The following is a 60,948-nucleotide window of genomic DNA, read 5'->3' on the forward strand; positions in this document are numbered from 1 at the left end:
AAGACAAACCAAGATTTAAAAAACTGACAAAACACACATAATTATAACATATAGTCACAACAGTGCAAAGCAATACCGTAATTTGATAAAGAACAGACCATGGGCACAGTAAAAAAAAGTCTCAAAGTCTCTCGAAAGTCCCATCATCTCACGCAGACGGTAGAAGGAAGAGAAACTCTCTTCCTGCCATGAACCTCCAGTGCCGCAAACTTGCCGATGCAGCACCCTGGAAGCACCCAACCACAGCCAACTCTGAGTCCATCTGAAAACGTCGAGCCTCCAACCAGCCCTCCGACACCGAGCACCTTGCGCCATCCCTGCCGAGCGCCTCGACCCCAGCCCCAGCAACAGGCAATAGGCAAAGCCAAGGATCTGGGGCCTTCCTCGCCGGAGATTCTCGATCGCACAGTAGCAACGGCAGCGAAGCAGGCATTTCAGAAGTTTCTCCAGATGTTCCTCTGCGCTTCTCACGTCTGTCTCCATCAAATCAGGATTGTGCACGGTACCTACTTACAGATACGAGAGCTGTGGTGGCTGGAGTCTAGGGCTTTATGCTTTGGCTGTTGGCAGGGTCATTCAGACAAACAGGTCAAAGGGTAGAGGACAGACTAAGAGTGGTCCACTGATCCTTCAGGTTTGGGGATTCAGCTCAGGGTTAACAACCCTGACTGGTTAAAACAAAATTGTTACAGAAACAGTAATGAAGAATCTTTCTACATCTGAATGCAGTGGTATTCTTCAGTCTTCACTTGGGACTTGCATAATTGAAGTAATGAAAACAGAAAGGAAGCTACTGTCATGAACACTACCAAATATGGAGGACCTTCATTGCTGGTTTAAATGCCAGCAGCTTAATGGGCAGTAAGTAAGTCAGTTAAAATACATGAAAGAGGAAGAATAGGGGGTCAGGATGAGACAAAAAGAATGGAAGGAGATGTATGAACATAAATATTAGTCTATTTTTGGACTAAGTTTCAAAAAATGTTTTCATAGAGCAAATTCTGTAACATGATCTTACTTTCTTAGTTGAAGTTTGACAGTTTTGAAAACATCTGCAGCTGAAGCCTTGTTTAGGTGGGAGTGCCGTTGCAAATTAGTATTTCCCTTTATTACTAACACATTCCATGGAATATGCCACTCCTGTCAGTATGTGTGAGTATCCCCCCCCCATCATAATTACTCCCACACTTGAGAAGCCATCACAGTGACCGCTCAGCATTCATATTTGCATTTTGAGACTAGACTTGAGGGAATGTCTGATAGCAATGGGATAGAAGCTATCCTTGAGCCTGGTGGTACTTACTTGTATCTTTTGCCCAAGGGGAGTGAGAGAAGTGGCGGGTCTTTAATCATGCTAGCTGCTTTACTGAGCAGTGAGAAGTATAGACAGAGTCTATGGAGGGAGGCTGCCTACAAGAGTCATAAGAAAGAACACGGCAGAAACAGGCCCTTCAGCACATCTAAACTGCCTACTCCAATTGACCTGCACCGGGACCATAACCCTCCATACCCCTACTATCCATGTACCTATACAATCTTCACTTAAACGTTGAAATTGAGCTCGCCTGAACCACTTGTGCTGGCAGCTCATCCCGTTCTCGTGACCCTCTGAGTGAAGAAGTTTCCCATCATGTTCCCCTTAAACTTTTCACCTTTTACCCTTAACCCATGACCTCTAGTTGTAGTCCCACACAACCCAGTAGAAAAATCCTCCTATCTATACCCTTCATAATTTTGTATACCCCTATCAAATCTCCTCTCTATTTTCTACATTCTAAGGAATAAAGTCCTAACCTATTCAATCTTTCCTTCGAACTCATGTCTTCCAGTCCCAGCAACATCCTTGTAAATTTTCTCTGCACACTTTCAACATTGATTACATTTTTCTTGTAGGTAGGTGACCAAAACTGCTCACAATGCTCCATATTAGGCCTCCCTAATGTTTTATATAACTTTAGCATCATTTAAGGACTCCTATCTTGTTATTTCATGCTCATTATTTATCGTAGTTTATTTATTATCTGCATTTGCACAGTTTGATACAGTTTACAGATCCTGTTTACAGTTGCTGTTCTATAGACTTGCTACGGAAAAGGATCTCAGGTTTTTATGTGGTGATGTGTGTGTACTCTGGTAATAAATATTACCTTGAACTTTGAACGTAGCATCCCCTCTCCTGTACTCAATACTTTGATTTATGAAAGTCAATGTTTTTGATGTGTTGAGCTGTATCCACACTCTCTGCAGTCCCTTGTGGACACGTGCAGACTAGTTGCCATACCAATCCTCTATGCATCCAGGCAGAAAATCTTTCTGTGGTGCATCAATAAAAATGAATGAGAGTTTGTGGGGGGTGTCATGCCAAATTTCTGTAGCCTCCTGAGGAAGTAGCAAGGTGAGCTGTTTTGGCTGTGACATCAAAATGATTGGAACAGGACAGTGTTCTCAACTCCACTGTTGATGTAGACAGCAGCTTCCCTTTCTGAAGTCAATAACCAGATTGCTTGTTTTGTTGACAATAAGAGGAAGGTTGTTCTCATGCCATAATATCACTAAACTCTCAATCTCCCTCTTAACCTGAGTCATCATAATCTGAGATGAAACCCACTACAATGGTATATCCAAAGGGATCCTACTACCTCTTCCCCCTCTCTGCTTTCCACGGGGATTGCTCCTTCCGTGATTCCCTTGTCCATTCGTCCCTCCTGACTAATTTCCCTCATGGCACTCATCCCTGCAAGAGGCCAAAGTCTACACTTGCCCATCCACCTCCTCCCTCACCTCCATTCAGGGTCCAAACAGTCCTTCCAGGTGAGGCAATACTTCACCTGCGAATCTGCTGGGGTCGTCTATTGTGTCCGGTGCTCCTAATATGGCCTGATCTACATTGGTGAGACCCATCGCAACTTGAGGGACTGCTTCATCGAGCACTCCGCTCCATCTACTAAAAGCAGAACTTCTTTGTGGCCAAACATTTTAATTCCCCTTCCCATTCCCGTTCCAACAAGTAACGCTTCATTTTTTTTTTACGTAGCCTCCAACCTGTTGGCTTGAATATCGATCTCTCCCCCTAGTAAAAAAAGTTTTCCAACTCCCTACCCTCTTCTATTCCCCACTGTGGCCTCTTACCTCTTCCCACCTGCCTATTATGTCCCGAGTCCCCTCCTCCTTCCCTTTCTCCTATAGTCCGCTTTCCTCTCCTACCAGATTCGTTCTTCTCCAGCCTTTAACTTTCCTTCTGCCTTCACCTATCACCTTCTAGTTATCCTCCTTCCCTTCCCCCACCTTTTTATTCTGGCATCTTCCCACTTCCTTTCCAGTCCTGAAGAAGGGTGATGGTCTGAAACGTCAACCCTTGATGAATTTGCATTGATGTTGCCTGACCTGGTGAGTTCCTCCAGCATTTTGTGTGTGTTGCTGCAGAAGCAAATTCTTTGGTCTAAATTCAAAGATCAAGGCTTTGATGTGGCTCAAACCTGAGTGGTGCTGATGAAATCCATTCTGATATTCATGAGGAAGTGTCAACAATCGGACTTCCATCACTTTGTCAACAACGGAGAGTAGACTAATGAGGTGATAATTAGCTAGATTTGTCCTTCTTTTGTGAACATGACAAACCAGAAAAAATCCTACATTGCTAGGTAAATGCCAGTGTTGTAACTGGACTTGAAAAGCTTGGACAGAAACAGAATTAATTCCAGAGTTCTAGCCTTCAGTACTACAGCTGAGTGTTGCCCTATCTGTAGCCTTTGCTGTATCTTATCTATTGATCTGGAGACTGACCTTTGTGATGGTGAGCTTCTCATGAGCAAAATAAAGATGCATCATCCATTTGACACATCTGGTTGAATATACTTCAGCTTTTCCTTTGGAATGGACATGTTGGACCCTAGTATGAGGATGGGGATATTCTTGGAGCCTCCTCCTCTTATTAATAAATTTGTAATATCAAAGTTCAAAGCAAATTTATCATAAAAATATATACCGTACATGTCACCATATAGAACCCAGAGACATATTTCCTTGTGGGCATACTCAATAAATCCAAGAACCATAATAGAACCAATGAAAGATCACACTCAAAGGGACAAACAACCAATATGCAAAGGCAATGAACTGTACAAATACAAAAGAAAAATGAAATAATAATAATAAATAAATAAGTCGTAAATATTGGGAATATGAGATGAACATTCCTTGAAAGTGAGTCCATAGTGTGTAGGAGCAGTTCAATGATGGGGTGAGTGAAGATGAGTGAAATAATCACCATTGCTTCAAGAGCCTGATGGTTGAGGGGTAATAACTGTCCCTGAACCAGGTGGTGTGGTACCTAAGCTTTTTACCTATATGTGTGTATTTAAGATGGCACTCCAGAAAAGGTTACATTTAGATTCACAAGCACATCACTATCTGGCCAACATTACTGCATGGAGAAAACATGCTGAGTTCTAGGGGAGGAAAAAGGAAATCGAGTGCCCTGTAGGGCTGAGAAAAAACATGTTAGTGCATGAGTTTCAATCATCAAAATTTGAGAACTATATCCATGTAGTCAGTACAAACAGTAATTGTTAAAACAGATTCCAGACCACAAGGCTGAAAAAAGAAAGTGGAAAAATGTTGCATGGTGTGAAACTGCTAAAAATGTTGTCGGTGGAGCTGTCAAAGAAAACAGCTGACTTTCTACACTTTACAAAAAACATCCACTGTTCAAAACTCTGAGAAATGAACTGAATATTTCCTCGATTTGTCATCAAAGTTGGACAATTGTGAAGCTCATGAAGAAAGAAAATTGAGTGAGAGCAGGAAATATCAAATGTCACCTTCTAATGCAATGGAACAGCCATTTTGGGTTTTGCATTGTGCTGCTGCCAACATAAGTAATTATGAAGACTTTGAGAGATATAAAAAAAGCTGCTTCAACTTCCATTTAAATTAAAGGTTTGGTTACAACAATGTATCAAGTTTCATACCTTGCAGAATGAAGTGATTCTTAAATAATTATATACCTGTACTTTATGTAATTGATCTTTAAAGGAGTAAAAATATATTTGAACTATATATAGTATAGTTATACAATTAACTGTTTACACTTACACACAGTTGTGAATTCAGCAAATTATGAATTCAACTTACTGTATCTATTAGAGTCTTCATTCACTGGTCTCTTTATTGCATCTGTACTTGACATTTCTTTGGCAACACACACAAATTGCCAGAGGGCCTCAGCAGGTCAGGAGGCTATGGGAATGAATAAACAGTTGACGTTTCAGACTGAGACCCTTCTTCAGGACTGAAATGAAAGGGGAAAAAATGCCAGAATTAAAAGGAAGAGGGAGGAGAAGGAGGCTAGCTAGAAGGTGATAGGTGAAGCCAGGTGGGTGGGAAAGGTAAAGGGCTGGAGAGGAAAGAATCTGAGAGGAGAGGACCGTGGACCATAGGAGAAAGGGAAGGAGGAGGGGACCCGGGGGAAGGATAAGTAGGTGAGAAGAGGTAAAAGGCCAGAGTGGGCAATAGAGGAAGAGGGGAGCGAAAGGGAATGCTTTTTTACCGGAAGGAGAAATCGATATTCATGACATCTCTTTTATTCACCTTCCAAGCACAGATAACTCTATGGATTACAGTACCATATATAGCTGTTATGCTATAATAACTTTTAAAATCTTCCACTGAGTTAGCCTCAACAGTGATTCTGGTGTGAAGATTCCAATTTTCCAGTACTTTTTGAATGTAGAACTGATACCTGACATTCCTCTTCAGAAGCCTATTCCAAATTTGGGATTGTGGGCTAAAATTGCATTCATCCAAAAAATATATAGTTTGTATCTTGAACAATTTACTTAAATATCCCTTTAATCTTCCTCATGAGATATAAGCCTTGGTAATTTAAAACTTTGGTGAATCTAGCTTCTTCCTCCCATCAGCCTCTACACCAGCGCTCCCCAGGGCTGTGTGCTGAGCCCACTGTTGTACACTCCGCTCACCCACGACTGCACAGCCAAACACTCGGGTAATCGCAATGTCAAGTTCACGAATGACACGACAGGGGAGGTGCTCATTACCAGCAAGCGAGCAGTTTCAAACTGGTGGGTGTGCACTTATCGCACAACCTCTTATGGTCCCAGTACACATTCTATGCAATCAAGAAAGCTCACCAACATCTCTACTTTTTGATGAGGCTAAAGAGAGCTGGGATATAGTCATAGTCATAGTCATACTTCATTGATCCCAAGGGAAATTGGTTTTCTTTACAGTTGCACCAACCAAGAATAGAGTATAAATATAGCAATGTAAAACCATAAATAATTAAATAGTAATATGTAAATTATGCCAGGAAATAAGTCCAGGACCAGCCTATCGGCTCAGGGTGTCTGACCCTCCAAGGGAGGAGTTGTAAAGTTTGATGGCCACAGGCAGGAATGACTTCCTATGACGCTCTGTGTTGCATCTCAGAGGAATGAGTCTCTGGCTGAATGTACTCCTGTGCCCACCCAGTACATTATGTAGTGGATGGGAGACATTGACCAAGATGGCATGCAACTTAGACAGCATCCTCTTTTCAGACACCACCGTCAGAGAGTCCAGTTCCATCCCCACCACATCACTGGCCTTACGAATGAGTTTGTTGATTCTGTTGGTGTCTGCTACCCTCAGCCTGCTGCCCCAGCACATATCAGCAAACATGATATGTGCATCAATACTCACAAACGTCTACCAATGCACAGTAGAGAACATTCTAATAGGCTGCATCACTGTGTGATATAGAAACTGCACTGTGGCAGACAGGAAGAGTCTACAATGGGTAGTCAAAGCTCCCCATTGCATCACCACCACCTGCCTACCCGCATTAAGGATGTATATACAGAAAGGTGCTGGGAAAAAGCCAGAAATATCATGAAGGACCCTACCCCAGCTTATAGATTGCTTGGCTCTCTCCAATCAGTGAGAAGGGTACACAGCATCCACACCAGACTCAAAAACAGTTAACTTCCCTAAGCAGTAGGGCTGATCAAAGCCTCCACCAATTAACCCCACCCCATCACTACTTTAACATTTCCTGTCAGAGTCACCTTACAGTATGTTCAGACACTCCAGTCCCAGTATCACTTTATGTACATAAAATATCATATAAACTATCATATGCATCTGTATTTATTGTACCTTTTATTATTGTGTTCTTTATCTTATTGTGTGTTTGCTGTGCTGTACTGGATCAGGAGTAACATTTATTTCATTCGCCTTTACGCTTGTGTACTGGATATGATATTAAACGATCTAGAACTGCATCAAGACCTATGGTGCCTTATAACTGGGCCATTTGCAATAAATTGTCTTTCACTGGCCCAGGACTCCAGGTCACTTCACCCAGTCTAATTCTCTGAACAATTTGTTACATTCCTTTCCAAGCCTGCTTCTCAGCTCCATGAGTGTTTTTGAAAACTCTGCTGTAATAAAGAATGTCACAGTCAATTACAATTAAAAACAAAACAACTGGAAACCTAAAATAAAGATGTACCTTCAGTACCTTTTGTCCAGGAACTTCACTGTCACTATGACATAATACCTGCTTCGCTTGTTGACCAGCAATAAAATACACATATGGCCCACCTCTACTGTCATCCAAAAGGGAAGAATGATGAATCCATGACAATCAAAGTATATTCTTTTTCTCTAAAGGGATGTCAGTTGTTGATTTTGTCATCTTTCGCTGAAAAGCTATCTCAAGGCACCTGATTTTCCATTTTACGAACTGATTGCTTTACTGAATTGTGGAGTTTATTTGTTTATTTGTTGAGATACAGCACAGAATAGGCCCCTTTGGCTCTTCCAGCCCTTCCAACCATGCTGTCCAGCAGCCCCTGATTTAACCCTGGCCTAACCTGGGGACAGTTTATAATGACCAATTAACCCAGAGCTGTTACGGTCCGGTCCATTGACTCCTTATTTCAATTAATTTCCTTTTCCCCGTGTTCTATCGGGCTCCTTGATTAGGGCACCTGATCCTCATCTGAACCGGCAGCATAAAAACTCTGGCTTACATCTACTCGGGGCTGGTCCATCACCTGAGCCAGTGTGGCAATGCACGTTCTGGGCCATCAAGAATAGTGGACTCTAAGTTGTTTTGGTGCCTGGGGTTGCTTTGTGAGTTCTGTCATTTTCGTGTCCAGCTGAGTTTAGCCGGCCATTTGCCGCTACTCCTAGTCAGGATACGAATTCTGTCGTTTTCGTGGGCAGCTGAGAATTGCTGGCCATTTGCCGCTACTCTGAGCCAAGGCACGAATTGTCTGTCGTTGTTTAGTTCTGTCCTCCTCCATCCAGCTGAGGATTGCAGGCCGTATGCTGCTACTCCGAGTCAAGATACGAATTGTCCGTCATTGTTTGGTTTTGTCATCTCGTGTCCAAGTTCGAGTCCCGGCTTCATGTCCGAGTTCGAATCCCAGCTCCATGTCTGAGGCCAAGTCCAAGTCCAGGCTCCGTGTCCGAGTCCAAGTCCAAGTCCAGGCTCCGTGTCCAAGTCCAAGTCCAGGCTCCATGGCCAAGTCCAAGTCCAGGTTCCTCTGGTTTGTTGTCCAACATTTACATCCATGTAAGTATCTAATCCTTGCTCTCTGGCCTTCCGGGCAACTACTAATAAAATACATTTCTGTTAATGCTACCTCCGTGTCTGTGTCCTGCACTTGGGTCCGCGTCCATCGCCCCATCACAACAAGAGTATCTTCTGACTGTGGGAGGACGCCAGAGCACTGAAGAAAACCCAAGCATTGCACAGAGAGGATTCCAGACTCCTTACAGATGACATCAGAATTGAACTCCCAGCTCCAACGCTCCGAACTGTAATGTCACCCTACTAACCACTATGTTACCATGGTGCTTGTGGTTTTGTGCTGCATAATTCTTTAAGTTTTCTTAGTATATGATACAGACATGGTTCTACCATGGACTGAATCTCCATTTTTGCTGCCCACTCAGCCTGTGTTGTCCTTTATCTCCAAGATTCCTTAGTGTGACTCCCTTGGATTGACAATCCTCTATCCACAGTTATTTGCTTTGTAGCCAGTGAGCTACCACTTTCTATCAGTATAACGTTCAACCTGTAATCATTGTCTTCAAGAATCTGTTACTTAATGATATCTTCACTACTTCCACATCCACCTGAGCAGTGGCCTGCAAGAGTGGGGCCATAGCACACCAGCGTATGATTGGTTCCTTGAACTCCATACTGTTACAATGTTACAAAAACACAACCCTTGGTTTGAATGACTCAGTCTTGCCCATTTGTCAGTCACTGGAGTGTGCTTATGGTGCCCAACTACAATATGCAACTGGATCCATCTATCTTGACTAGAAACCTATGAGATCACTTCACCCATAGCTCTCTTTCTCTTCTACATTAACACCCAATTCCATCTTGCCGTACCTCAGCAGAAAATGATAGTGGCAGATCAACTTGACAGGTTATCAATGTGTTTATTGTTAGAACCTTCTATTGGCAACCTCCCTCTCTCAAGGATGACCTATATGTATGTACGCATCTAAATACTGGTCTTAAAGATATGTACAATTGTGTCTGTGATTCTACCATTGAAAAAAAATATATAATCCAGGGCTAAATTAATGTTAATCAAGAAAATTGTATGGTGTTACCCATTGGGAAGGTTAAATAGCTGTTTACTCTTGCATTTTCCAAGAAATTCTCCTCCTGTCTTTACCTAACCTGCATTTACAGTTTCTGAACTAAGTCAAGCTACACTTTCCTGGCAAACCCTGAAAGAACATTCTGTACATGTTAAGCAATCTTTTCCCTTCTTTATTACTACTGATGTCTTTGTCTGAATCATTAAGAATACCTTCAAATCTACATTTCAAATTTTATAACATTTTAGCTGACCTATATTGAATAACAGGCTCTTGTTGTCCTTAAAATATTGTAAGAAACAGCCTTATTTTCCAAAACTCTCATTTTGATTAATGGCACCACACTTCCCACCTTTCAAATGCCCTCTACTTCCTGAACCTTTTCATAGAATCAAAGAGTCACAAAAATGTACAACACAGAACAGAGCACTTTCATCCCATTCCATACATGCTGATTTTGGCCCATCGTCCCCTCACCTTTCCTATTCAAGCACCTGTACAAACATCCTTTAAATCTTGCATTTACCTAGCTGTCTGTGAAAAACTAACTCCTCAGGTCTCTGTTAAATTTTTGCTCTCTAGCAATAACATATGCCATCTAGTCCTAGACTGCCTTGCCACCAGATGAAGTCTGCGATGATCTATTCCATCTACACCTTCTTAATTTTATGCAGAGTATCACCTACCAGCCTCCTATTATGTAGTGAGCTTAAACTCAATCTATTCAATATTATCTTATAATGACAGCTGTCTATTTCAGGCTACATCCCGGTGGCAACATTTTCTCTGTTGCTACCATATGCTTTCTAGCAACCGGAAATGTTACTCTGGATATGATGAGCAGCAGTTATTTTATTCTCCTTTACACGTGTGCACTGGAAATGTCATTAAGCAATCTTGAACAATCTTGATGTTGTATACAACAAAAATCACAACTCTTATACTCAATGCCCTGACCTATGAAGGGAAGCATACCAAATGCTGTCTTCATTATTCCGTCCGCTTTCTGGGATCCATAGTCTTGTACTCTCAAGACTCTCTATATATTGATACTCCTAAAATCCCTGCCATTTACTCTATCAGTTTTTGTGTCATCAGCAACTTAGTAATCATACCTCTGCACTTTTATTTCAAGTCATTTATAAATGTTACAAACAACCAAGATCCCAACACCAGTCCCCATGATACATAGTTTGTCACAGATTCCCAATCAAAAAGGTACCCATCCATCACTATCTCTTCCTATCTTGGATCCAGTTTGCAAACATGAATTGGATCCCTTGTGCCTTAATGTTCTGACAAGGATACCATACAAAATCTTATCAAAAGCCTCACTGAAGTCCATCTGAACCACTTCTACTGCATCTTCATCAATCTGCTTAAATTTGTGCGTTATGAGCTCCTTTGCACAAAACCATGCTGACTCCTTATGAATCCTTTGCCTTCCAAGCATTCTGTCCCTCAGAATCATCTCTAACAACTTCCTTATTATTGATTATCAGCCCCGTAACTTCCAGACTTATTCCTACTGCTCTTCCTGGATAAGGCAACTGCATCCACTATCCTCAGGTTATTTTAGTACCTTACACATGGCTAACAGGTGCAAAAATATCTTCCCTTCCTTTTCATAGTCTTGTCTGACCCTGGGGATTTTCCTACCATGATATTCTCCAATATTTTTAGCAATTTCTCCTTCCTAATAAAAACTTGCTCCAGAATAATAGCATACTTCCTTAACAGCCTCTCTGACCTTCTTCCTGATAAAGTATGTAGGATCTTGCTCAATTCCTCTGCCTCCATCCTTAGATAACTATTTTAGATGTAAGGCCATATATTTCTTCCTTAGCTACCATCTTGTTTGTAATTGATTTATAAAAGTTTTTAGAATTCTTCTTAATCATACCTGCCAAGGTTATTTTATGGCTCCTTTTTGTCCTCCTAATTTCTTTATTAGGTTTTCTTCAATATCCTCTATATACCTCAAGTGACTTTTTCTATCTATACCTGATACATGCTTCTTTCTGTTCCATGACAAATATCCTTTAACCACAATTCCTTAAACTGTTTCATGCTGACTTTGAACTCTAATATTTTGTGTTCTAAATATTTCTCACTTATCAAATGTTGTTTCTCCTCAGTAACTCCTCCCAATCTACCTCTCCCTGAGTCGTTCAGACAGCAGGCCCCTCACAGCAGGACCCTCGATAAACTGTTTTGGAAAGCCTTAGTGAATTCGTTTTATGATTTTCTCCCCATATCATTTTCCTGCACTATGTCAATCCCAAGCAATATGGGGAAAGTTAATATCTTATTAACTTTCTATTACAATCCTCTTCCTTGTACACCCTTCTGCAATCTTCCTAAATATCTGTTCTTCTAAATCCCATATAAATATTGGAAAGTCTATGTTATAATTCTTTCCAAGTGATGGTCCCTTTCTTATTCCTAAATTCAATCCATATTGTCCAGTTGGCTGTTCCCTCCATGTTATCATCCATAATGCTCTCCCTGATCAGAAAGGCAACATCCCCTCCTCTTTTGCATTCCTGTCTTTCATGCCTGAAGCCTCTGTACCCTGGAACACTGAGCTGCCGGTCTGCTTTCCATTAATCATATTTCTGTGATTGCAACTACACTCAGTGGCTTCCTTACTAAAATACCTCCTGTACCGAATAACGTGGCCACTCAGTGTATGCTCGTGATCTTCTGCTGCTGTTCCCAATCCACTTCAAGATTCAGCATGTTGTGCATTCAGAGATGGATATTTGAGTTACAGTTGCCTTCTTGTCAGCTTTAACCTGTTTGGCCGTTCTCCTCTGACCTCTGTCATTAACAAGGTCTCCCACAGAATTGCCGCTCACAAGAGGTTTTTCGTTTATTGCAGCATTCTCTGTAAATTCTATAGACAGTTGTGCATGAAAATCCCAGGAGATATTCAAACCATCCTGTCTGGCACTAACAATCATTCCATGGTCAGAATCACTTTGACCATGTTTCTTCCCCATTCTGATGTTTGGTTTGAACAATAACTGAGCCTCTTGACCATGTCTGCATGTTTTCTATACATTGAGTTGCTGCCGCATGATTGGTTGATTAGATATTTGTATTAATGAGCAGGTGTACAGATATATCTAATAAGGTGGTCACTGGGTCATCCTATGTGCTGATCCACAATCTTTGCTCATCTATCTTACCTGTGAGGCTCCTTAGTTAAAGTAAGTGCAATTGAGACTACTGACTACACGCTTCCCTTCTTTCTCTCCCTACTCTTCTCAGTGGATTTGTCTGCTCTATTTTTGACATAAGACTCAGACCCTCTATTTGATGCACAGTCAATCTGGATCCCAACTTCCGTGCATCATTCATTTAAACTTTCCAGTGTTGCATTAGAAAACCTCTCTGCAAGGATGGTTGTCTTCCCTTCAGTTCAGGGATAACCTGCCTTTCATATAGAAGATACTCCTGCTCCTGAAAAAAAAACAATGATCCAAAAACATAAAGTCCTCCCTTCTGAAGTGGTTCTTTTGTAATATCTTCATCTGTCATTTCTTCCTGCTTCTATACTCACTGACATGTTACACAGGGTACAATCTCTAAGATTACCACTTTTTAACTTTCTACATAACTTCCTAAATACCTATTGAAGAACTCTATTTTTCCTATGTCATTGTAATGTTGCCTCTATGGATGCATGGACCAACTATTCCTCTGAGAAGGAAATTTTTATATGGACTGAAAATTGTGCAGCACTTTAAATGCTTTATTTTGTAATGTACATGCTATGAATATTTAGAATGAAAATTCAGAAGTCACATACTTTCAATTTTATTTATTAATTGTACAATAAAGAAAATCTTTCACATTTCGCAAACATTTTCTTGTCTGTTTTCATTCCAGCTGCATGGCAACGAAGGCTATTTGCGCAGGCGCATTTTAGTTAAAGCGCTGCTGCACACCTGATTAGCTTAGAGGGAAGAGTGGTCATGAGTGCCACCTTGAGATATTCACCCTTCCCTTTCCTCTCCTTTCAGAATGTTCTGCATCTGCTCCAAGACAACCTTGATCCTGGCACCAGAGCAGAAACACATCATCCTAGAGTCGGACTTGCAGCCATAGAAAACCTTATCAGTCTGTCCACCTAACTAATGTGTCCCCAGTCATTACAACAGAACAGGTCAAGGAAGAATAACTCAGAGAAGCACATATTATTGCAAGATAGAAAGAGGCACCTCTTTTTCCCTTATTAGGGAGCGAGAGAGCCTGTGGTATGTTGAATTACCGGGTGAACAAGTAGTCTTTGGGGTACTGCAAGTCTGTGTCTTTATTGATGCTTTGCTGCACACTTGAGTGCTCGGTGTGGGGTGCCAATGCTTTTTATTGCTGGTGGGGTGGGAGGGAGATCGTTGCTTTGCTGCTACTTATGCGTGGGAGGGGGGAGCTGGGGAGGGGCTTTGTGGTTCTAACATTTAACTGTCATTCATTCTTTGGGGGACTCCTCTGTTTTCGTGGATGTTTGCAAAGAAAATGAATTTCAGGATGGATATTGTATACATTTCTCCGACATTAAATGTACCTTTGAAACCTTTGAAACCTTTGAAATATCAGGAGATTCTCATGCCCTATTTCAGAGAAGTGGTCATATACAATAAAACACTTTCCGTGATTTTATTGCTAGAATCATAAGCAGAAGATTCCAGGAATGCCATAAACTTTCTCCTCCCCCAACTTCTTATTCGGGCTTCTTCCCTCTTCCTTTCCAGTCCAGATGAAGACTCCTGGGCTGAAATGTTGAGGATTTATTCATTTCCACCGACGCTGCCTAGCCTACTGAGTTTCTCCGGCAATTTGTATATGTCCACACTTAAGTCACTTATTGATTTACCGTGTATTTATACAGACCCCTTTAGAGAGAGATAATTTCTTCAATTCTTCAATTAGAATGATAGAGGTTTTGCACATTAATTTAGAGTGATAGAGGTTTTGCACATTACTTTATACAGACATTAGGTTAAATTTGAAGGCCAAATAACATTTATGGGCCTCATCTCCACTCCGGAACTCTGAGCTATTCAAGTACGGACACCATTTCCCGTGTTAAATTGGACCTCTGGTAAGGTGCGAATGACCAGCAGGAGTAACAGCAGTAATAACAGCAGCAGCAATGGTAGTAACAGCAGAAAAGTCAGCAGGTTAATTTACTTCTAGAGAACAGTGGCTGGAGAGCAATAATTACTGTATTTTTCCATATTTCCTCTTCTGTTGATGTAATTGGTTAATATTCTGTAATTGGATACACGGGGCTCAGCAAGACACCCATATTGTTAATACCTTCAGTAAATCTTAACAAATCCTCTTTCATCTTGGGAGTTGGCTTTTCCCCTCTAGCATTGAGGAACAATGTCTTTTTTCTATTACTAGATCGATCTTAATCTATGGGGCGTCGGTTCAGTAGACAGCAGATTTTTCCTTTCTCAGAGCCTTAGCAAGTTCCTTGTGTCTTCATGATTGCATGTGACACAGCAAATGATTGCATATGAGGGGTGCTTATGCAAGCAAAAGATCACCAGGAGCCCGCCCCTGCATCTTCATTCACTCTATGATGATGTCCTGTGCAGTGATTTGGATAGCGAAGGGAGGTCAGTTGGAAGTGTCACATTTAGCCATGAAGCTCAGAGATCCTAGGTCAGCATATAATTTTGAGTGCAAACTAGTATAGTAAATCTTTAACATAATTTTGGCTAATTTCATGCTTTTTGGTGTGGTGAAGATTCTACTGAGTGTTAGTACTATACAAAAATTATGCTTGGTGTAGCAAAAAGTGGTGACACACAATCTCTAGGCAATTAATACGTTAATTAAAATCCAGTCAGTTCCATGTAAACACAAAATAATCTGCAGATGCTGAAGTCAAAGCAACACTCACAACACGCTGGAGGAACTCAGCAGGTCGGGCAGCATCTGTGGAAAAGATTGGTCGACGTTTCGGGCTGGAACCCTTCATCAGGACTGTAGAGGGAAGGGGCAGGGGCCCTATAAAGAAGGTGGGGGGAGGGTGGGAAGGAGAAGGCTGGTAGGTTCCAGGTGAAAAACCAGTAAGGGGAAAGATAAAGGGGTGGGGGAAGGGAAGCAGGGAGGTGATAGGCAGGAAAGGTGAAGAAGGAATAGGGGAAAACACAATGGGTAGTAGAAGGAGGCGGAACCAAGAGCGAGGTGGTAGGCAGCTGGGGGAGGGGGCAGAGTGACATAGGGATAGAGGAAGGGAGGGGGAGGGAATTACCGGAAGTTGGAGAATTCTATGTTCATACCAAGGGGCTGGAGACTACCTAGACAGTATATGAGGTGTTGCTCCTCCAACCTGAGTTTAGCCTCATCATGGCAGTAGAGGAGGCCATGTATGGACATATCTGAATGGAAGTGGGAAGCAGAGTTGAAGTGGGTGGCTACTGGGAGATCCTGTCTGTTTTGGCGGACGGAGCAGAGGTGCTCGACGAAGCGGTCCCCCAATCTGCGCCGGGTTTCACCGATGTAGAGGAGGCCGCACCGGGAACACCGGATGCAATAGATGACCCCAACAGACTCACAGGTAAAGTGTTACCTCACTTGGAAGTACTGTTTGGGGCCCTGAATGGTGGCAAGAGCAGGTGTAGGGACAGGTGTAGCACTTGCACTTACAGGGATAAGTGCCAGATGGGAGATCCGTGGGGAGGGATGTATGGACCAGGGAGTCACGGAGGGACCGATCCCTGCGGAAGGCGAAGAGGGGTGGAGAGGGAAAGATGTGCTTAGTGGTGGGGTCCTGTTGAAGGTGGCAGAAGTCGCGGAGGATGATGTGTTGGATCCGGAGGCTAGTGGGGTTGTAGGTCCCTGTTCTTTTAATGTAGATGCAATATTTGGTTTTTAAGGAGAAGTAATGAAATGTTATAGATTGCTGGTGTTGAACCAGCATACCATTCAATGGATGATTTAAATAGCCAGTGTCATTTTGATTCATCAAGGAGCAAAAACAGAGAGCTGTTCTGAAAATAGGATACCTAGGCCCTGAATCACAGCCATACAATAATCTTGAACGGAGTGTTCCCAAGTTCGAAGTAATTTTTAGCTCTTGTAAGTATTTATGGACAAAAAGTGTGTTTGTAAAGGACTGTTTATGTGCATTACAAACCACACATAATGTAAGCCCATCTACTGTTGCAAACAATCAATCAATGGCAAAGTTTTCTGAATGTTTATGCCTTTTCTGGACAGGATGTAAAGGGGGCAGGTCACTGGGGCTTCTGCTCAGTTTTTGTTGTATTCATTTAAAGTAGTTGCTCATATGGACAATCTAATTAAATGTCATTTTCTGGATTTTATCTATAGTATACAAAATTTCATAATTGTAACACAGTCTTCTTGACAATGATTAATTCCTTAGCCACCACTGTTGTTAGGAATGCCCTTCTGTCTTGGTAATCATTACTGGTGAGAGGAAGTGAGGTAGGATTAGCTTCTGAACGTTAGGCCTCAACAAATGGTCAAAGCCAAACCTTTAAATATAGCTTGATCAAGTACACTTGGCAAGTGCAGTAAGCTAAACCTTCAAGAGATGTAAAAGGTTTATTTCAAAAACAAGGAAAATTGAAAGAGAGATATATTATAACTTGTCAATTAACTTGTTCTCTGTTCCCATAATAATTCAAAATTATTCCTGTGCCACAGACAATATGAATAAAATCATCTTCATTGTTGATTATCTGAAATGAAATACACTTAATGACCTCAAACTGCTGCTAATGTACAACGTTTCCCCATCCTCCACATTGCATCCAATGCATTTTAAACCTGTCAGAAAGTACGTTTTCTTTCAATGATCATGCACATTAGATAGAATTCAGTCTCTTCCACTCAAAAGACTTTTAGACCTCTGTGACTGTTAACGAGGGTTGGAAAGAGTTGTCCACAGATTGAATGCGAACATTTCAATTATTAACAGAATATTTTTGGCATTCTATCATTTTGCAATTTTTGCAATGTATTTTGCCTTTTATACTAAAGTCATTTTGTTCTTTCCATAATATTCACAACAATAGCACTTTTAAGTTTGGTATCCGAGGTTCTAGTTCACTTGCCCTGACTGTGGTGTATTAGCTGATATGACTTGCAGTAGCATGTGTATAGCAAACTTAGGACAAGGAATATATAGAATAATTGTATGCAAGTATTAAATAAGTCCTGTGTGCATGTGATATACTAATATAATCATTTGTGTAATGTTAGCACACATAGTGGCTGTTTTCAATAAAAAGTTAGCACATTTTGAAGATCTTAGTGTCACCTAGAGTTTATTTATTGTAGTACCTGGCATGTCTGCAGTAGTGGCTCATAGACCATCTCCTAATATACTACAAAGTGGAAAAGACTTAACTAAAAGAGTTATCCTGTTTTTGATTACCATCCAGCAGACTTTGCTGGAACATGGGCCTATGTCGGATGTGGCCAGGATAGGAGTTGGCTCTGATACCTTCAACAATCAAGTTGTTTGCCAATGCTCACAGTCTAGGGGAAATATAAGATAGTTGAAACCTAGCACAAATATTTACCACATGGTTAATTTGGAATTTCCATGAAGCCAAAATAGAAGAAAGCAGAACATTTGTTTTGCTAAAATATTTACAATCTGACCTAGATTGCACTAAAGCAACGGAAGACTGCATTTAAAAAAAACATTTTATTTTGAATGTAAGTAAATCTGGCAAGATTTTAAAACTAAAAATGAATATAGTGATGTATGTATGATTTTTGCTCTTTATATGCTGGCATTAAGTGATTACCAAAATTAAGAGTTCCTCTTTCATCAAATTTATCAAAACTAAATATTAACACTTTTTGTTTAATTCCAAAGATATTTGTGATTGATGCAATTGCTTCTAATATTAAACAGTATAATTTCACCTCACAGATTTGCTTCCGTGATCTGTTTGGGAAGAAACACACTTTAGATATGACATTAAAATATCACACTCATCAAGAGAGATAATCCATAAACGGCATTGGACCCAAATGGTGTTCATGGCTGAGTACTAATGATCTGTGTCAGCTGACTGGCTGGAGAATTTATGGACATATTAAACCTTTCGCTTCTACACTCTGAACTTCCCACTTGCTTCAAAATGGCACCTATTGTACCAGTGCCCAGGAAGAACGCGGCGACCTGCCTCAGTGACTATTGTTAGGCGGCACTTCCATCCACAATAATGAAGTGATTTGAGAGGCTGGTTATGGCGCAGTTCAACTCCTGCCTCAGAGAAGACCTGGATCCATTCAAATTTGCCTACTGCCAGAACAGGTCAACAGCAGAAGTAATTTCTCAAGGTCTGCTCTGGACTACCTGGACAACGTGAGCTCATACCTCATTGACTTCAGCTTGGTAGACCTCGGTTATGAACGATATAAGCACGGGCTTTCCAAGAGTGCCGTCACTTTGAAATGTGATAGACCATCAGGTCTACAGCTGAGGCCTCTCCACTTGGCTTTGGGGTACCTAGACAACAACAACAACAACAACAACAACAGCAACAACAACAACAGCAAAAAGCACATGACAGACTGCTGTTTATTAATTGTAGCTTGGCATTCATTGCCATCATCTCTTCAGTATTAATCACGAAGCTTCTAAACCTGGGCCTCTGCAACTGTATCCTTAACTTCCTCATCGGGAGACTACAGCTAGATCAGATCAGAGATGAAGTTTCTTCCTCAGTGACAATCAATATAAGCGTACCTCAAGGATGCATGTTTAGGCCACTGCTCTTCTCTCTCTGCACTAATGACAGTATGTGATAGAATGCCAAAAATATTCTGTTAATAATCAAAATGCTTGCATTCAATCTGTGGACAACTCTTTCCAATCACTGGTTGAGTGGTGTCACAACAACAGCTTCGTGCTCAATAGTTTATCCCCCTCTATAGTATCTGAAGTTATATACTGATTATTCAGGGGAAAGGCCATAGGTGTACTCTGCAATGGCAGTGCATTTCCACACTTCTGACAATCACCCAGTTACCTGTCTCCTGCAACCTGGGGGTGACTATCTCCCTGTAGCTCCTGTCTGTCACCTCCTCATTCTCCTGTACAAGTCGAAGGTCATTTGAGCTGCAGCTCCAGATACCTAACACATTCTCTCAGGAGCTGCAACTTGCCGCACCTGGTGCAGATGTACTTATCTGGGAGATTGGAGATCTCTCAGACTTCCCACACCCCACACAGAACACTGACCCTGGAGCCATTCTCACTAATCTACTATGCTCTAACAGATAAGGAGTGAACAAATAAGGACAGAGAGAGAGAGAACCATACAAGGCAGTGTACCTCACCCATACCCGATCTTCCCTAAGCCTGATGAGACAAAGCCACCCTAAACACTGGCACACTCCAAATGAATGGCGGCTCCACTTACATTTGAATTATTCTTATTGGCCCTTACTAATGAATCCCTCTTGCTCATTGATTGCTCCTCAGCTCAGAGAAACTGCTGTGAAAATCTGCCTTTGAAATCTTGATCACACTCCTGATAAAAAGGTAGTTCTTTTTACGTAGCCCTGGCATGGGTTGTCCAACTCAGAGAAAGCTGGTGCAAAGCTCTGCTTTTAAATCTTGAACATGGACCTGACTGAAAGGTAGCTCTTTCTACACACTGCCTCTTGCTGATTGGTCACTCCTCAACTCAGAGAAACTGTGGCAAAACTCTGCCTTTGAAATCTCGATTGTCCTCCAAAAATATCTAATAGGAATTTCTTACAGTGATTGTTAGGTTGTAATGCTGTTCCTGAATCTTTCAGAAACAAGCCACCTTAGCTAAATTCACATCAATTTTATTAAAAATATGATTGTACAGATTATTTATTTACAGAGATTTTATGCAATTCTTCGAAGAAATTTTTCCTACTCAGCACCTCTTGTTCTGTGAAAGATTCGTGACACTTTCATCCTCAAAAATCACATAGGTGAACATTTCAGCAGATACCACCATGCACACTCAAGCCAATTCACACTCCTGCTACAGCAGCTGAAGTACAACAGCCAACCACATACCAGAATGGATGACCCCATCGTAGATACCACCCAGGAGTGTAGAATTCATCATAGTGTACCAACTGCTGCAGACAATAGCAATAGCCAGTGTCTGATGAGGAACAACAAGCAGCCTAAGGTATATGAAGCCAGAAGGAGAAAGAAGAATGGAGGGTAAAGAAGTCACACTTCTCAGCAAAGAAGAAGTCATAAGCATTGACCTCCTGGACTATAAGGAGCCAAATCAAAGAGATAATTTGCATGAGAGTTCAAGAATGCAACTAAGTTATTCACTTCATACTGCAATAAGCCAGGAGAGCTTTGGTAATGTCTAATAGTCTCTCTTGTCCTTCTTTGCACTTAAATCATTCCCTGACCTTAAAATTTAAGTGGGTTTCTACAGAACTCCAGTTTTCTGATGAATCATTAACAGTTTGAAGGACATTGACCTTTGCACAAAACCTGTTTCTGGGTAACCTACATTCTGCAGGTGTATGTTTTGTTTAAAATCATGAACTCCCTTGTTTACAGTTCTGCATGAATGCTGGTTAGATATCACTGTAGCCATAACGACCCAGAAGTAATACACAACACAAATTACAGATCCTTATGGAATTCATGAAGTATAGCTTTATCAAAGAAGTAACATTTCAATCCAGTGCCATCCACAACAAACCAGTAAGGGAAGTTCTTTCAGCAATAAAGCAAAACTCTCATAGCACTCCGATCAAGATTAATTTAAGATTGTTGCAATATCTCCATAACCAAAAGTACACTACAGTATGCAAGTGATGAAGATATAGTTGTAAAAACAGAGCTTACAGCATTTGATCTGATTGTTATACCTTCATAACCATTCCTTCACATAAAAATTGGAAGGGTGGGGTTTAGTGAGTCTCCTATAAAATGGGCAACGTCAGGTAGACAACCTATTTCAGCTTGTGATCTCCTTGTTTTTCTCCTGCTTGCAGGAGTCCCTTTAGATGGATTTGAAAGGCAAAATGCTATGCAACATGGTGAATTGAGTGGCTGCTGAAGGTTTGTTCCATTTCCCTATAGAGTCCATACAGATTCTGTTCTTCATCTAGATGCTTTAACTTCAGTCAGCCAGCTAAATCGAGAGGAAAGGGCAACAAACAGTCTTCTGGAAGAACTTAATGAGCCAAGCAGCAGCTGTGGGAGGTAAAGTATAGTCAATATTTCAGGTTGAAACTCTGCACCAGGACTGATCATTTACTCCCACCAGTACTGCTCCACCTGCTGAGTTCTTCCAGCAGATTGTACCAGACTCTGGCATCTGCCATCTCTTGTGTCTCCAATGGAAAGAGCAGTCTGGGATGTCTGGCCATGAAGCACAGCATTGTGTGTGGTCAGTGAAGTCATGGTGGGAGGTGTAAAGATGCTCCTGTCAGCAGAGGGTACATCAGCATTCTGAACTTAAACACAAGAAGCAATCCCAAAGGACTAAATAGACAAAGGTGCAACAATTTTCTGACACCTATATTGCATTAGCTTTGTTTGACTATCCAGACCTAGAGCTGTTCTTAGAAGAACGAGGAGGACTTTGCTCACAAAGAGAAGATGTGTGAGCTGGAGATGGGATGTAGTAGGATGAGGCAGAAAATATGTGGGAAGTCCATGAAAAGAGGGTGTAAAAGAGCTCTAAATTGTCATATCAGGAAGCATATCTAGAGTATGAATTAGCCAAGCTACCACAGAAGTATACAGGTAGTTGTGCTGCTGTAGAGAAAGGCATACAGTCAGTACACTCTTTAGAGTTGTTACTTCCTATGAGAAGTGACCAAGCCAAAAGCCAACATATAGAAATGCAGAAGCAGGCCTGTTACAAACCGAGAGATAGTTGCATACTGTTTTACAAAATGAGGAATTGATAAGGTGTTATTGTACCTGATTGCACCCCTTTTCTGTGGTCTCAAAGACGGAACTGACTCATTGGGCCTCTGCTCGTCAGCACAAAGGCGGTTTATGCTGGATTACACAAGGTCACATTGTTCTGGCTCAGAAACAGAAAACAGGAAGTCTGATAAATATTCTGGAACAAGCCAGCTCTATCTATCATCTGTCCATAAGATAGTTAAATCATTCCCTGATATTTTATTAAATAACCACGTTGAGTATGCTTTAACACAAGTAATTCATTGTAAACTACATAGCTCTGCAGATAGTCAGAAATGAACCAGGAACAGTTGTCATGATAGATGTTTTCCTTTACTGTAAGGAAGTTCACTGGAACGTATGGAAATTCCTTCCACGGGTGACAATCAAGGATCCTTCATGCTTATAATAGACCTGAGTCACAAATTCAATCATTTAATTTTCCCCAACACTTTTGCAAGAGCACTTCCTACTGAGACCTTGTGAACTCTTCTAATGGCCCAAAAATTCGCTGACTTCCTTGTACAGTTCAGATTATAGGCATTTCCAATTAGCCTCTTTAGAGATCTGTGAATCAATTCTTTGTGTCAAACATATTGAATCATTGTTGAAGTGGAACATTTTACTGAGATTTTGCAAATGTGTGTCCCTTGTCCTGGACTCCTGCTCCAGATCAGTGGTGCCTTCACCATGCAATAACAGTAATCCTGTTTCTCCTGCAACAAAATGGACACCTGCACTGCCTTTACACAAAAGGTTACACTCGGTGCCTGGAATATACTGTCAGGGTTGCTGGTGGAGGCAGTTACGACTGAAGCATTTAAGAAGTTTTAGGTAGGCACATGAATATGCAGAAAATAGAGGGATATGGACCATGTGTAAGGGAATATGTATCATTAGATTAATTAATTTGACACATAGTGTGGCCAAAGGCCTTGCACTTTTGCTGTAATATTCTTTGTTCTATGTTTAGCAGCAGACACCTGAACAGGAAGCAGTGAAAATCGAAGACCCTCTGAGAATCTTCTAACATTTCCCATTGGAATCCACTTCCGTGAGTTATCATCTTCTCATGTACTAGCATGCAGCTTCAGCACAGCCCATGGTTCTGACTCACACAATCTTCTCTCAGTTTTCACAGAGCAACAGCTGATTACTTTAGAAAGAAATTGTCCTATCCGCTCTGGGAAATGATCTCACACATGGCTGTTCAGTTCTCCTTTTAACTCAGTCTACAATTTCCGCATTTGAAAGTCCTTCTTTGAATTCAGTCTGCTCTGCTGCAGGTGCATCATTCTCCATGCTCTGACCACTACATCTGCCATTTGGGGAGAATGGACTATATCATCACGATATTATAACTTGCAGGTCCTTTCACTCTCCCAGATGGTTGAAAAGTAAACATTAAACTGCTCTTTTCCAGCTCTTATGCATAAACCTGTACACTGGGACTGCCAGTGCCTGCAAGATGGAGAGTCCTTGGCTCCTCTCAAATCCACCTGACAACTTGGTGTCCTAGTAGGATGAATTGGCCTTATGTGTCTGTACAAGTTGATATATGCCTGGGTGTGTGTACATAGAGGTACCAAGATGAGTTAAAATTGAATTTTAACTGTTTGATTTGTTTAACCCTTCGGAAATAATCACTAAACTGTGCTGTAAAACTTTGAATACACCCTGACAGCATTCCATTAATGTAAAATGGCAAATTTGCAAAGTAGCTTAGTATTGTCACATGTACCAAGGTACAGTGAGAAACTTTGTGTCACTTGCCATCCGTACAGATCAATTAATCACCTCAGTAGCATTCAGGTACTACAAGAGAAAGCCAATGACTGAATGCAGAATTATGGGCTGTGCAGGCAGACAGTATGGGGTAACGCCACAACAAGGTGGACTGTGAGGTGAAGATTCCATCCTGTCGTACAAAAGCTGTTTTGAAAAGACTTACATCAAGCGGGATAGAAGCTGCCCTTGGGCTTCTTTCAGGCTTTTGTATCTTCTGCCCAGTGAGAGGAAGAGAAAAAATCCAGAGTGGTAGGGTCTTCGATTAAGCTGGCTGCTTCACCGAGGCAATGAGAAGTGTAGTCAGAGTCCATGAAGGAAAGACTGATTTTCATGATGTGCTGATCTGCATCCCCTAATCTCTATAGTTACTTCAGGCTTGCTGGGGCTTGAGCCAAAACTTTGTTATGAATAAACAGTGCTAACATAAGATACAGATTAGAAGCAAGAATAGGCTATTTCATAAAGTCATAGCTGATGTGATTGTCACTTAACTCTGTGTTCCTAGCTAACCACAATAAACTTTCACTCCCTTGCTGATCAAAGATTTGTGTATCTCTATGTTAGATATATATATATATATATATATATATATATATACAGTACGTATAAAATCCTCTGCTTCTACTGCCTGGTGAGGAAAAGTTTCAAAGACACATTAACCCTTAAGAAAAACAGATTCATCTTATTTGTGCCTGGAATAGGTGACCCCATATTTTTAAATATCTAGGATGTGGAAGTACCCCAGGCTCTCTCCATTGATATGCTAAAGAATGGAAACAGTGTGTAATAGAGAGAGATAAGCAATCCCACAAACAATAGATCAGATCAAAGCTTTGCAGTCCAACTATTTCAGGTCATGAATGATCATGGGCAATTATTGGAGAAGAGAGACCCTTATGACATTCTCATCCATGGAGGAACCTGAAGAACATTCACATCTTCATCAATGGAGGGATCCTGGAGGACATTAGTAATTATGTTCAGCCAGAAATGCTATGTAGTTGATCCAGGGATCTCCACAATCACAAAAAGCAGTCTCCAGCCAATACAATACACACCACTAAATATTAAAAGATGGCTAAAAATACAGGACACAGAAATGGCAATAGGATCAAATGATTTACCTACTGTAAGGCTGAGGAGCTGCACTTCGGAAATAACCACACCGCTAGATGTTCCAGCCCCATTACAACACTGGTATTTGTCTGACAATATGAAAGATTGCCCAGATATATTTGGGACATAACTAATTTGACCAGTTAACACCTAATCAATCTGTCTTCAATCATCATTAAAGTGATGGAACAATTAGAGCAGAGGACCATAAGACATAGGAGCAGAATTGGCACATTGGCCCATGTGAAAAAGACTAAGGAGCTGGTGGTAGACCTGAGGAGAGCTAAGGTACCGATGACCCCTGTTTCCATCCAGGGGTCAGTGTGGACATGGTGGAGGATTACAAATACCTGGGGATATGAATGACAATAAACAGGACCGGTCAAAGAACACTGAGGCTGTCTACAAGAAGAGTCAGAGCCGTCTCTATTTCCTGAGGTGTCTGAGGTCCCTTAACATCTGCCGGATGTTCTAGGAGTCTGTGGTGGCCAGTGCGATCGTGTTTGCTGTTGTGTGCTGGGGCAGCGGGCTGAGGGTAGCAGACACCAACAGAATCAACAAACTCATTCGTAAGGCCAGTGATGTTGTGGGGATGGAACTGGACTCTCTGACAGCGGTGTCTGAAAAGAGGATGCTGTCCAAGTTGCATGCCATCTTGGTCAATGTCTCCCATCCACTACATAATGTACTGGTTGGGCACAGGAGTACATTCAGCCAGAGACTCATTCCACCAAGATGCAGCACTGAGCGTCATAGGAAGTCATTCCTGCCTGTGGCCATCAAACTTTACAACTCCTCCCTTGGAGGGTCAGACACCCTGAGCCAATAGGCTGGTCCTGGACTTATTTCCAGGCATAATTTACATATTACTATTTAACTATTAATGGTTTTATTGCTATTTAATTATTTATGGTGCAACTGTAACGAAAACCAATTTCCCCCGGGATCAATAAAGTATGACTATGACTATGACATTGACTCTGCTCTATTCCATCATTTACCTCTCAACCCCATTCCCCTGCTTTCTCCCCCTACCCTTTCACACCCTGACTAATCAAGAAACTGTCAACCTCCGCCTTAAATGCATCCTGTGATTTGGTCTCCACAGCCACCTGGGGCAATAAATTCCACAGATTCACCAAACTCTGACTAAAGGAATTCCTCCTTATCTCTGTTCTAAATGGACTTCCCTCTATTCTGAGGTTGTGCCCTTTGGTCCTACACTCTCCACCAAAGCAAACATCCTCTCCACATCCACCCGATCTAGGTGGTTTAGAATTTGATAGGTTTGAATGAGATTCCCCCCCCCCAGGGAATACAGGGCCTAAGCCTTCAATCGCTGCTCATATGATAACCCTTGCATTCCCAGAATCATTCTCATGAACCTCCTCTGAATTCTCTCTAATATCAGCACATTCTTTCTTAAATAAGTGGCCTAAACCTGTTCACAATACTGCAAGTGGGACCATATCATTGTCTTATAAAGTCTCAGCATTACATCCTTCGTTTTATATTCTAGTCCTCTTGAAATGGATGCTGAATTTGAATTCGCCTTCCTGACCAGCAATTCAACCTGCAAACTAACCTTTAGGAAATTCAGCAAGATCCCTTTGCACCTCATATTTTGGAATTTTCTCCTCGTTTAGAAAATAGTCTATGCTTTTATTCCTTACAATGAAATGCATGACTGTACACTTCCTGACACTGTATTCCATCTGCCACTTCTTTGTCCTTTCTCCTAATCTGTCTAAGTCCTTCTGCAGCCCCTCTGCTTCCTCAACGCTACCTACCCCTCCACTTATCTTCATATCATTTGCAAGCATGGCCTCAAAGACACCAATTTCATCATCCAAATCATTCACATACAAAGTAAAAAGAAATGGTTCTAACACAGAACCCTGTGGAACACCACTAGCAAGCAACAGCAAATCCGAAAAGGATCCCTTTATCCCCTCTATTTGCCTCTTGCAAATCAGCTATTGATGCTTTATTCATGCTAGTATCTTGCCCGTAATACCCTGAGCATTTATCTTGTTTAGCAGACTCATGCATGGCACCTTGTCAGAGGCCTTCTGAACATCCAAGAACACAACATCCACTGATTCTCCCTTGTCATTTCTTCAAAGAATTCCAACAGGTTTTCCAGGCAAGATTTTCCCTTAAGGAAACTATGCCTCTTTGGCCTATTTTGTCATGTACCTTGAAGTACCACGTTCTTAACAATTGACTCCAACATCTTCCCAACTACTGAATTCAGAGTAACTGGCCTATAATTTCCTTTCTTCTGCCTCTCTCACTTCTTGAAGAATGGAGTGACATTTGTAATTTTCCAGTCCTCCGGAACTATGCCAGAATGTATTGATTCTTGAAAGATCAATAATAATGCCACTGCAACCTCTTCAACCACCTCTCTTAGAGCGCTGGGGTATAGTCCATCAGGTCCAGGTGACTTATCTACCTTCAGACCTCTCAGTTTCCCAAGCACCATGCCTGGTGTACTTACTTCTGCCCCCTAACACTTTTGAACTTCTAGCATACTGCTATCTATCCTGTGCCTTCTGAATTTCTATCAGTAACTCCAGCCATTACTGCTGTGCCGTTGATCCTGCTAGAGTCTCCATCCATTCAACTTTGGTCAGCTCCTCTTTCATGCCTTTGCTCCACTGTAATACTGACAGCCTGTCTTTCTGATAGATTGTGTATCTTTGAATATTAAGCTGCCAACTACAATCATCTTTCAGCTATGACTCTATGATACCCACAACTTCGCACCTGACTATCTCTAACTGCGCTACAAAATCATATATCTTATTTCATATACTGCATGCATTCAAATATAACACCTTCAGTATATTTGTCACTCATTTCAATTTTGTTCCCCTTTTTACACTGTAACCCATCCCACTGACTGCAGTTTTTCCCTATCGCCTGCCTGTCCTTCCTGACAACCTCACTAGGTACTACCTAAACTTGTAAACCAACATCTCTAAACTCAGCCCTATCACTCCGGTTCCCATCCCCGCCGAATGAGTTTAAACCTCCACAATAGCTCTAGCAAACCAGCCCACAAGGAAATTGGGCCCCCTCGGGTTCAGGTCTAAAAGCCCCTTTTGTACAGGTCATGCCTTTCCTAGAAGAGGTCCCGATGATCCATAAATCTCCTGCACCAGCTCCTCAGTCACACATCTATCTGGCAAATCATTCCAGCCTTGCCCTCACGGGCGCATGGCACAAGCAGCAATCCAGAGATTGTTATCCTGGAGGTCTTCTTTTTCAGCTTTCTACCTAGCTCTCTAAATTCTCTCGTTAACATCTGTTTTCTTCTCCATCCTACGTCATTAGTACCAATATGAACGAAGACATTTGGCTGCTCGCCTTCCCTCTTTAGAATGCCATGGACACAATCCGAGATGTCTTGTGTTGACATTACTCTGAAGTAGCATTTGCACATCAGTAATCTACTGGCGAGCGCCAAAATTTGAGCTTTGCCTTGATCACTCATCATAAGACCATAGATCATAAGACATAGGAGCAGAAATAGGACATTCGGCCCATTAACTCTGCTCCACCATTCCATCATGGCTGATCTATTATTCTTCTCAACCCCATTCTCCTGGCTTCTCCCTGTAACCTTTGACACCCTGAATAACCAAGTATTTTTTACAGGGATATTCAATAGATTTGTTTCACCTATTAGTCTGTGAGATGGATGACTATTAGTTTTAAACATTCATAACAAGAAACAAACTGCTGGAGGAAATCGGTGCTGAGGGGCCAGAGGAATGGTCGATGTTTCGGGTTAAGACCCTGCATCAGGACTGAGAGAGGAGATACCTATTATACAGGGGTAAGATGAAATGGTAAGGCAGACAGAAGCTGACAGGTGACAGGTGGAACCAGGTGAGGAAGATGAAGCCAGGTGGAGGAGCAATGATGAAGATCAAGTCAGAGGCTGGAAGATGGTAAATGGAAACAACAAAGAGAGTGTACAAGGATAATCAGATAACAAGAAACTTCCATTCATATAAAGGGTAAGCAAAACAGAAGAGAAATTTTGGGTAAGGGGAAAGAGATATAGAGTGAATATGGTAGATATGGAGGGGATATAAAGGGGGACCTTATTCACCCAGCAAATAGTAAGTTCTTGAAATGCACTGTCTGTGAGAATGGTGGAATCTGGGTCCCCTCATCTCATCTGAAGCTGAGCTGAAGCCCATCTCATTTGTGTTACTCAAACTGAAATATATGGTAGTATATGTGAAAGCACGTGCAAGTAACCAATCTGGATTACATAACTTCGTTTAGTTACAACCTTGGGTTAACACCAATATGTAATAATACATTGGAAGCCCATGAATTATACCAAAATATGTTTGGAATTATTGTGGGAAAGATTAACGCTGCTGACAGGAATTACAATAACAAAAAAATCAAATACTGATCTGGTGATCTTCATAGCAAGCAAAAAGAACAGGATGATCTACTCAATAATCTCTTTTTATACAGTGGAATTCAAAAAAAGTCAAGAGTCAGACAAAACTTAAAAGAAGAGATGTGGAATATGTGACTAAACATGACCGAATTAAATCGAAGGCTTCATGAAAAGGTGAGGAACAAAGAATGTATCTGCAACTGTTGGGTTGAAGCCTGTTTAAGCTCTTGAAACAACTGCTCTGCTGCACGTGATTATTTTGTCCAGTTTGACAGAAAGTCTCTCAACATTCAGAGGTTGTATGAAAGATTACAAGCTAGCATTAGATTTTATCTCTGTTATAAAGATGAGAATCAAAAGTTTCTACATTTTGATTACTTTAATAATTTGTTTTACAGACATCTGCATTTCCTACTTTGTCTCAAAATATTTGAAATTCAAATAATAGTACTTGATATTATGGAATACAGGTCCATTCCAAGTTATGAATGCCAGATGTTTGTACAGCCTGTACATTAGAACAAGCATTTGGAAGACTAGCAGAATGGACGTGCCAGTTGCTGCAAGGCTGTAGGCAACTCTGCCACCTGGGAACAGCATTTATGACCTGCTTATTGCTTTGCAGACAGCTTATAGAAACAGACAGACATCTTTAAGTATTTCCACAAAGCAAACCATTTTAACTAGCTGTGCAAACAAACACACATTCTAACAAGATTAGTAGTTTATGCTCTTTGAGAATACAATGAGAAACATTTTAATTATGTTCATTTAATTCATAATTTATACAAGCTTCAAGACTTCTTTCACCATTTCTTCAATTCCATCATAAATCTCATGGATGGGGGCATTGCACATGAAAGCACTAGTTGTCACCAATTTATTTTTCTTATCGATGTGTATTTCGTTGACCTGCTTGTTGACGTGTTGGCAGCCAAGCTCTTTCAATGCCTCGGCTGTTTTGGCGTAAGGCCACCTGAGAAAGAAAATGCAAAGTATTAACTGAGAAAGAGGAGGAAAACACATCATAATCTCAAGAAAATATGACAAAAGAAACCAGAAAATAAATACTTTGCTTGAAATCACATACAAAAGGAAGTTTGCATCAAAAATTAGGCTTATTATTTTTGGCACCAATTTTCTGAGTGACATTCCATTTCACAATCTCAAAATCTATAATTCGTGTATTTACCTTCATGCATTAAGAGTTGTATTGTTCATTACAATTTTAATCCCTAGATAAAAAGATTACCGCAGTTTGCTTCGCTGTTGCCAATAATAAGCTAACTATTTGCTGATATGAATAAGTATTTAAAGCAGCTTTATTCTTGACGATATGTTTGGTTGATACTGAATACTGCTTTGTGGACCTCACAGAACTCACCCATCAACAGCTTCCTGCCAAAAATTCTCCACAATTTAATATGATGGTGAAAATAAAGTACAGAAAAGTGGAAGCAATATTCAGTACCTCAAGTGCAACACATGAACAATGCCATATCTGGGCTTCCCAGGTGGCATTGAAATTATGTGTCTTCCCCCAGCCAGCCAAACTCAGCAGATGAACATATTAAATATAAATAATTGCCTTTTGGTCAATTAACCTTGGTTGTATTCGTACTGATTATTGTAAAACAGAATGTGTGGAGATTAATTGAAAGGAGGACAAAATTTAACATGTTAATTTTAAGATCCAAAACCCTCAGCTGCAGCATCTTTACTTGATTATCAGGATCTGTAAAGCTCTACCTGAGCAGGTAATAGAAGTCATTTTAAAAGGAATCTGGATTTATGCTTGAAGAAATGAAAAAGAGCAAAAAGGAAACAGGATTAACCACAAATATTCTTCCAGCCTAAACACATGTCCGAAGATCAAAATGGTCTCTTATGCACGGTGTTAAATTCATAAATTTCATTAAGCAAAGAAAACAATAGGAAATTTGTTTAGCATGAGAGATGGAACCATAGCAGTTGGAATCAGCAGTTTAAGTACAAACCTGAATGAACTTCAGTGCTTAACAATCATAAATGTATTTGAGATAAAGAACTGTGGTCAGCCAAGCAAACTTTCAGCCTGTGGCATGGGAGCAAAACCGACTAGCACCAACTGTCATGGAGACTCAGACATTTCTCAACAGACTAGAATTGTGAACAAGTTGGACTAGTGTATTAAGGCAGGATTTTATCCTTGTCAAGAAACAATTCTGTTTCCAGAGCTGCAGTTTCACTTAACCGGTACATATTTTAGAGTTAGTATTATTTAATAAATTTGAAGGTTATTTGTAAACTGATCTAATGTTGAATGACACTGGACATGATTTAACCATTTTTATTGATGTAATATTTGATCTTTTTACTACCAAATCTTAATTGCTATTGACTTTGTTTACATGTTTTGTAAAGATGTGGCTTTGGATTCTTGGCAAGTTTAATTAAAAGTACTATACTCACTTTTCACATTCTGTGTCACAGCCCACAGTTAGTTCACATCCAGGAATGAGTTTAGCAGCCAGCACGGGAGAGATACAGCAGAGACCAATGGGTTTCTTCGTAGCATGGAATTTCTTTATCACTGTTTCCACGGTTCCCTCCACACTGCAGTCCTTTCCTTTGACTGCCCAGTTGCTCAGATTCTTAGCAACCCCAAAGCCACCTGTACGGAGAAAATATAAGGATATCTGATCGAAATGTTGTTGCTAATCCAACAATAGAGAAGGACCCACAGGTAAATTACTATTTATTCAATTGGTCCAAGTGAACTTACTTTCCAATATCATTATTTTATAATATTGGGAAGCCTACAAGAAAGTCAAGTATCCTGACATGCTCAACTAACAAAAAATACAGACTAATTTCATTACTTACTCACTGAAATGGATTTTCTGGAAGAAGAAAAGATGTGCTGAACATTTTGATCAATTTCATCCATTTATGGAACAAGTGCTACACATGCCCCTACACCTCCTCCCTCACTACCATTCAGGGCCCCAAACAGTTCTTCCAAGTGAAGCGACACTTCACCTGTGAGTCTGATGGGGTCATCTACTGTTTCCAGTGCTCCCAGTGTGTCCTCCTGTTTATTGGTGAGATCGGATGTAGACTGGGAGACCGTTTCGCCAAGCACCTACACTCCGTCTGCCAGAAAAAGTTGGATCTCCCGGTGGCCACCCATTTCAATACTACCCATTCCAATTCTGACATGTCAGTCCGTGGCCTCCTCTACTGCCGTGATGAGGCCACACTCAGGTTGGAGGAGCAGCGTCCTATATTTTATCTGGTAGCCTCCAACCTGATGGCATGAACTTCTGGTTAATGCACCCCCCCCCCCCGTTATCACTCCCCTATTCCCATTTCCCTCTCTTACCTTACCCACCCATCATCTCCCTCTGGTGCTCCTCCTCATTCCCTTTTCTCCATGGTCTTCCACCTTTTCTTAGCAGATTCCCCCTTCTCCAGCCCTTTATCTCTTTCACCAATCAATTTCCCAGCTCTTTTCTTCACCTCTGCCACCCCCCAGTTTCACCTATCACCTACCACTTTATACTTCTTCTCCCACCTTCTTGCTCTAGCTTCTCATCTGGTCTTCCAATCCTGATAAAGGGTCTCGGCCCAAAACGCGGACAGTGTACTCTTTTCCATAGATGCTGCCTGGCCTGCTGAGTTCCTCCAACATTTTGTGTGCGTGGCTAGAACTAAGGTTTACTGTTTGAAAATAAGGCAACTTTTTCTCCCCCTCTCATGAGGTCATGAGTCTTTGAACTCTTTTTCAAAGCACAGCGAGGAAAAATATCTGAAAGTTTTTCAGGCAAAGTTAAGTATATTCTTGCTTGTAGGGATTCCTGACCTTTATGCCATGGATTAATACCATTAAGCAATGGTGTGAACCTCTGCTTGCTAGCCAGACAGATCTGGGTAGACAGGAAGTGCAGTTGAGCTCACAGCCAAACCTCGCATGACCTTATTAAATGGTAAACACGCGGAATTCTGCAGATGCTGGAAATTCAAGCAGGCATGACAGCCTGATGCCTCCTCCTGCCTGTTTACATGACGGCACGGAAGAGTATGGGTTGGTGCCAGTGTCACCGAGGCAGCCTAGCCTCACATCAACAACAGCTGTCTTGCCATCCAAAACGTTCATCAGTGAGTAAGCTTTTGCACTGCTGCACGGCAGACCGCGAAGGCTAAAATACTCAAGACCATAAAAGTAACAGCCCCCGGCAGAATTTCCATCTATGATTTAAGTAAAGTCGGTAGGTGTGATTGACAAATGTAATTTGTTTCTGGAAATTGCCGCACCAAAATAAACGGCGCCACTGAAACTGGGATAGCTGAGACGCAACGGCTCAGAACTGTATGCAATCTTCCACATATTGCGTCTCACTATTTACTTGTTTACCTGTACTGCACTTTCCCTGTTTTAGTTTTACCTTGTACTACCACGATGGATCGTTATAATGGATCGATCTCTCCAGGTGGTATGCAACACAAGTTATCCCCTGTGCCTCGGTACATGTGACAATAATAAACTATTTATCAATTAACCAATTTGTCGGGCACTGCTTACAAGCCCATGTCGATATATTATTTATCCATTTGGGACAATTCTCTAAATGTAGCTGGAATCTTTAAAATCCAGATTGGTCTAAACACAGCGAATCGTGAGTAAAAATGGAGATCAGGTTCCTTACCTGGGATGATCAGTGCGTCCCAATCATTGATCTTGAGCTCGGCCAGATCTTTGACGTTGCCCCTGGCGATGCGGCCGCTCTCGACTAGGACATTACGCGCTTCCTCGGTGGGCTGGCCGGTCAAATGATTCACAACGTGCATCTGCTTCACATTAGGGGCGTAGAGTTGTACCTGGAGCAAAGTGAAACGGCCATTTGGAAGCAACAGGTTAGGTACAAAAGGGCGGAGAACATAAAGGAAATAACAGGCAAATGAAACCCGATAGAAAGGGAAATGAAACGAGGAGAGTGAAATATTTGGCATTACACAAACAAGTGATCAGAGCCGATTCGCCAATGGGTGCAAAGGATATGTTTCAACGAAAGTTCGGGTGCAAAGATCAAAGAAGTTGGGAGAGAGAGAGAGTCCAGTCTCCAGCGATAAGCTGAAGCTGGAAAGACGACTGTACCTCGGCTCCAGCTCGGCTGAGATGCACCATTACCGCCGAGGACTCGTGCACCTCGGAGCCGTCATATACCCCGCAGCCGGAGAGAATGACAGCTACACACTTCTTTGTCATGGTTGAGCCGGGCGGGCGAAGCAGGTACAGCGCAAGGTTTCAACAGATCCGGAAACAGTTCACACTTCTCGCCTGCTCACTCTGTTTTATAGGCTGGAGGAGGGCGGCGCGCGGCGCGCGGTGAGTAATAGCGTTTGGAAATGCCAATGATTGTACTCCGTTCTCAACTTCCCGGTTAGTTCAATTCAGAAAATTATCAGGAAAATTAAATACTCCAGGTGACCTCCAACCATTTATATTATCGTTTCTCAATTAACTATGTTTCAAAACATTTTTTATATTTTATCACCTAATTCCTGAAAATTGCCATGTCACGCTGAATTGAAAGACTGTCCTTTTATCAGGTTAGCAACCTGATAGCGGGAAAAAGGCAGAACCAGGAGGTGTCTATTTACTTCCCGAGATAAGAAGCGCCTTTCTTGTAGCATGTTTATTGGCAACGGTTCAGATAACAATCGATTCCATTATAATTATAATACATTATCTCTATTTTCCCGAATCTAAAGACGTTATTTACTTTAACATTGTTTTATTTTCTCTCCCTGACCCTCTGGTTCTCAACCACTTGGAAAGTCAAACACAGAAAGTCGTCAAACCAGTCCCAATACAAATCCAGTTGCACAGGTCCGTATGTGTGTGTGTGTGTGTGTGTGTGTGGGGTGTGGTGCAATGGAGATGAGCGGGGAACTGGTCAATTGTATCTGTGCAGCCTAGGAGAAATGTGAGCAAATGCATTGCCCACAGTGGCATTTAAGTTGAGATCAAGTAATTTAGGTTGTTGAGGCTGTCGTTTTATCTCTGGATTATTTATTCCACCCTATCATTGCCAAATATTCCATTAGTCAGTGGCAGGTGTAATTACAGAAGAAAAAGAAATTGCTCTAAGGTGTTTTACAGCCAGCGAGTAAATTTCAAAAGGTAATCCTTGGTACACTTTGTAGCTACAGTAATTCCCTATTGCTTTACATGATTATAATATGAAACTCACCAGTTGGATCTAAATTAGCACTGATTGCAAGACTTGCCAATTAGTACTTAACACAACTCAACAGACTTATTTGTAACTTGCAAGAAAATGAATCAAAGTACAGTGGTATGGGTTGCCAGCATGGTCTATTTATCAGGTAAGTTGCATACACTACAAATGGCACTAGAAAGGATGCAGAAAAGATGCACCTTCTTAACCAGCCTATTAACTTGCACAACAACTCTAAGGGGTCTACGGAGATGGACTCTAAGGTCCCTCTGTTTCACCGCACTGCTAGGAATGCTACCATCCTACTCTGCTTTCAAGTTCGGCTTTCCAAAGTGAATCACTTTGCATTTTGCCAGAGTGAACTCCATCACCTCTTCTCAGCCCAGCTCTGCATCATTCATGTTGTTTTCTTTGCTGCCTTCCTGACTGCTGAATATCAACCTGGCGCTGCTTGTGAGCTGCTTCTCCATGGGGCGCTGGAAAGTGTCTCTTAACACTTCTCATGAATCTTCTAACTCCCATTGAAGGGGCCATTAACACCCGTCAAGGTATTGACTCTGTACTCGGCTTCGTTAACATTTCTGCATCACCTAATCGGCCACAACTGTATTTGCATTCTGTTGCCGCACAGCCAGTGTAGCCTGGGCCATTTGGCATTGCAGTACCTCTGTTCATGTGTAGAGAGTGGCCAAGTTAAGCAGTATTAATGAGACTGAGAACAAGGAAGGATGGGTCATTTTGGTCCACCCACTTGCCCTATGCATGGATGAGTGTGTGATTTCCACAATGATTTTATCCACCACCCAAGGACCCACAAAGCTGGAGCGGATGTATTCTCCATTTCAGGGCTGCCTCAGAAGAAGATTCAGATTCAAGATTCAAGATTGTTAATGTCACTTCCAGTACACAGGTATAAATGAGAATGAAATAATTGTCACTTTGGACTTGATGCAGCACCAAAAAAAAACACAATAAGATTAAGAGTTATATAATAGAAAAGCACAATAAATGTAAATACATAAGTTAGCTTATAAACATGGATTGATTGTATGTCCATAAAGTGATGCTAGGCACAGGAGTGTCTGCACATGTGACTGACAGGAAATAGTAAGTGGTGGTGGTGGTGGGGGGGTGTGGTTGTGGAGGGATGTTTGAGTGGGAGGAGGTGTTGATCAGCCTTACTGCTTGGGGTAAGTCACTATTTTTGAGTCTGGTGGTCCTGGTTTGGATGCAGTGTAGCCTCCTCCCTGATGAGAGTGGGACAAACAGTCCACAAGCAGGCTGGGTGGGATTCTTTATGATGTTGCTGGCCCTTCTCCTGGGTCTTTCTGTACACCTGCCCTTGATGGTGGGTAGGTTGGTGCTGGTGATGTGTTGGGCAGTTTTGACAACCCATCGTAGAGCCTTCCTGTCTGCCACAGTGCAGTTTCCGTACCATGCAGTGATGCAGCTTGTTAGGATCTTCTCTAGTATTGGGTATAGTTCAGGTTATCCCACTATAGGAAGGGTGTTGAGGCTTTGGAGAGGATGCAGAAGTGGTTCACCGGTATACCGCCTGGTTTAGAGGGCATGTGCTGTCACAACAAGCTGGATAAACTTAGGTTGTTTTCTTTGGAGCGTTAGAGGCTGAGGGGATATCTGACAGAGGACTACAAGGTTATGAGAGGCATGGAGTGGACACAGAGTGTCTGTTTCCCGGGGTTGAAATGTCTAAGACCAGAGGGCATGCATTGAAGGTGAGAGGGGGTAAGTTCAAAGGCCATATGAGGGGTAAGTTATTTACTCAATGGTGGATGCCCGGAATGCACTGCCTTGTATTGTAATAGAGGCGTTTGTATAGGCACATGGATGAGAGGAAGAAGGAGGGTTACGGACACGGTGTAGGTAGGGGGGATAGTGTTTAGGTGTATTTGAATTGCTTTTTAGGTGGTTCGGCACAACATTGTAGGCCGAATAGCCTGTTCTTGTGTTGTACTCTTCTATGTTAATCTGTGTTATTATGCATCTGTAGAATGGTGTGAATAGACTGTAGGTGTGCACAGTCCACCTCTCTTCTGCCTCCTCAGAAAGAAGAGGTGTCAGTGAGCTTTCCTGACTGCGCAGAATGTGCTCTGGGACGATGAGAGGTTGTGCGAGATGTGCACTCCCCGTAGTTTGAAACTGCTCTCAGTTTCCCGGGCTGTGCCGCCGATGTGCTGCGAGTTCTCCTGGTCAGTAACCATCTCCTTTGTCTCGTTGACATTGACGAAGGGGTTATTTACCTGACATCAGGCCTCGAGCCCTTCCACCTCCTCTCTGTAACTCATCTCATCGGCGAACTTAGTGCTTGGCTATTTGACCCTGGGATGTTTGGACGTGCAGTCATAAGTGAGCGGAGTGCATGGCAATGGGCTCAGCATACAGCACTCGTGCATGGGGGGGGGTGCACCCTTGTTGAAGATGGTGGGGAAGGAGGAGCGGTTGTGCATCTTGACCGTCTGACGTCTGTTGGTTGGGAAGTTTAACAACCAGTTGCCCTGTGTACTTACACCAAAGTTTGTTCACCAAGGTCTGTGGGACAATAGTGTTGATTACGAACTGAAATCCTGAAACACCATTCTGACACGACTAAAACATTTCATTGATCTTAAGTGGCATAAAATGTTCTGAAAGGGCAGTGCCAACTGCTATATTAATCTGAACGGTATTTTATACATTAGTTAGAGTCCCTCTCTTGAAATCTCAAGAAACTGCAGATGCTGGAATCTGGAGCAAAATACGATCTGCTGGAAGAGCTCAGTGGTCGAACAGTAGGATTTCGGCCCGAAGCTCCGACAGTTTCTTCCCCTCACCAATACTGTTCAACCTGTTGAACTCTTCCAGCAGACTGTGTGTTTCTCCTCTCATGGAGTGTTGAGCTGAGACCAAGATTCTGAAGAGGATACTTCTAACCTACAAGAGAGATGCTATCAATAATCGAAGTAAGTCGTCTCGTTTTTGTTAGGGAAAAATATTAAATTATGGGTCGAATAACCGAAAATAAACTGCAAATGAATTACAGTACTTCAGTTTGTGTTTCACCTAGGTCGAAAGGTTTACAGTGCAGTACTCCGCCTTGGCGTGTGTGGCTGTGCCCTACTGTGGTTGAAAATGCTTTTTGCCTTGTATGGGTATGAAACCGTTTATGGAACAGTTCCGTCAACAAGACGCGGCAGTTCAGTGAACAGTCAACATCCCGGCAACTTGATACTGTTGTCCTGGTTGGTCTTAATAATTAATACATTATCCGACAACGCTTATGTATTTCCGAAACTATTTAAATGTTAAGTATTTTTGGACCCAGCAACACCTAAGGATCGCATTATTTCAGTTTCGCTATATATTCATGAAAGCGTTCATTTCAAAGGTCGAAACTACTTTTTTATGGTTCATTGGCCCTCGAGACTACATATTCGCTCTTAGAGGAAATTAATTTGATTCACTATTGTGTCAATAAAAGGGTGCTGGTAAATGGTTTTTCGGCTGTGGTTTATTCCGCATTGTTGAACGTTCACATCTTCTAGACTTTACCAAAGCGTTCTGTGATCATTTGATATCACCCTCCTGTTATTTATTAATGACTAAGCCACAGACAGAGAGTGTAGAAATTTAATCGATGTATTTTCGGAGAAACTACCGTTGTGCAGACGTGGTGTTTGAACCAGTATCTTGAGGGACCTTTGCGCTCGCACAATGTCCATCCCAATATATAATAGGAATCCTGTTGAAAACCTCTAGAGAATCTGTACTTTCTTCCTAGTTATAACCCTACGGTAGCCTTTCTGCCAGCAAAGTTACGTCCTCTTAATAATGTTGCCGTTTGCATTTAATGCGATTCCACCAGCCAAAGCGGTTTTAATCTGAAAAGGTACATCCCCGCATGCGAATTACAGGTTATTTCAGATTTTCAATAACCCCAAATGCTGGAGAACACGTTTTTTAATGTATCAAATAGAATCTTTAGATCAGAATCTAAATAAAGATTGGCAGGTACCGGGACTGCACACACTTTCGTTTCCACGATTTTTATTCTTACATCAATCAATCGCTCTTCTTACGGTGTTTCGGAGTTAATCGTTACGGTCCCACCCTTCTTGGTATCTTACAACATCGGATCATTCAACCCATTATTAAGTGACAACATCCCCCGGGGCGTTGCATTACAGAACTAACCTTTCCGCAATTGCGGCTAGAATGACAACTAGCCGGAAGTTTCCGGCAAATTTGCATATCCAACGTCTCCAATCGCATGCGGCGGGAAGTTAATATAAGAGGGCAGTGAGCGAGTTAATCTGGAATTCGAGAAAAAAGTGCACACAGACCAGCCTAAAAAAAATTAAAGGCAATTTTAATTTCACGAAGTTCACCTCAAGAGTTTTCAATATATTCGTCGACATGGAACAGGAATACGATAGTGCCGAGACTCTGCATTATTCCGTGGGAATTCTAAGTATATGTGCAGGTAAACGCCGAGCAGTCCGTTTTAGTTAACTGATTCAATGATTTTCTCCCAAATTTCTTACATTCTTTATAAACAATGACCCCTGTTTGTTCGTGTGTTAGGTGCGCTATTACTGGTCGTGAACTACTACTCCACGCTGCTGCCAATCCCCAGTACGGCTCTGGGCATCTTACTGCTTATCGTAGCGGCTATCCTATGCTATACTGGTAGGTAACCGTGTGCTCCCAGTACTAAAGGGAATTAGACATCGTTGCAGGGAGCCGCCGTTCCAGTGTGCTAAATTTACAATGCAAACTCGTGTTTCCTATTTAGCTTCCGTAAACAAGAGCAATGGAGACCAATGATGTTTGTTATTTGGGACATTTTCGGCCATTGCTGCATCGTCTAGCCAACATCAATCCAGTTTTACACAGAAACACGAACACACACACACACACACACACACACACACACACACACAGAAACACAAACACACACACACACACACACACAGAAACACAAACACACACACATACACACACAGAAACACAAACACATACAGACACACACACACAGAAACACACACACACACAGAAACACACACACACACACACACACACACACACACACACACACACACACACACACCTTACGCCTAAACAGTGCCACCTCGTGGTGGGAAGCAGTTGCATTGTTGTACTCCACCGCAGTCTCTTAGTAAAAGGAGATTTAATTAAACGGTGAACGCTGGACAGTAAAAACCAATTTCTCACTCAAAACCTACTTTAAAGCAAGAGTCACAGATAATTTAAAAGAGCCACGTTGTTTACATCCTCATGAATCTCGAGGTTTCCTGTAATTTAGTGTCCCGGTATGATCGTCTGATTTATTAAAGATAAGGTTTAGAGCCTACGTTTCCTCTGATCGCAACGTTAGCTATCTTTCAGTCTTAACGAACTTCACAAATGGCTAATGATGAAACAATTTTCTCCACAAGGGTTTCTTCAATCTCTTTTCGAGTTTCCCACAAAGTCCGAACACGCACTATGTCAGGCACTGGGAATTTATCCGCCTTAAGGCGCTGCAGAACAAATATATCCTCTCTGGTAATATGAATGCTCTTCAAAACATTTCCGCTTGTTTTCCCTAGCTCTTGAACGATCATGATTGTCTCCTTTGTAAACACACCAAGGAGAAAATTTTGCTAAAAATCTTATCCTTCTCCTGCGGCTCAAGTCACAGGCAGTTCTACTGATCTCTAAGGAGGACCTACTCTTTCCCTCGCCTCCCTTTTACTCAATGTAGATCAAAAAACTTATTGCGATTTTGGTTAACTGTATAGTATGTGCCAGATCTATCTTAAACCCTCTCTCTGCCCCCCTGATTTCCCTCTTAATCTTCTTTATACTCATTATACCCATCCCTAACTTACTAAACCCAATATATGCTTCCTTCTTTTTTTCTTGACCAGAGCGTCAATATTCCTCATCAGTTCATTCCCTAAACTGGTTCAGTTTACCCTTCACCCTGACAGGAATATGCTACCCCTGGATGGACTCTTGATATCTTATTCCCAAAAGCCTCTCGTGCTGCCATTCATTCTTTTCCCTTCAAGTAGGCTCTACCAATTGGCTTCTGCTAGATCCAGCTTCGTTCTCTCAAAATTAGCCCCGCTCTAGTTTAGGACCCCAACCTGTGGATCGGCCCTGTCCGTTTCCGTAACTATTTTAAAACTAGTCGAATTATGGTCACTGGATCCAAAATGCTCCCTGCATGACTTCTCTGCGACTTGTCGTGAAGGACCAGTATTTCACCCTCCTGAGTAGGTCTCTATATATAATATATTGACTGGGGAAACTTCCCTGGATACAATTCTCAAATTCCAACCTGTCCAGCCCTTAATATTCTGGATGGTCTAGTCAGTACTAGGGAAATTAATATCTCCCATTAATACAACCCTGATTATGAAGTAACTGAGTTGTACTAAAACCAACATGCCGACTGTATCTGCAGGGCTTCAAGAAGGCAGTTGATCACTTTCACAAGGAGATTTTCTGTCATAAATGCTCATGTTCAACAATGTACTTACATCATTCTGACACAAAATGTACATTTAAGGCAGATAACTTTTTTGCCATCTACGTACATTAATTTCTAATGTCAAGCATAGACTGAAGATATTATATATTGTGCAATTATACATGATAAATTATACTGCTGTGTGCTGGGGCAGCAGGCTGAGGATAGCAGACACCAACAGAATCAACAAACTCATTTGTAAGGCCAGTGATGTTGTGGGGATGGAACTGGACTCTCTGACGGTGGTGTCTGAAAAGAGGATGCTGTCCAAGTTGCATGCTATCTTGGACAATGTCTCCCATCCACTACATAATAGACTGGTTGGACACAGGAGTACATTCAGCCAGAGACTCATTCCACCGAGATGCAACACTGAGCGTCATAGGAAGTCATTCCTGCCTGTGGCCATCAAACTTTACAACTCCTCCCTTGGAGGGTCAGACACCCTGAGCCAATAGGCTGGTCCTGGACTTATTTCCTGACATAATTAACATATTACTATTTCATTATTTATGGTTTTATTACTATTTAATTATTTATGGTGCAACTGTAATGAAAACCAATTTCCTCCGGGATCAATAAAGTATGACTATGACTAAAATAAGCTTGCTTTATCTAGCAGTTATCCTTCTAGCCTTTTTAGTGAAGTTTATCCTTATATTCTTGAGTGAGATATAATGCCAATTGATGGCTGGATATAAAACCCTAACAATCCAAAAAAAGGGTCACAAGAATCATTAAAGTAAAAGTTAAGTATAAAATGAGATTTTGTGATGATAATGAACCTGAATGCTTTAATAGAACATAGGGAAACACCTTACAAATTGTGATCTTTTTATGATTGAATTAGTATTAGATGTTTCAAGTTTAAATGTTGCAAATTTTAAAGGGATGAGAATAAAATTAATTATTTGGTACAATATAGAAACAGTGGTGGTGGTGGTGGTGGCATACGCTAGTCTCGCAAGACCATGGATCTGCGCCTGGAAGGTTTCAAGGGCACAGGCCGGGCAAGGTTGTATGGAAGACCGGCAGTTGCCCATGCAGCAAATCTCCCCTCTCCACGACACTGATGTTGTCCAAGGGAAGGGCAAGGGCTGATGGCACCAGTGTCGTCACAGGAGTTGCCAGAACGAGGTTGAAGGCAACGTCGGACTGCCTTAGGGACTCCAGCTCCGGATTTGTCCTCAGGGTTTACTCCCGAAGCCTTTCCCATGAGTGGGTATGGCCGCGAGGCAGCAGAGGTTTGAAATCAGAGTTTTCCCTGTCTTAGATGGACTGCCTTCCCAGGCTGACGAGCTCCATCTACCCGAACAGTAGAAAACAGTAAAACAGTACATGTACATAACAACACATAAAAACAGTACATGTTCCTTAACGTCACCTTAGAAATTTAAAGCAATATGATTTAGAAAGAGAAGCATGAAATGTGAAATTTGAAAAGCATTTGAAAATCAAGAGTGATATTTTATGAATTATGAAAGAAATAGAGCAATAAAGGAGAATGCAAACTCATGAAAAGATGTTATCTGCATGCAGATTATAAAATAGGAAACAGGCTATTTATGAAATAGAGGAAGTAAACCTTAAAAGACTATTCAGGAAAAAGCTTGTTTGCCAAATGTTAACAATGAGAAATCCCATATCACAGGGAGCTTGAGAAGTAAATGACTCAAATGTATTCAAGAGGAAGCTAGAATGCGCATAAGGGTGAAAGGAAAAGAAATGGTTGCTCACAGGATTAGATGAATGGAATAGGAAAGTAAAACAGTGTGAATATCGACAATCTAAAATTAGGTTTCATATTCTGCTGTAGAATTATCAACAAAAGGTGAAATTTGTTTCACTCATCATTAATACTGCCTGGAATGATTTAAGCGGAAGGATACTTATTAGAAGCAGACAAATCATTGCAGTATAGACTATTTGGAAAGAATGGCCTGTTTGTGTAACAAATGAACATGTGTAAAGCCCCACAGTATGTGATCTATTGTATTATTTATTTCTGTATGTTTTTCTGCAGGTATAAGGAAGTGGTCAAGTCAAGCTACACTATTTGTGAACCTGTGTCTGACAGTGTCAGCATTATGGTGTGGATCTGGCCTGGTCCACATCTTAATTGGAGAGAAGGTAGTTCAGGCTGATGAGATCAGAAATGCTCTGGTCCCTGGCTATGCAGCTTTCGTCTTGGCACTCTTCATCATTGGGGTGGTGGGGCTAATCCAAAAGGAATTGATCCCAGCTGTGATTGCTTTTGCTATTTCTCTTGCTACTGCCCATGAGATAGCTGCACTATATAATCAATCTTTTAGTCATTCTGCAGTGGCTTCAAATTATTTGATAGTGTCCTTTGTAGGAATTTATTTTGAATTAGGTCGTACCTCTTACTTCTTAAGTAAAGGAAAAATAACTCTCCCAGGGACTGGTCTGTCCAAGAATAATTCTCATCTGCAATCTTCATCTACCAGCCTCTTTAAAAATGACACAATAGTTCTGGGGTACATTGCTAATATGCTATCTGCCAGTGTGTTAGGATGCTGTGTTTTGGGTGTAACCTCCACTCTGTTTATTGGTCAGGTTCCCTGGCTGTGGACAGCAGGGGTCTATCAAATTATTGTTTGTATTTTGTCATACAGGGCTTTTGACACCTTGAATGCCACATTCTTTGGCTTTACCTCCATTTTAAAGTTTGCAGAGGGTTATGCTTTGCTTTATAGTCTCTGGCAAAATAGTCAACCCTTCTTCCCAGTTCCAGTCCCTATTGTTCTTGCTGTCCTATTTTTCATTCTGGCTCTATTTATGACTAGTAAAAGCCTTGTTGATGCAATGTATTTGTTGTTTTACGTTGCTTTTTGCATAGCTGTGGCAGCACGGCCCAATGGATTTTTCAATGGTGGAGCACAAGGGGTCGGTGTGGCTATATTTGTAGCGTCTGCTTGCTTAACATTCCTTTACCTTTTCAATGCCACGAGTAACTTCCCTATTCCCACTGGAGAAGGAGTTGTGAAGGCTTTATTCAGCAGGATAAATGCTCTATCTCTGAAAGCAGATAAAGACTCCCATAGCCCATACTTGGGGTACTCCAGATATTCAGATGCTGAGGTCCTAGCCCTTGCCTGCAATGTTGTGGCTTCTTTTGCCATTTCTGTATCTGTCAATCCTTCTGCACCTTTAGCCACAGTTGTCCTGCCTTGGATAGTTATTCCTGGGGGTGTCCTACAGATTCTATGTGGCTCAATCTCTTTTTCTCGGGGTAAAACCCTAGAAAGCTGTGCTTTTATCCAGTATGGTTTAATATGGATAATCTGGGGTTTGACTAGATATGCTGGTCTCTATGGTTCTACTAGAGGGTTTGGTGTTGCTATAGGAATTATTTGCTTCATGCTCCTTAATGGCTTTGTGGTGATAGGGGCTTGCTTTCTTAATGCAGCCTGGTTTGCCTTCTCACTCAGCTTTCAGTTAATTCTAATCAGCTTCCTTTTGGATGCTGTTAATGCAATTCCTTTTGGATACGATATTGGAGTCACCATCATTTTCGGTTTAGTTAGTTTTTACTGTTTTCTGGCCACCCTCTTTAACCAAAGCTTTGAGAGCCCCCAGTTACCCTTGGGATGGGCTTGGGCAAGCCTGTGTGGATTTGGGCAGAACAAATCCGTATGCCCTCATTTGCCTTCAAGAAAAACTACCTCAGTCAGAAAAATTGCAGGTAAGTTTCAGCAAGAAAATGCTGAATTCAACATTGTTTGGCTCATATCTTTATACATACACTCAGTGGCCACTTTATTAGGTACACCTGTCCTTCAGCTTGTTAGTACAAATATCTGATCAGCCAAACTTGTGGCAGCAACTCAATACATAGAAGCATACAGATATAGTCAAGAGGTTGATTTGTTGTTCAGACCAAACATCAGAACGGGGAAGAAATATGATCTAAGTGGCTTTGGCCGAAGAATGATTGTTGCTGCAGACAGGGTGCGTTTGAATATCTCAGAAACTGCCAATCTCCCAGGATTTTCACACACAACAGTCTCTACAGTTTACAGAGAATGGTGCAAGAAGCAAAAATCATCCAGTGGGCGACAGTTCTACAGGCAAAAACCACTTTGTTAATGAGAGAGGTCAGAGGAGAATGCTCAGGCTGTCTCAAGCTGACAGGAAAGCGACAGTAACTCAAGTAACCATGTGTTACAACAGTGGTGTGCAGAAGAGCATCTCTGAATGCACAAACACGTCACACCTTGAAGTGGATGGGCTACAACAGCAGAAGACCACATAGTCTCCACTCCTGTACCTAATAAAGTGGCCACTGAACGTATGTTATAAGGTGAGGAGGTACCATAGAGGTTAGACTCAGATCAGTTCAACCGCATGGTCAGCTCTTGCTTCTAATTTGTATATTGGTAAGGTATAGGTTTATCATGCAAATAATAATAACATAAATATAATTACTGGGCTTTTACTTTTTAAACTACTTTATTATTGATTTATTTGTAATGACCATGAAATGATGCAATAGCATTAAAATAATTGGGGAGATCAATGATGTAACTGATGTTTATTGTGAATTCCAATAATGTTTCCTGCTTATTTTATTCCACAGGCCTGAACAACATTTTTTAATGACTTAGCTGAAAGTTTAGGGCATCAGATTTATGTTTGCCAATGATACAAAATAAATATACAGAAAAAATTAGCAAGAAGTAAATACAGACGAGTAATGTGTCAAGATGAGTGGTAAGCATTTGAATGCATACTGAAAGCAAAATGGAAAACTTTGAAACAGAAAAGTGACAGGAAAATGCCCCAAAGGGTAGATTGATTAAGAATGAAGAAAAGATTTGTAACAGTAGTGGTGAGGGTACAAAGTCTACACAGTGGTGATTAAAGGGCTAGGATTTTAATACAAATGTATTATCCAGGAACTGATGTTGTGTTTAGAAGAGAAATGTTAAGCCATCATTGAAGTAATATATCCAGTATATCTGTTACAGAAAGGGCATTAAAAGCAATTGAAAACATACTGAACAGTTTAACTAGAATTATGTCACAAATGCAAAGAAAAGCTTGAAATTCAGGGAATTTTTTTGACTGGAAAAGAAATTGATTAGAAAGCATTTAAGAGGCAACAACGATTTTCAAAACTAAGAGTGTACAGTGCGAAAGATTGCAAAAAATTCATACGGTGCCTTGTAAAAGTATTCAGCCCCCAACCCTTTGTTCACATAATTGAGTATTACAACCAGGGATTTTTGCTCAATATAACTGAGAATTTTTATTTGTGAATTACATACTCCTTTTCCACATTAAAGCCTAAGGCACAGGGAAATTTGTAAAGCATAAAAAACTAAAAATTCAAAAACTGAAACGTCAGCAGTTCAAAAGTATTCATTCCCCTTTCCTCAGTCTTAGTTGAACCACCTCTTGCAGCTATTACAAACTGCAGTATTTTTGGATAAGTCTGTATTAGCTTTACACAATGTGATGGAGCAAGATTTGCCCATTTCTCCTTGCAAAATTGCTCAAGCTGTGCCCAGGTTAGTTGGGGCAGCAGCGGTGGACCGCAATATTGAGGTCTTGCCAGAGGTGTTTGATTGGGTTAAGGTCAGAACTCTGACTGGACCACTCATGGACATAAATTTTCTTCATTTGAAGCCACTCCATGGTTGCTCTGACAGTGTGTTTTGGGGTGTGTACTGCTGAAAGACAAACTTCCTCTCCAGTTTGAGCTTTCTGGCTGAAGCTACAGGTTTTTATCCAGGATCTTTCTGTATTTAGCAGCATTCATCTTCCCATGAATCCTGACCGGATTTCCAGTCCCTACTGCTGAAAAGCATCATCATAGCATGATGCTACCTCTGCCATACTTTACAGAGGGATGGTGTTATCTGGATGATGTGCAGTATTAGATTTATGCTGCAATGTTCCACTTTAGTCTCATCTGACCACAAGACCTTCTTCCACATCTTTATGGTACTTTATAAATATTGCTTTGCAAAGACTTTACAGGCAAGGATATGCATTTTTTTAGCTAGCACTTCTTCCTTGCCACTCTTCCACAAATACCCTTTTTGTCGAAGGGAACCATGAACTTCATATCCAGTTGCAGCCACTGACTTCTCCATCTCACTCAGAATGACCGTTGGCATCACAGTAGCCTCTCTTACAAATGCCATTATTCTCTGGTGACGAAGTTTAGAGGGGTGGCTGATCTAGTGAGTGTGGCTGTGGTTTCATAATTTTTCCACTTTTTCACAAAGGACTGCACTGAACTCCGAGGTATGTTCAGTGATGCTTTTGAGATGGTCTTGTGTCCTTCCCCAGATTAGTGCTTTTCTGTTATCATTCCCCTGGCCTGCCTTGAATGCTCTTCTGTCTTAATTTTGGTTTGGTCTGTTGAAAATCTAGACCTTACAGAGTGAGTGAGTATTTATAGTATTCTTGTGAGTTCATTGAAAACAGGTGATCCTCCAATTTTCTACATCAACAAATTGGGTGAATTGGTAAGGTGCTGCTATATATTCTACCTGAGGAAAGTTAGTATAGTAATTACAAAGGCAATGAATACATTTACAGCCTCACTATTTTGGTCTTTAAATTTTAGTAAATTGTTGACAGGTTTTGGAATTTTTCTTTTGATTTTACATGACACACAATGTTTTGTAGTTCAGCTCAAAATTCCTACCTCAAATATATTTTAAATTTTGAAAATGAGACAGTAAAATCTGAAAGTGGTTGTGGGGGATGAATACACTTTCAAGGCACTGTAACCAAGGATGCATGTAACTTAAAATTGTCATCAGAAGCACAAAAAGAAGGTGGAATTTTCTTTTCTGCAAAGGCTCAAAATGAATGGTTGTACCCTACTGTGGCCATTATATTGAAATGTAATTGAATGACTATTTGAAAAGAAAGAATATGAAAAGTTGTGATTAAGGGATAAGTAGATAGAGCTGGAATAACCGATTCAGTATAGTCATTTACAATTCCTTCTGTAATGAAATTCCTGATCTTTCCCATCATTATTTTGACTGATTCCCATTTTCTCCTAAATTACTTATGTTTAACTTGTGCTACTTAGTAGATTCAACTAGAGGAGTGTTTACTAGGCAGTTCTTTTATATCCTTTCGTCAGATGTCCTCAGTGTCTTCTGTTTCTGCTTACTGCAGCATATTAGTGAAATTATTTGGCTGAAAATATACGTTGCTTGGTGTTTTCTGTTTTCTTTATATTATAACTTCTTTTCTGCAGAAATTATGAAAGATGGAGGAATATGCGGTATTCCAACAGACACTGTGTATGTGTTGGTGGCAGCTTGCAATCGTCCTGATGCTGTTGAGAAAGCTTACAAGTAGGAATTGTTTTACACTGTGTATTATTTACTTGGGGGAATACCACAGTCTTCAGTTCTATTGGGGGGGGGGGCGGTAATCTCACTAACACGCCCATCAAGGCACTTTTATTATACTTGAATATAAAAATTAGCTTTTGCATATTGGGAATTGTTTGGTGATGTATTTGCTAAATCCTCAAATTTACAACCATGAAAGCAGCAAAAATACAACTACTTTCAGAAAATACTGGAAGTATTCAACAGGTCGGACAAACTAAAGAAAGGTCTTCAACCTGAAACATTAACCCTGTTCCTCTTTCCACAGATGATGCCTGACTTGCTGACTGCTTCCAGCATTTTCTGTTTTTGTAGTTTTAATTTTAATATATCTAATTTGTCTGTCATCTTATCATGAAGTAGTCAACCTGATGTTATTTTTAATAGATCATTATGTACTTTAATGTATCTCAAAAATTAAATATTAAATCCTCAAAGTTGAGTAGATCATATTTATCATGAAATATGTGTAAAGTAACAATGTTTATTGTGTGTAAAAATAATGAACAAATACTTTTGATAGTACAATATCCATTTACTGCACTATTTTATTGAAAAACTAATATTAATAGTGATTCCCCATATCAAGTGATCTACTCATACAAATAACATGTATTTTAATGTTTTATAATTTCTATATGTAAGAAACCTCCGCCTTTTATTCATTTGCACAGCACCAAAAAACAGGCCAAAGAAAGACCAATGTCTCTGTGGATCTCTAGCTTATCGCAATTGGAACCTGTTAAACATCTGTTAAACCCTCTCTTGTGGGATTTCATGCAGACAGTTTGGCCATCATCTATCAGTCTTGTCATCCCGAGGGGTAATATGTCTTCAATATTTTGCATGTTCTTCTTCCCCCCGTCCTTTTACTCACAAATGAATTATTTTTTTCTCCTCTTCAGTTCTATTGTATCATTTTCCAGTTCAAATGACAGATTGAAAATCTGTTCTTGGGTCCCTTTTTCTTGGGGAAAGAAAATCACTGAGTGCATTCTGTCTTGGTGGAATATCGCAAACAACAGGAATTCTGCAGATGCTGCAAATTCAAGCAACACACATCAAAGTTGCTGGTGAATGCAGCAGGCCAGGCAGCATCTCTAGGAAGAGGTACAGTCGACATTTCAGGCCGAGACCCTTCATCAGTCCTGAGGAAGGGTCTCGGCCTGAAACGTCGACTGTACCTCTTCCTAGAGATGCTGCCTGGCCTGCTGCGTTCACCAGCAACTTTGATGTGTGTTGGTTGGTGGAATATCTCATCGGTTTTCCAAAAGAAGAATAGAGACATTCCATGAATCCATAGAACTGCCTGTTGTATTAACATACAATTCATTTCTCAACTATAAGTAAATATTGAGTAATAATAATTAACAAGTGTTATTTTCATTGGAAGGTGAATGGTTGAAACCATTTGGATTGAAACATGCAGCTAGGTATATCGGGACTCCTCAGAGCATTGCCATTAGGATTCCAGATTGTGCTGTTACAACACATCTCATTGACCAGGTGAGATATTCAATGGAGCTTTGACATTAATGTACGTATTTTGCATGTACTGGTAAATTTCCTTGATATTTAGTTGCCTTTGTTTACTTCTAAATTCAGTGGAAGATCTCATAGTATATCTGAAATAAGAACATTTCTCTGAGGAGAGAAACTGAATTAACAAAGGCTTATATGATTCAACTGTTTGTTCCATTTGTATTTTTGCTTAATCTCATGTGGCCAAATTGCAAGTGTTTCATAACTACCATTATAATGCTGTTTAGCTGCATGTTGAAATGGTGGAATGCTAGGTAAACATGTTATCCCTCCAGGTCGTTCCTGAAGTCTGAAATATGTCTAAAAGGAAATACAAGACACATCTTGGTGAAATACGTGATTTTTAAATTGTAAGAAGGATAAGTGCGTGTGTGTGAACGTGGACAATGAAATAGGAAAGTGCAGAGACTCAATTTTGACTTTAATGTTCTTGGTGGAACTTTTAAGATTTTGAGCAGAACGCAAGCTTGGTTCAACTGATCTATGTGCAAATGAGCATAAAGTGAGGAAAATATCTGTACCAAAGTACGCCACTGGAAGTGATTTAGAAAAGGGGTGGCAATTTTAAAAAAAATTCTTGCAATACTTGGAAAAGCATGAGTTTCATCTTGAGCAAGTCCTCTCTAACTTGTAGACCTTCAAGAAGTCAAGGTATAACAATCACAAACAAAAACATTTGCTACTAGCTGGATTGCTAAGGTTCATTATGGAACTCTTACTTCCTCCTCAGCGGAAGTTTAACCAGAGAAGGAATGCCTGTGGCCCCATTTTTGTCTATCTAATAACTAATTTTTCTCTGCATGTGCAGGTGGGTCCCATAGCAGTGACATCAGCAAATCCAACAGGGGAAGCAGACACCACTCACCACAATCAGGTCTATGCCAAACTTGGCAACAAGGTAATGTTTTACTGCAACTTATTCTTTGACTTTTAAATACTATTTCTACATGTAATACCACAAGTAATTATTTATAAAGTGTTGTTGTTCCTGGTACAGGTTGATGGTGTATTGTGTGATGGGCCTTCACCTGAGAATATTGCCTCTACTGTTGTGGACTGTACCAATGTAGAGAAGGGTACACTTGGTTTCTTTAGAATTGGCATTGTGCCCAAATCAGAGGTAAGAATAACTTGATATATTGCTGTGATACTTGCTTTTCTTCAATTTATTTTTAAGTATTTGTTTCTCAATTAGGGATGATTTCATAACAGAAGCAAAAAGGACAAAAGTCATTTGAATTAATAAATTCCAGGCTTTCACACTGAAAGGCAAACTAATGTGCTGGTCTACTTCTTTGTTCAACTTTGTGGCTCATAATTTGAAATCATATTTCACATTCACTGGTTCCATTTAGTGTTCCAACAAGTTCACTACCCAGATATTTCTTTTTGCATTTGGAAATAATCAGCTTCCTCCAGTGGCTCCAACTAGCTCACTTCATCAATATTAGGATCAATTTTGTCTGTCTTTCTACTTTAGACTATTTTTTATTGTTTTAGTGTGCCATATCTGAGCACAGTCCATAAAATATGGTCTTACCACAACATGCCCAAGTACAATCACAGCTTCCTTTAACTTTCATCCTGCTGATGTCTCTTATGTATCAACATAATACTTTCTTTATTACTGGTTTTCTTCAGTTGGCCATTATTTATCAATGTATCTATTTAGACTCTACTTCATATTTTTTTCTTTATTACTATTTATGTATATTTGTGTTGCTTAGGTTTCTTCTTTTACTTTAATCATATCTCTATAATCTTTTAAACACCATGTAACAATAGTCTTGAAACAACGAGATTATTACAGAATAAAGGCTCCTGAATGTCTATCAAGATATGTCTCATCCTTACAAGACTTAGTCTAAATGTTACTCCACGCCCATCAATATGGTTGACTCCTAACTTAAGAGGAAATCAGGGATGAATAGTAGATGCAGAGATTCTCAGTGGTATCCACATTCTTTGAATGAATAAAGATTTGGGAATAATTGCTTGTTCTGTCCATTTTATTGAATGCACTGTACATTTTCATGGCTATGGTATTTCTTTTATCTGAAAAGAATTGTCTTTGTGAAAGATTTCATCCAATAGAGGAGGAACTTTCATTAAAGTGTGACCTAAAGAGCAAAGCCACTTATTCCCTCCACAAAACTAAACAATGATGGTTCTAAGCATTTACGATACTTTCACAGTTTGTGTGTTCTTGAAAGTACAATTATTTTCATTATAAGAATGAAGGGTCTTGATGAATAGCCTTGCCCCAAAATGTCGATTGTTTATTCCCCTTCATTGATGCTGCCTGACCTGCTGAGTTTCTCCAGCATTTTTGTGTGTGTGTTGCCCTAATTATTTTCATTGTTCCATTTCTTCTTCTGAAGCTACTTTCTATTGTTGCAGTGCAGTCTAATGGCCACTGAAAGTCCAACCAACACTGGACTGGCACCAGCAGCTCACAATTAGAGGGAACATTACAGTCATAGCCAGTCATACCCACATCTACACTGAATAGTAACAGAAATTGAGAAACTTGGTTATATCATTTTTATTTTCTCAGAATAGCTTAAGGATGGCTGCAGACTCAATTGCCCACAACTCCCCATTAAAACATTTGGTGACTGAGCAGTTTATCTTAAGTTACTTAACTACTGTGAAAACACATCTATGTGACGTACTCTTCTACTGAAATCTCCACCTTTGAAATCGTTTTGGAAGTGTACGTTTGCATTTAATAAACATATTGAAGGTGAATACTTAAAAAAAACCACAAGCACCTGGTGTGTATTGTATCATATTTACACATAAAATCATCTTAAGAATAATTTTAAAGTATAAAATTCACTCTAAGTACTGTTTATTATTTGCTTGCTAATGACGTATTTATTTTGTGACTGAAGATCCTGCAGCTGTTTGAAGAAGTGCAGATGAAACATCGAAAAGGCCATTCTAATGATGGATTTATTGAGGATTTTTCAAAACTTAACGCAGTTCAACACCCACAGGACCCAAATACCTCTGACAACGCAGCCTTTACAAACGAGATGGAAGAAGCTGAGAAGTTGTAATGTACAAGTATCACTGAAATAACCTGCAAACTATTCAGTAAAATTTGTAAACAACTACAAGCACAGGAGACGATGCCTCAGGGATACAAGAGATTCTGCAGATGCTGGAAATCTTGAACAACACACACAAAATGCTGGAGGAATTCAGCAAGCCAGGCAGCACCTATGGAGGGGAATAAATCAGTCGATGGTTTGGGCTAAGACCCTTCATCAGTTCCTTCAACATTTTGTGTGCTTTGCTCATGATATGTCAGGGAATGCTGACAGCCCTGCAGATTGTCCCCAGCGTCTTCTAAATTATGTCAAATTTCCATGATCTGCACATTTCTCCAATATTTTGCTATGGTAATTCAGGGATAATCATAACTATGTTATCAAATTTGTGGCAAGAACAGGTTTGACCAACCTTAAAGGGAGCAATAAGTTATTTTGTAAGGACATGTTGCGGCCTTCACAAAGAAGAGAAAATGATCAAACCTACATTTGAACAATCTACCATAAACCAAATGGTTTGTGAATGAACTTTGGTAAATTGAGAGGACGGAAATCAATAGAATCACAGAAAGGTTACAGCAAAGGAGGAGGCCATTTAAGCCACTGTGTTCCTGCTGCTTCACCAGCCAGTCTGTTCTCTGCAGCTTTACAAACTTTCCTTCACCACACATTTATATTTATCCAATTCTTTTTGAGACCACAATGGAACCTGCTTCCACCACATCCACAACTGTGTATTTCAGATTTTAACTATGTTAAAAAAAATCCTAATGTTGTTATTAATTCTCTTCCAATTAATTTATATCTGCAACCTCCAAACTTTGATTTCTTCACCATTAAGAGTAGCTTCCATTCTGTACTGGCCTTCTATCATTTCGTGTACTTCCAGCAGGATTCTCTCAACCTTGGCTTAAAGGAAAACGATCCTGACCTTTCACATCTCTCCTCCTAAGTGAATTCTTTCATCACAAAAGCTGTTACCCCTTAAATAGCTTTTGGACCTTATCAAATCCCTTTACATGTTTCCTATAATGACTTGATGAGAATTGAACAGAATATTCCAGTTCAGGTTACTCCAATCAAAGTTTAGCATAAGTTCCTTATTTATACTCTTATCTTCATTCATAAAGCCCAAAATTGCAGATGCCTTATTAATTATTTATTAGTCTACTCATCACTTTCAATGATTTGTGCACCCATAGTCCCAGGTTCCCCTGTTCCCACACTCCTTCAGAAGGAATATCCTTTATTAAATATGGCCAGTCTCTATTACTCCTACCAAAATGCATCACCTCATTTTCCTCTCCTGTGTCTACCCACTCTTCAGCCAGTTTACATCTTGTTACAATTTATCACTATCTATTTGTTTCAACTTTAACAAGTTTAATGTCACATAAAGTATTACAAATTGGGGATTACCCTCCCTCCAACTCCAGGTCTAGTTCAATATCAAAAAAAAAGCAAAGGAGCCAGCATTTGTTCCATGGAGGATACCTCCATTTACCTTTACCTTCCTCCACTGTGAGATTAACGTATACCATGACACTGTTTGGAATTTACCCAATGTCATATCCAAGGTACCAGTGTCCCTTTAGGGCCAAATCAGGATTCCTGCATCCCTCCCCCCTCCCATTTATCCTGTATAGTTGGTTCTGTTAGTCCTGTACTTGCTCCTTTTGAACAGGGGAGTAATACTTGCCACTCTTCAATCCTCTGGTAGCATCTCATATGCAAAGTGCATTATGGTTATAAAGTCTTTATAACATTGTTATTATGGTCTTTATAATCATAATATAGTTATAATGATTAGAGTAATTGCTCCTGATATTTTGATAGCTCTGATATTTTGATCACTATCTCCAAAGTGCTTCTGAACTGAAACTTGGTGCACTTAAACTACCTCATTCCCAAGAAGCAGATCTAGCAACTCCTCATCCCTTATATTAGAGAAATACTGTGCTGTGCAGATTAGAAGCTAGATAATTAAAGTCTTTCCCTTTTATTACCAAATGGCTTTGCCATTTCTCCACAATCTCCCTACATATTTGCCCTTGCACATCATTCCCTCTCACTGGAGGAGGAATTATACACAAAAAGACACAAACAAAATGGAGAGTAATTTGATCGCCTGCTTTTTGGAACTTAACTACTTGAATTCTTCTCTGAATTCCTGTAGCCTTGCTATCTGCAAGAATTATTAAACTGGATCACCCCAAAAGATTTGAGGAATATTTGTGCTCATATCATTAATGCAGTAACAACTTCTCATCAAATGGTGATAAAACCAGAACATTTCCTATCGAAGTATCTTAGCATAAAAATCATTATATCCCAAAACAGGACAGAGGCTGAAGACTAATACTATGATTTCAATAGAAAGGGCCTGTTTCAAACAGAGAATATTAAGGCAGTGATGGTACAAACAAAATTGTGTGTCTGTCTGTCTGCCTCTGTGTGTGTTTGTGGTGAGGGAAGGCATGGGGAATAGGATCTTGCATCACTGAAATTGTCACAAGTGTAATTTTCAAATTGATAAAAGGTTTCAAGTCAAAATTCTGTGATTGTAAGGCACTGATAACAGGATTGAACACCTGAACACTTGGGGACCGAAACCTCCAATTGATCTCTGAGCTTAAATCATTGTGAATCAGATGTGATGGTCACTGTTTTTCCATTTATCCATTTACAGATGAAGTTCTCAAAATATGTTATTTGTCAATGGGTGGGATCATGTATTTTCTATTTCAGATGGGAGTAGATGAGCTGAATGAAAAATCCATTATTATTCTGAATCCACTAATATAAGTGTAGAAATCAAATTGACTTTTGAAGAATAAAAGGTAGTTGCACTTTATATGGTATGAGCATTTTGTAATAAAATATCTGTTTCTGATTGTGAGTTGTTATATATTTTCTGACTATTAACTGAACTATTTTATCACTGAAGCAGCTTTTGTTCCTCAGCTAGGATTTTGCTGCAAAGCCAAGCCTTTATGCCATAATGTCCTCTAAAGCCTCAGAATAGTAAGTTAGTGTCAACTATCACTGAGGTCCTCCATTTTTTTGTGAGATAGTTTCTTTGGGCTGCTCAAATTGTTCCACCTGATCCACAGGAGAAGTAGTGTGTTACATCTGACAAAGCAGTTGCTACAACCTGTGTGATTTATCTGAAGAGCTGCAAGATAATTCAAATACCCTTCAGCCAACACCCTCCACTTCTGATCTTCTTACAAAGATCAAATCCTTGACAAGATGGCTGAAAATGACTGAGCCAAAGAAATTGCCCTGCAGAATTCTGCAGCGTTGTTCTTGACTGTGACAATTGATCCTTAAAGCGTACAACCACCTTCAATATATAAAATGAAGGTGGTTAATATAGAATTATATGAAGAAAAATGCAGGTTGGATGGTTATGGGAAATATCAGCATTTTAAGTAACTGGGTTAGCTGCTTACAATTAGTTGTGTGATTTTGATCAGTATTTGAAGAAATAATTTCACGTCATTGGTTCAACATGAAAGAGTGCCATAATAATGCTATGCTCACAACTGTCACAACTATCACTGAGGAACCTGAGGTGAGATAAAGGCTTGGCAAAATGATTTGACCTAGACCATGATTAATAATGTTTGCTGGATCATCTCTATACATTGAATTGAATTTATTTAAATCTCACATCCATCCTACAAGATAAGTGAGTAAATATCTTTGCGTTATGACTCTGTCGCAATGTACAGACATGTGAATTTATAAGTGTAATGGCTTGTAGAAAGAAGCTGTCCCATAGCCTGTTGGTCCTGGTTTTAATGCTGTGGTACCATTTGCCAGACGGAAGCAGCTGAAACAGTTTATGGTTGGGGGTGACTAGTGTCCCCAATGATCTTCCAGGCCTTCTTTCTGCATCAGCTGCTGTAAATGTCCTCAGCGGAGGGAAGTTCGCATCCACAGAAGCACTGGGCTGTCCATACCACTCTCTGCAGTGCCCAGTGATCAAGGTTGGTGCAGTTCCCGTACAAGGTGGTGATACAGCTAGCCAGTACGCTCCCAATGGTGCCCCTGTAGAATGTCCTGAGGATTTTGGTGCTCATGCTGAACTTCTTCAATTGCTCGATGTGGAAGAGATGCAGTTGTGTTTTTTTTCCCACACAGCCAGTGTGTACAGTTCAGGTGAGATCTTCAATGACGTGTATACTGAGGAACTTGAAAGTAATTTGTGGACAAATTTCACATTGCTTCATATTGTGGTGGTGTGGCAGTAGGCAGAAATAAGCAGAGAATGCAGCTCCTCGTCCTGTTTTCATTTTCATGCAGTATATGTGCGGATGATGACAGCATTTGTCATGACAGGGTAAATGGAAGGACAAGGATACCAGTGCAGGGAAGCCACAACACTTCTGACTTACAGTCCGTAAGATCAAAGAGTTAAAAGTAGGGGTTAAGGATTAGTGTAGGAGAAATGGCATTCAATTCACATGGCTCTTGCCAACCTTACTGGGGAATGAGGGAGTTTTGCTTGAGTAGATCTGGGCATTGGCCGAACAAATTGAATAAATCAGACTGCAGATAAGGCTGAAAATGAATTAATGGGGAGGACTGTGAATAGGCCCAGCGTGGGGGGGGGGGGGGGGGATTGAAATGAAACATTAAAGAGATGGGCAAGGCAATAATAATAACTAAAATTTCTCATAAAATTCAAATATAAGAGCATTCCTTTAATTAATTAAGAACAAAGCAGGAAAAATTCCATGTGAAAAAAACAAATGCTCTCTATCTGAATACACATTCCAATTGCAACAAAAGACACAAATAGAAATAATAGAGTGAAATCCAATAGCCATTCCAGAAACGTGGTTGCAAGGTGAGCAGCCCTGTGAATTAAACACTCCAGGATAATTCGGCAAAATGAAAAAGCAGATGGGCCAACCCTTATTTAAGAGTAAGGTAAAGGCAGTAGAAAGGATGGATCCTAGCTCAGGAGACAAGATGTAGAATCAGTATGATTGGAGTTACCAAATAGCAAGGGGTAGAAAACATAAGTATGTGTAAATACTAAGAAGAGATTGAAAGGTGCTAGGGTACAGAGAGACCAGGGTGTGAATGTATACATTACTGATAACTAATATGCAGCTTCATCAAACAAGTAAAAGAGAGCAAATGTCATGTTGGGCAGCAGCATCTCTAGGAAGAGGTACAGTCGACGTTTCAGGCCGAGACCCTTGACGAAGGCCTGGATGAAGGGTCTCAGCCTGAAACGTCGACTGTACCTCTTCCTAGGGATGCTGCCTGACCTGCTGCATTCACCAGCAACTTTGATATGTGTTGCTTGAATTTCCAACATCTGCAGAATTCCTCGTGTTTGCGTTTTTAAATGCCATGTTGGTCCTTTTTTAAGATTTGAGCTCTGAAGTAAAGAGGTCTTCCTGCAATAATGGTCTGCAACTGGGATATCATGTGCAAGGAGGATATATGTGTTATAGTTCACCCGATTGACGCCTTGTGCGGTGATTATTGGGAAATTTTGTAATAAAGCGAAATGGAGTGGGCCTTCGTTTTATTATTGGTTAGAGAATTCTGGTGGTTTACCTTCTCTTTGGGCGAAGGCATTTCTTCTCACCTCTGCCCTGCATAGCTTAACCCTTATTTGGATATTGTGTAACCTTACTCTGGACACTTGACTAGGGAAACATCAACATCTGGCCAGACACCTTAAAGATAATTTTACATAGGTTATATTGCATTTTTCTAATCTCCGGAGGGTATGGTGCAGTTTATATTTAATCATTCCTCATGGCACAAACCCATTTGTTTGAAGGATTTGTGTGTTAACCCGTACCCTCTCTCTGGCTTACAGATCAGATTAGGACAGCACACAAAGAACATCTCTTATACAGCATCTATGGTCATTTTATTTAATCTGACATTCAAAAACAGTGCTCCACAACTTAATAACAATTACTGATTTTAATTGTACAACTATTTCCTTTTGAACATCAATAATCAGTGTAATATGCACATTAATGCCTGTGGATTTGCAGCCTGTGAAGTACATTTATGTAGTTGATAATGTTTCATTTAAACTAGATCAAACTTAAATTGAACATAGTATAAATTCTAATTGAACACACATAGCGCGAAGGTTCTTCATGGAGCTAAAATCAGTCAGGTATATCTGGTTAGGTTTGACAAACTTTGCTCATCCTATAAAAATGTAGTTGCATCATAAGAAATTTCATTTTCATTTTAATTTTTAAAATCTTTTTATTGATATATAATCTTCTACAG

At 40.6% G+C, this 60,948-nt stretch overlaps 2 protein-coding genes across 2 annotated transcripts; one reads left to right on the top strand and one right to left on the bottom strand.

Moving 5' to 3' along the window:
- Window positions 1-30,275: 30,275 nt before the first annotated feature.
- On the bottom strand, window positions 30,276-35,240 carry LOC140204559 (glutamine amidotransferase-like class 1 domain-containing protein 3, mitochondrial). The gene is made up of 4 exons (XM_072271277.1): window positions 35,053-35,240; window positions 34,604-34,775; window positions 32,367-32,568; window positions 30,276-30,891 (listed from the first exon to the last, which is right to left on the bottom strand). Exons 1-4 carry the CDS (start codon window positions 35,161-35,163, stop codon window positions 30,699-30,701), a joined length of 678 nt encoding a protein of 225 aa, XP_072127378.1. The 5' UTR covers window positions 35,164-35,240; the 3' UTR covers window positions 30,276-30,698.
- Window positions 35,241-40,417: 5,177 nt separating this feature from the next.
- LOC140204182 (uncharacterized) lies at window positions 40,418-57,560 on the top strand. Its single transcript, XM_072270646.1, has 9 exons — window positions 40,418-40,619; window positions 40,721-40,825; window positions 44,701-46,383; window positions 49,927-50,026; window positions 50,740-50,888; window positions 51,459-51,571; window positions 52,416-52,505; window positions 52,605-52,727; window positions 54,505-57,560. Exons 1-9 carry the CDS (start codon window positions 40,553-40,555, stop codon window positions 54,670-54,672), a joined length of 2,598 nt encoding a protein of 865 aa, XP_072126747.1. The 5' UTR covers window positions 40,418-40,552; the 3' UTR covers window positions 54,673-57,560.
- Window positions 57,561-60,948: the final 3,388 nt, after the last annotated feature.

Source organism: Mobula birostris, chromosome 10, assembly GCF_030028105.1.
Source record: "Mobula birostris isolate sMobBir1 chromosome 10, sMobBir1.hap1, whole genome shotgun sequence".
In the NCBI taxonomy this organism is placed as follows: Eukaryota; Metazoa; Chordata; class Chondrichthyes; order Myliobatiformes; family Myliobatidae; genus Mobula; species Mobula birostris.

What these genes read in the sequence shown, in the direction of transcription:
- LOC140204182 (XM_072270646.1), top strand. Translation starts at nt 40,553, where the DNA reads ATGGAACAGGAATACGATAGTGCCGAGACTCTGCATTATTCCGTGGGA. An exon ending in AATTCTAAGTATATGTGCAG is followed by an intron (nt 40,620 to 40,720) that starts GTAAACGCCGAG and finishes TTCGTGTGTTAG; the next exon opens with GTGCGCTATTACTGGTCGTG. An exon ending in CTCAGTCAGAAAAATTGCAG is followed by an intron (nt 46,384 to 49,926) that starts GTAAGTTTCAGC and finishes TCTTTTCTGCAG; the next exon opens with AAATTATGAAAGATGGAGGA.
- LOC140204559 (XM_072271277.1), bottom strand. Translation starts at nt 35,163, where the DNA reads ATGACAAAGAAGTGTGTAGCTGTCATTCTCTCCGGCTGCGGGGTATAT. An exon ending in TCAGCCGAGCTGGAGCCGAG is followed by an intron (nt 34,776 to 35,052) that starts GTACAGTCGTCT and finishes ACTTTGCTCCAG; the next exon opens with GTACAACTCTACGCCCCTAA. An exon ending in GGACGCACTGATCATCCCAG is followed by an intron (nt 32,569 to 34,603) that starts GTAAGGAACCTG and finishes TTCTCCGTACAG; the next exon opens with GTGGCTTTGGGGTTGCTAAG.